This window comes from Pseudophryne corroboree, unplaced genomic scaffold (genome assembly GCF_028390025.1).
Source record: "Pseudophryne corroboree isolate aPseCor3 unplaced genomic scaffold, aPseCor3.hap2 scaffold_709, whole genome shotgun sequence".
Taxonomy (NCBI): domain Eukaryota; kingdom Metazoa; phylum Chordata; class Amphibia; order Anura; family Myobatrachidae; genus Pseudophryne; species Pseudophryne corroboree.
The window spans coordinates 180860-247424 of record NW_026970292.1 but is presented as its reverse complement, the minus strand read 5'-3'; the positions used below and the strand labels follow the sequence as shown (position 1 = coordinate 247424).

The window sequence follows — 66565 nt, the reverse complement described above, 5'->3', positions numbered from 1 at the left end:
TCAGGTGCCGCGCGTATACATACGTGTGTGTGTCAGGAGCCGAGCGCGTACGTACATGTGTGTGTGTCAGGAGCAACGCGCGTGTGTGTCAGGAGCCACACGTGTGCATACGTGTGTGTGTCAAGTGCCACACATGTACGTACGTACGTACGTACGTACGTACGTACGTGTGTGTGTGTCAGGTGCCGCGCGTGTACGTGTGTGTGTCAAGTGCCGTGTGTGTACGTACGTATGTGTGTGCCTGGAGCCGCGCGTGTACATACATGTGTGTGTGTGTGTCTCAGGTGCTGTACGTGTATGTGTGTGTCTCAGGTGCTGCACGTGTATATGTGTGTATTTCAGGTGCTGCATTTGTATGCGTCAGCTGCCACGTGGGTGTCAGGTGTTGAGCGTGTATGTGTTTGTGTCAGCTGTCGCATCTGTATGTGTGTGACTGTCAGGTGCTGCGCGTGTATGTGTGTGTCAGGTGCTGTTCATGTATGTGGGAGTGGCAGGTGCTGCATGTGTATATATGTGTGAGTGGCAGGTGCTGCGTGTGTATACGAGTGTGTGTGAGGTGCTGCGAGTGTATGTGTGTGTTAGGTGCTCTGAGTGTATATGATTGTGTGTCAGGTGCTGTGCGTGTGTGCGTTAAATGCCACATGTATATATGTGTGTCAGGTGCTGCGTGTGTGTGTGTGTGTGTGTGTGTGTGTCAGGTGCTGCATGTTTGTATGTGTGTGTGTGTGTCAGGTGCTGCATGTCTGTATGTGTGTGTGTCAGGCGCTGCATGTCTGTGTGTGTGTGTGTGTGTGTGTGTCAGGTGCTGCATGTCTGTATATGTGTGTGGGTGTGTCAGGTGATGCATGTCTGTGTGTGTGGGTGTGTCAGGTGATGCATGTGTGTGTGTGTGGGTGTGTCAGGTGCTGCATGTCTGTGTGTGTGTGTGTGGGTGTGTGTGGGTGTGTGTGTGTCTGTCAGGTGCTGCATGTGTGTGTCAGGTGCTGCATGTCTGCGTGTGTGTGTGTGTGTCAGGCGCTGTATGTCTGCGTGTGTGTGTCAGGCGCTGCATATCTGTGTCAGGTGCTGTGTGTGTGTGTGTGTGTGTGTGTGTGTGCGTGTGTGTCAGGCGCTGCGTGTCTGCGTGTGTGTCAGGCGCTGCGTGTCTGCGTGTGTCAGGCGCTGCGTGTCTGCGTGTGTGTCAGGCGCTGCGTGTCTGCGTGTGTGTCAGGCGCTGCGTGTCTGCGTGTGTGTCAGGCGCTGCGTGTCTGCGTGTGTGTCAGGCGCTGCTTGTGTGTCAGGCGCTGCGTGTGTGTCAGGCGCTGCGTGTCTGCGTGTGTGTCAGGCGCTGCGTGCCTGCGTGTGTGTCAGGCGCTGCGTGTGTGTCAGGCGCTGCGTGTGTGTCAGGCGCTGCGTGTCTGCGTGTGTGTCAGGCGCTGCGTGTCTGCGTGTGTGTCAGGCGCTGCGTGTCTGCGTGTGTGTCAGGCGCTGCGTGTCTGCGTGTGTGTCAGGCGCTGCGTGTCTGCGTGTGTGTCAGGCGCTGCGTGTCTGCGTGTTTGTGTGTCAGGTGCTGCGTGTGTGTGTCAGGTGCTGCGTGTGTGTGTGTCAGATGCTGCGTGTCTGCGTGTGTGTCAGGTGCTGCGTGTGAGTATGTCAGGTGCTGCGTGTGTCAGGAGCATGTGAGTGTCAGGTGCGTGTGTGTGTCAGGCGCTGCGTGTGTCAGGCGCTGCGTGTGTCAGGCGCTGCGTGTGCGTGTGTGTTAGGCGCTGCCTGTGCGTCAGGCGCTGCGTGTCTGTGTGTGTCAGGCGCTGCGTGTCTGTGTGTGTCAGGCGCTGCGTGTCTGTGTGTGTCAGGCGCTGCTTGTGTGCCAGGCGCTGCCTGTGCGTGTGTGCCAGGCGCTGCCTGTGCGTGTGTGCCAGGCGCTGCCTGTGCGTGTGTGTCAGGCGCCGCGTGTGCGTCAGGCGCCGCGTGTGCGCCAGGCGCCGCGTGTCTATGTGCGTCAGGCGCCGCGTGTGAGTGTGTGCGTGTGTGTCAGGTCCGTGTGAGTGTCAGGTGCTGCGTCTGTGTGTGCGTGTGTCAGGTGCTGCGTGTGTGTCAGGTGCTGCGTGTGAGTGTATGCGCGTGTGTCAGGTCCGTGTTAGTGTCAGGTGCTGTGTGTGTGTGTCAGGTGCTGTGTGTGTGCGTGTGTGTCAGGTGCTGTGTGTGTGCGTGTGTGTCAGGCGCTGCATATGCGTATGCGTGTCAGGCGTTGCATGTCTGTGTGTGTCAGGCGCTGCGTGTCTGGGGGGAGTGGCCGGACACACAGCAGAGAGGGGGGGGGGGGTGGCTGGACACACAGCAGAGAGGGGAGGGTGACCGGACACACGGCAGGGAGGGGAGGGGGTAGGGGGTGGCCGAACACAGCAGGAAGAGGGGGGAGTTGCCGAACACACAGAGGGAGGGGAGGGGATGGTGGCCAGACAAACAGCAGGGGAGGGGAGGGGGGGAGGGTAGGCCGGACACACAGCAGGTGAGAGGGGGGGGGCTGGACACACAGCAGGGAGGGGGGGTAGGCAGGACACACAGCAGGGGAGGGGAGGGTGGCCGGACAAACAGCGGGGGGGGGGGGGGGTAGGCCGGACACACAGCAGGGGAGGGGGGGTGGCTGGACACACAGCAGGTGAGTTGGGGGGGGCTGGACACACAGCAGGTGAGGGGGGGGGGGCTGGACACAGCAGGTGAGGGGGGGGGCTGGACACACAGCAGGTGAGGGGGGGCTGGACACACAGCAGGTGAGGGGGGCGGGGCTGGACACACAGCAGGTGAGGGGGGGCTGGACACGCAGCAGGTGAGGGGGGGGGCTGGACACGCAGCAGGTGAGGGGGGGGCTGGACACGCAGCAGGTGAGGGGGGGGGGCTGGACACGCAGCAGGTGAGGGGGGGGGTAGGCCGGACACACAGCAGGGGAGAGGAGGGTGGCCGGACACACAGCAGGGGAGGGGAGGGTGGCCGGACACACAGCAGGGGAGGGGAGGGTGGCCGGACACACAGCAGGGGAGGGGAGGGTGGCCGGACACACAGCAGGGAGGGGGGGGTAGGCCGGACACACAGCAGGGGAGGAGGGGGGGGCTAAACACACATCAGGTGAGGGGGGGGCTGGACACACAGCAGGTGAGGGGGGGGGGTAGGCCGGACACACAGCAGGGAGGGGGGGGTAGGCCGCCGGACACACAGCAGGGGAGGGGAGGGTGGCCGGACAAACAGCAGGGAGGGGGGGGTAGGCCGGACACACAGCAGGTGAGGGGGGGGGGGCTGGACACACAGCAGGTGAGGGGGGGGGGTCTGGACACACAGCAGGGAGGGGGGGGGTAGGCCGGACAAACAGCAGGGAGGGGGGGGGGTAGGCCAGACGCACAGCAGGTGAGGGGGGGGGGGTGGACACACAGCAGGGAGGGGGGGTAGGCCAGACGCACAGCAGGTGAGGGGGGGGTGGCTGGACACACAGCAGGGAGGGGGGGAGGTAGGCCAGATGCACAGCAGGTGAGGGGGGGGTGGCTGGACACACAGCAGGGAGGGGGGGGGTAGGCCGGACACACAGCAGGTGAGGGGGGGGGGGCTGGACACACAGCAGGTGAGGGGGGGGGGCTGGACACACAGCAGGTGAGGGGGGGGGTAGGCCGGACACACAGCAGGTGAGGGGGGGGGTGGCTGGACACACAGCAGGGAGGGAAGGGGGTAGGGGGGTGGCCTTATTATAATAACCGTGTGGGGGAGGAGTCTGCGGCGGTGGGTGAATGAGATGTGGGGGCAGGCTGCTAAGGGTGCAGGGGAGGAGGGGAAGGGAGCCGGATGGATCTGAATGTGAGCCGCACGTAAGGGACCATACTGATCCTCCCCACCTCAGCCCGCTGGTGCTGCTGCCTGACTTCTACCGTGCAGCACAGCTGTCTTCTCCGGCTGCCGCTGCCGCTCCCGCACCCGCTTCAGGTGTGGGGGTACCACACCGCTCAGTAGGCAAGCGCTGTCAGTCAGGAGTCAGCGCTGCACCGGATGTCTCTTCTGGATGTCCTCTGACTTTCTCCTGCGGCGCAACTCCAGCTATTCCTCCCGCTGCGGCTCCCACTTCGGGTAAGGGGACCATATTGCTCAGTAGTGAGCACTTTCGGTAAGCCTGCGGCTGCTATGCCGCTACCCCTCTCCTCCACAGTCCTAATGGGTCGCTGCAGTCTGTAAGGGACCGCAGGTGCACACACCCAGGAACCGCTGGCTCTCCTCCTGCCGCCAGCAGCTACTTTTATAACCTCAGCCTGCACGAGACCCCTTCCCTCACTCACTCTCGCTCTCCTGGCGGCCACTGCGCAGCCGCAACAAATTGAAAAGCCCTATCTCTATAATGGGGCATATTTCTCTTAATTAAAAAAACCCTATAACTTTCTGAAAAACCACAACCCCAAAAGGCACTACACTGGGGCATACTCTATCTAGTAAAACAAACCCCAAGTCTTAATTCGTCCTCTATCCGGAGTTATGCCTTCCCAAAAAATATCTAATTCACTCTATAGGAAAACGGTGTCAAAAAGCCACAAAGGAAGTCACAGAAAAAAACTGACAGTTGGAACTTTAGGTTACTCCCAATTCCTCATTTTTTATTATTTTGCCCTGAAATTTGGCATGCAGCACCGGGTGACGATTCTACACGCCCAGGCCAAATTTCAGCTCAGTACGTCCAATCAGTTTTGAGGTGTAGCCCCTCAAACACCATGCCCCCATCTCAGAAGTTCCCTATGGGAGAATTCCGTTTGTTCGATTCAGCCTTAATATAAGGGCACGACCGTGCCCTTATAATATGTATGTATCTATCTTCTATCTATCTATCTATCTATCTATCTATCTATCTATCTATCTATCTATCGTATGTGTGTGTATATATACATCTATACATACATGCGCTAACACCTGGACATACACTGATGTACCCACACCTAATATCCATACATACACGCCCTGACACCTGGACATACACCAACATTCCCACACCTGCATCTATACATACACATGCTGACACCTGGACATACACCAACATACAAGCACCTGCATCTATATATACACGCGCTGACAAATGGACATACACCGACGTACCCACACTTGCATCTATACATACATGCACTGACATCCGGACATACAAGCACCTGCATCTATACATACACGCGCTGACACCTGAACCTACACTGACCTTCCCACACCTGCATCTATACATACACATTCTGACACCTGGACATACACAGACGTACCCACACCTGCATCTATACATACACGCGTTGACACCTGGACGTACACTGACGTACACACACCTACATCTATATATGCATGGATGCAAATGTGGGTACGTCTGTATACGTCCAGGTGTTAGCATGTGTATGTATAGATGTTAGGTGTGGGTACATCAGTGTATGTCCAGGTGTCAGCACATGTATGTATAGATTCACATGTGGGTAAGCCGGTGTACGTCCACGTGTCAGCATGTGTAGGTATAGATGCAGGTGTGGGTTACGTTGGTGTACGTTTAGGGGTCAGCGTGTTAATGTATAGATGTTGGTGTGTGTATGTCAGTGTACGTACAGATATAGGTGTGTGTGTGTGTGTGTGTGTGTGTGTGTGTGTGTGTGTATGTATGTATATGTATAGAGGAAGGTGTGATACATACATATAACACATACATGATAGATACATACATATATCACACACACGATAGATAGGATAGATAGATAGAACACATACATACAAGTTAGATACATACATACATTATAGATACATATATATACACACACACACATACGATAGATAGATAGATAGATAGATAGATAGATAGATAGATAGATAGATAGATAGATACATATATATATATATATATATATCACAAACATATATGATTCATACATATATCACACACACATACATGATACATACATGAGAAAGACCTGGGATGGTGATGAGGCCAGGGCCCCCTGCTGATGTTGCGTTGAGGAAGGCAGTGTTCCAGGGCGGATGCCAGTCGGGGAGAGCGCCGCGCAGCCCGGGAAAAATACTGCTGAGGAGCTACATCTGGAAGAGCCCCTGGGAGGGAGAGTGCCACATGCCCCATCCTGCGCGGCAGACTCTGCAGGCCTGCACATGGGAAGGGAGGTCTCTGGCCACACGTACTCACCCTTCTGCTGAAGCCCCGCTGCTGTCCCCATCAGCGCTCTCCAGCGGGGAGCGGGGCCAGGATGAACCTCAATCTGTGAGAACTATCTTCATGATCAAGAGATCTCATATGCAAGATAAGTATGTGTTGGGATAGGGCTGGGGAGGGTGGCTGCTCGGGCACACCCCCGTCAAGTTAAGGAGATTTAACTGAGGAAGCACAAGGGAACTCTCGTCTGGGGACAACAACTGCAGGGAGACCACATCTTTTCAGATGAACATGGGAGGGCGGAAGGCTGCCTAATACTGAAGCACCCTCAGACATTAAACCATATGCAACAACTATTGCAAGCATTCCTGGGGGAAGGTCTGCAGCAGACGGATTTGCATACGGTGATGTCATCCAAGCAATGGGCCAAAGTTGGCTGGAACCCTCATCTGTATATGAAAAGAGAAAAGGGGCATGCAGGGCATGGCGGCCTTTTGCGGCGCTTGGATAACCCCAAGTTTGCATTAAACACCCCCACCCTCCTTCGGTGTGGGGCTCATGTTGGCCATGCCCAAGCCCCTGAAGCATTCAAGCTGATTTCTTGCAGCAGCTGGGCACTGTAACAGCTTCAGAGCTGCTCTACAAGACAAGTAAAAGGGTGTGGGCCCTGCAGCACCACCTGTAGTTTGCATACACACATATATAGGACAGCATCTCTTATATGCCCCAGGGTCAATAAAATAGTATCCTTGTCTAGGCTATCCATCCCCTCAGATAAGGTATTTGTCCATGCCGCTACAGCACTACACACCCAGGCCGACGCAATTGCCGGTCTGAGTAAGGTACCTGAATGTGTATAAATGGACTTCAGGGTAATCTCCTGTTTGCGGTCAGCACACTCTTTGAGGGTAGCTGTATCCTGGGACGGGAGGGCTACCTTCTTGGATAAGCGTGTTAATGCTTTGTCCACCCTAGGGGAGGATTCCCATCGTAACCTATCCGTTGATGGGAAAGGATACGCCATAAGAATTCTTTTGGAAATCTGCAGTCTTTTATCTGGAGATTCCCAAGCTTTTTCACATAACTCGTTCAGCTCGTGTGAGGGGGGAAAGGTTACCTCAGGCTTCTTTCCCTTGTACATATGTACCCTCTTGTCAGCGACGGGGTTCCTCTGTGATGTGCAAAACATCTTTTATTGCCATAATCATAAATCGAATGGATTTTGCCAATTTTGGCTGTAACTTTGCATCATCGTAATCGACACTGGAGTCAGAATCCGTGTCGGTATCTGTGTCAACAATCTGGGATAGTGGGCGCTTATGAGACCCTGACAGTCCCTGCAACATAGGATCAGGCATGGGTTGAAACCCTGACTGTCCCAAAGCTTCTGCCTTGTCTAATCTTTTGTGCAATGAGTTTACACTAGCATTTAAAACATTCCACATATCCATCCAATCAGCTGTCGGCGGAGACACCACATTCATTTGCTCCCGCTCCTCTCTAATATAGCCTTCTTCCTCAGACATGTCGACACACGTGTACCGACACACTTCACACACAGGGAATGCTTTTTCTGAAGACAGTTTCCCCACAAGGCCCTTTGGAGAGACAGAGAGAGAGTATGCCAGCACACCCCCCAGCGCTATATAACCCAGGAATAAAACAGTAACTTAATGTTTGCCCAGTAGTGCTGCTGTATGTAATTTGCGAATTATGTGCCCCCCCCCCCCCTCTTTTCAACCCTCTTGTCTAACGTGGTATAAGCAGGGTAGAGTCCGGGGAGCTTCCTCTCAGCGGTGCTGTGGAGAAAAAATGGCGCTGGTGAGTGCTGAGGGAGAAGCCCCGCCCCCTCGGAGGCGGGCTTCTGTCCCGCTTAAACTGTAAAATTGGTGGGGGCTTATACATATATAAAGTGCCCAGCTGTATATATGTTATATTTTTGCGAAAGAGGTTTATATTGCTGCCCAGGGCGCCCCCCCTGCGCCCTGCACCCTTACAGTGACCGGAGTATGTGAGGTGTATGGGAGCAAAGGCGCACAGCTGCAGTGCTGTGCGTTACCTCAGTGAAGATCATGAAGTCTTCTGCCGCCTCTGAAGTCTTCTTTTCTTCTCATACTCACCCGGCTTCTATCTTCCGGCTCTGCGAGGGGGACGGCGGCGCGGCTCTGGGACGGACGGCGAGGGTGAGATCCTGCGTACCAATCCCACTGGAGCTAATGGTGTCCAGTAGCCTAAGAAGCAGGACCTTGCAACTCAGAGAGTAGGGCTGCTTCTCTCCCCTCAGTCCCTCGATGAGGGAGTCTGTTGCCAGCAGTGCTCCCTGAAAATTAAAAACCTAACAAAATACTTTCTGTCAGAAAGCTCAGGAGAGCTCCTGAAAAGCACCCAGTCTCCACTGGGTACAGTATTGTTTTCTTTCAAAAATCCACTTCATTTTCTTTACCCTATTATTAAAATGGTAATTGACAAAAACAAACTACATTGTCACCAGAAGAGCAATACAAAATGTACAAGTGATATATTAAAATCATCTTTCCAGCTTGAATTTCAATGATGCATTGGGTCAACAATTTTGTGAGAAAAACATCTTCACCCTTAAATAAAGATTTTCTTAATTCCTTACCTGTGTGCTAATTAGATATCACCTTGTTTTCACATTAAACAGACTTCCACATGAGAAAGCAGCAAGGATGCAGTGGCGTTAATGTTTCCTGGTGTCAACCTGTATTATTTCAGTAGACATTGAAATGAGGATACATCTTGCTGCCTTTCCAATGAAGCAAGTTTAATTTAGTAATAGGTGAAAAACCATCCCTACAAAGGTGTTAATCAGAGACTTGGCTTTGTGGACACTTTTCAGAGAACAAATTTGTTAGCATAAAAATAAAGCCAGAAAATGAAGAGCTGTTTAATCACGCAATTTGATTTTTTTGCCAGCATATTTCTTTTTCTCTGCAACCCACTGCTAAATTGTGCTTCCTAGATGTTTTTATAAAATCACTGAATCAAATCTAACTCTGATTACATCAGAGAAGGCCAGGTACCCTACACCATAACAGGGGGCATGAAATTTGACTTGTCTACTTAAAGATCACCAAAATCTGATAACAAGGTCAATTACGTCCCTGGGTGGGATTGAACCACCAACCTTTTGGTTAATAGTCGTACACACTAACTGATTGCGCCACAGAGACACTTTGCAAAACAACATACTGACAAATGCTAATAAGCATTCATCTAAAACGTTTCCTAGAAAAACTTAAAAAAGTCAATAATCTGGAGAGTTTTTGTAAGATGTTTCTTCTATCAACCAACGAAGAAACACATTGGTACTTTCCCATGATGAGTGAGTGCTTCAGGATCTCTTGCACTTACATGTGCAGCAGAGTACAGCAATGGAAGCATGCTGGGCCCATAACCCAGAGGTAGGCAGCTTGAAACTATCCTCTGCTATATGCATTTTTTTGTTTGTTATTTCAAGTAATCCAAAACTGGGATTGATATTTTGGCTCTTTTATTTTTACTTAAAGTACAATAACTTTTACCATTTTAATTTGTTTTAATAGTATATTGACAGTATTGTTTTCTTTCAAAAATCCACTTAATTTTCTTTACCCTATTATTAAAATGGTAATTGACAAAAACAAACTACATTGTCACCAGAAGAGCAATACAAAATGTACAAGTGATATATTAAAATCATCTTTCCAGCTTGAATTTCAATGATGCATTGGGGCAACGATTTTGTGAGAAACATCTTCACCCTTAAATAAAGATTTTCTTAATTCCTTACCTGTGTGCTAATTAGATATCACCTTGTTTTCATATTAAACAGACTTCCACATGAGAAAGCAGCAAGGATGCAGTGGCGTTAATATTTCCTGGTGTCAACTTGTATTATTTCAGTAGACATTGAAATGAGGATGCATCTTGCTGCCTTTCCAATGAAGCAAGTTTAATTTAGTAATAGGTGAAAAACCATCCTTACAAAGGTGTTAATCAGAGACTTGGCTTTGTGGACACTTTTCAGAGAACAAATTTGTTTGCATAAAAATAAAGCCAGAAAATGAAGAGCTGTTTAATCACTCAATTGGATTTTTCTGCCAGCATATTTTTTTTCTCTGCAACCCACTGCTAAATTGTGCTTCCTAGCTGTTTTTATAAAATCACTGAATCAAATCTAACTCTGATTACATCAGAGAAGGCCAGGTACCCTACACCGTAACAGGGGGTTTGAAATTTTGACTTGTCTACTTAAAGATCACCAAAATCTGATAACAAGGGAAATTAGGTCCCTGGGTTGGATTGAACCACCAACCTTATGGTTAATAGCCGTACATACTAACTGATTGCGCCACAGAGACACTTTGCAAAAGTCCGTACTGACAAAGGCTAATAAGCATTAATCTAAAACGTTTCCTAGAAAAACTTTAAAAAGTCAATAATCTGGAGAGTTTTTGTAAGATGTTTCTTCCATCAACCAACGAAGAAACACATTGGTACTTTCCCATGATGAGTGAGTGCTTCAGGATCTCTTGCACTTACATGTGCAGCAGAGTACTGCAATGGAAGCATGCTGGGCTCATAACCCAGAGGTAGGCAGATTGAAACTATCCTCTGCTATATGCATTTTTTTTTGTTAATTAAAGTAATCCAAAACTGGGATTGATATTTTTGCTCTTTTATTTTTACTTAAAGTACAATAACTTTTACCATTTTAATTTGTTTTAATAGTATATTGACAGTATTGTTTTCTTTCAAAAATCCACTTCATTTTCTTTACCCTATTATTAAAATGGTAATTGACAAAAACAAACTACATTGTCACCAGAAGAGCAATACAAAATGTACAAGTGATATATTAAAATCATCTTTCCAGCTTGAATTTCAATGATGCATTGGGTCAACAATTTTGTGAGAAACATCTTCACCCTTAAATAAAGATTTTCTTAATTCCTTACCTGTGTGCTAATTAGATATCACCTTGTTTTCACATTAAACAGACTTCCACATGAGAAAGCAGCAAGGATGCAGTGGCGTTAATGTTTCCTGGTATCAACCTGTATTATTTCAGTAGACATTGAAATGAGGATACATCTTGCTGCCTTTCCAATGAAGCAAGTTTAATTTAGTAATAGGTGAAAAACCATCCCTACAAAGGTGTTAATCAGAGACTTGGCTTTGTGGACACTTTTCAGAGAACAAATTTGTTAGCATAAAAATAAAGCCAGAAAATGAAGAGCTGTTTAATCACGCAATTTGTTTTTTTTTGCCAGCATATTTCTTTTTCTCTGCAACCCACTGCTAAATTGTGCTTCCTAGATGTTTTTATAAAATCACTGAATCAAATCTAACTCTGATTGCATCAGAGAAGGCCAGGTACCCTACACCATAACAGGGGGTATGAAATTTGACTTGTCTACTTAAAGATCACCAAAATCTGATAACAAAGTCAATTACGTCCCTGGGTGGGATTGAACCACCAACCTTTTGGTTAATAGCCGTACACACTAACTGATTGCGCCACAGAGACACTTTGCAAAAGTACATACTGACAAATGCTAATAAGCATTCATCTAAAACGTTTCCTAGAAAAACTTAAAAAAGTCAATAATCTGGAGCGTTTTTGTAAGATGTTTCTTCTATCAACCAACGAAGAAACACATTGGTACTTTCCCATGATGAGTGAGTGCTTCAGGATCTCTTGCACTTACATGTGCAGCAGAGTACAGCAATGGAAGCATGCTGGGCCCATAACCCAGAGGTAGGCAGATTGAAACTATCCTCTGCTATATGCATTTTTTTGTTTGTTAAAGTAATCCAAAACTGGGATTGATATTTTGGCTCTTTTATTTTTACTTAAAGTACAATAACTTTTACCATTTTAATTTGTTTTAATAGTATATTGACAGTATTGTTTTCTTTCAAAAATCCACTTAATTTTCTTTACCCTATTATTAAAATGGTAATTGACAAAAACAAACTACATTGTCACCAGAAGAGCAATACAAAATGTACAAGTGATATATTAAAATCATCTTTCCAGCTTGAATTTCAATGATGCATTGGGGCAACGATTTTGTGAGAAACATCTTCACCCTTAAATAAAGATTTTCTTAATTCCTTACCTGTGTGCTAATTAGATATCACCTTGTTTTCACATTAAACAGACTTCCACATGAGAAAGCAGCAAGGATGCAGTGGCGTTAATGTTTCCTGGTGTCAACTTGTATTATTTCAGTAGACATTGAAATGAGGATGCATCTTGCTGCCTTTCCAATGAAGCAAGTTTAATTTAGTAATAGGTGAAAAACCATCCCTACAAAGGTGTTAATCAGAGACTTGGCTTTGTGGACACTTTTCAGAGAACAAATTTGTTAGCATAAAAATAAAGCCAGAAAATGAAGAGCTGTTTAATCACTCAATTGGATTTTTTTGCCAGCATATTTCTTTTTCTCTGCAACCCACTGCTAAATTGTGCTTCCTAGCTGTTTTTATAAAATCACTGAATCAAATCTAACTCTGATTACATCAGAGAAGGCCAGGTACCCTACACTATAACAGGGGGTTTGAAATTTTGACTTGTCTATGTAAAGATCACCAAAATCTGATAACAAGGTCAATTAGGTCCCTGGGTGGGATTGAACCACCAACCTTTTGGTTAATAGCCGTACATACTAACTGATTGTGCCACAGAGACACTTTGCAAAAGTCTATACTGACAAAGGCTAATAAGCATTCATCTAAAACGTTTCCTAGAAAAACTTTAAAAAGTCAATAATCTGGAGAGTTTTTGTAAGATTTTTCTTCCATCAACCAACGAAGAAACACATTGGTACTTTCCCATGATGAGTAAGTGCTTCAGGATCTCTTGCACTTACATGTGCAGCAGAGTACTGCAATGGAAGCATGCTGGACCCATAAACCAGAAGTAGGCAGATTGAAACTATCCTTTGCTATATGCATTTTTTTTGTTAATTTAAGTAATCAAAACTGGGATTGATATTTTTGCTCTTTTATTTTTACTTAAAGTACAATAACTTTTACCATTTTAATTTGTTTTAATAGTATATTGACAGTATAGTTTTCTTTCAAAAATCCACTTAATTTTCTTTACCCTTTTATTAAAATGGTAATTGACAAAAACAAACTACATTGTCACCAGAAGAGCAATACAAAATGTACAAGTGATATATTAAAATCATCTTTCCAGCTTGAATTTCAATGATGCATTGGGGCAACGATTTTGTGAGAAACATCTTCACCCTTAAATAAAGATTTTCTTAATTCCTTACCTGTGTGCTAATTAGATATCACCTTGTTTTCACATTAAACAGACTTCCACATGAGAAAGCAGCAAGGATGCAGTGGCATTAATGTTTCCTGGTGTCAACCTGTATTATTTCAGTAGACATTGAAATGAGGATGCATCTTGCTGCCTTTCCAATGAAGCAAGTTTAATTTAGTAATAGGTGAAAAACCATCCTTACAAAGGTGTTAATCAGAGACTTGGCTTTGTGGACACTTTTCAGAGAACAAATTTGTTAGCATAAAAATAAAGCAAGAAAATAAAGAGCTGTTTAATCACTCAATTAGATTTTTCTGCCAGCATATTTTTTTTCTCTGCAACCCACTGCTAAATTGTGCTTCCTAGCTGTTTTTATAAAATCACTGAATCAAATCTAACTCTGATTACATCAGAGAAGGCCAGGTACCCTACACCATAACAGGGGGTTTGAAATTTTGACTTGTTAAAGATCACCAAAATCTGATAACAAGGTCAATTAGGTCCCTGGGTGGGATTGAACCACCAACCTTTTGGTTAATAGCCGTACATACTAACTGATTGCGCCACAGAGACACTTTGCAAAATTCCATACTGACAAAGGCTAATAAGCATTCATCTAAAACGTTTCCTAGAAAAACTTAAAAAAGTCAATAATCTGGAGAGTTTTTGTAAGATGTTTCTTCTATCAACCAACGAAGAAACACATTGGTACTTTCCCATGATGAGTGAGTGCTTCAGGATCTCTTGCACTAACATGTGCAGCAGAGTACAGCAATGGAAGCATGCTGGGCCCATAACCCAGAGGTAGGCAGATTGAAACTATCCTCTGCTATATGCATTTTTTTTTGTTAATTAAAGTAATCCAAAACTGGGATTGATATTTTGGCTCTTTTATTTTTACTTAAAGTACAATAACTTTTACCATTTTAATTTTTTTTAATAGTATATTGACAGTATTGTTTTCTTTCAAAAATCCACTTCATTTTCTTTACCCTATTATTAAAATGGTAATTGACAAAAACAAACTACATTGTCACCAGAAGAGCAATACAAAATGTACAAGTGATATATTAAAATCATCTTTCCAGCTTGAATTTCAATGATGCATTGGGGCAACGATTTTGTGAGAAACATCTTCACCCTTAAATAAAGATTTTCTTAATTCCTTACCTGTGTGCTAATTAGATATCACCTTGTTTTCACATTAAACAGACTTCCACATGAGAAAGCAGCAAGGATGCAGTGGCGTTAATGTTTCCTGGTGTCAACCTGTATTATTTCAGTAGACATTGAAATGAGGATGCATCTTGCTGCCTTTCCAATGAAGCAAGTTTAATTTAGTAATAGGTGAAAAACCATCCCTACAAAGGTGTTAATCAGAGACTTTGCTTTGTGGACACTTTTCAGAGAACAAATTTGTTAGCATAAAAATAAAGCCAGAAAATGAAGAGCTGTTTAATCACTCAATTGGATTTTTCTGCCAGCATATTTCTTTTTCTCTGCAACCCACTGCTAAATTGTGCTTCCTAGCTGTTTTTATAAAATTACTGAATCAAATCTAACTCTGATTACATCAGAGAAGGCCAGGTACCCTACACCATAACAGGGGGTTTGAAATTTTGACTTGTCTACTTAAAGATCACCAAAATCTAATAACAAGGTCAATTAGGTCCCTGGGTGGGATTGAACCACCAACCTTTTGGTTAATAGCCGTACATACTAACTGATTGCGCCACAGAGACACTTTGCAAAATTCTATACTGACAAAGGCTAATAAGCATTCATCTAAAACGTTTCCTAGAAAAACTTAAAAAAGTCAATAATCTGGAGAGTTTTTGTAAGATGTTTCTTCTATCAACCAACGAAGAAACACATTGGTACTTTCCCATGATGAGTGAGTGCTTCAGGATCTCTTGCACTAACATGTGCAGCAGAGTACAGCAATGGAAGCATGCTGGGCCCATAACCCAGAGGTAGGCAGATTGAAACTATCCTCTGCTATATGCATTTTTTTTTTGTTAATTAAAGTAATCCAAAACTGGGATTGATATTTTGGCTCTTTTATTTTTACTTAAAGTACAATAACTTTTACCATTTTAATTTTTTTTAATAGTATATTGACAGTATTGTTTTCTTTCAAAAATCCACTTCATTTTCTTTACCCTATTATTAAAATGGTAATTGACAAAAACAAACTACATTGTCACCAGAAGAGCAATACAAAATGTACAAGTGATAAATTAAAATCATCTTTCCAGCTTGAATTTCAATGATGCATTGGGGCAACGATTTTGTGAGAAACATCTTCACCCTTAAATAAAGATTTTCTTAATTCCTTACCTGTGTGATAATTAGATATCACCTTGTTTTCGCATTAAACAGACTTCCACATGAGAAAGCAGCAAGGATGCAGTGGCATTAATGTTTCCTGGTGTCAACTTGTATTATTTCAGTAGACATTGAAATGAGGATGCATCTTGCTGCCTTTCCAATGAAGCAAGTTTAATTTAGTAATAGGTGAAAAACCATCCTTACAAAGGTGTTAATCAGAGACTTGGCTTTGTGGACACTTTTCAGAGAACAAATTTGTTAGCATAAAAATAAAGCAAGAAAATGAAGAGCTGTTTAATCACTCAATTGGATTTTTCTGCCAGCATATTTTTTTTCTCTGCAAACCACTGCTAAATTGTGCTTCCTAGCTGTTTTTATAAAATCAATGAATCAAATCTAACTCTGATTACATCAGAGAAGGCCAGGTACCCTACACCATAAGAGGGGGTTTGAAATTTTGACTTGTCTACTTAAAGATCACCAAAATCTGATAACAAGATCAATTACATCCCTGGGTGGGATTGAACCACCAACCTTTTAGTTAAAAGCCATACACACTAACTGATTGCGCCACAAAGACACTTTGCGAAAGGGCATACTGACAAAGGCTAATAAGCATTCATCTAAAACGTTTCCTAGAAAAACTTTAAAAAGTCAATAATCTGGAGAGTTTTTGTAAGATGTTTCTTCCATCAACCAACGAAGAAACACATTGGTACTTTCCCATGATGAGTGAGTGCTTCAGGATCTCTTGCACTTACATGTGCAGCAGAGTACAGCAATGGAAGCATGCTGGGCCCATAACCCAGAGGTAGGCAGATTGAAACTATCCTTTGCTATATGCTTTTTTTTTGTTAATTAAAGTAATCCAAAACTGGGATTGATATTTTGGCTCTTTTATTTTTACTTAAAGTACAATAACTTTTACCATTTTAATTTGTTTTAATAGTATATTGACAGTATTGTTTTCTTTCAAAAATCCACTTAATTTTCTTTACCCTATTATTAAAATGGTAATTGACAAAAACAAACTACATTGTCACCAGAAGAGCAATACAAAATGTACAAGTGATATATTAAAATCATCTTTCCAGCTTGAATTTCAATGATGCATTGGGGCAACGATTTTGTGAGAAACATCTTCACCCTTAAATAAAGATTTTCTTAATTCCTTACCTGTGTGATAATTAGATATCACCTTGTTTTCGCATTAAACAGACTTCCACATGAGAAAGCAGCAAGGATGCAGTGGCGTTAATGTTTCCTGGTGTCAACTTGTATTATTTCAGTAGACATTGAAATGAGGATGCATCTTGCTGCCTTTCCAATGAAGCAAGTTTAATTTAGTAATAGGTGAAAAACCATCCCTACAAAGGTGTTAATCAGAGACTTGGCTTTGTGGACACTTTTCAGAGAACAAATTTGTTAGCATAAAAATAAAGCCAGAAAATGAAGAGCTGTTTAATCACTCAATTGGATTTTTCTGCCAGCATATTTCTTTTTCTCTGCAACCCACTGCTAAATTGTGCTTCCTAGCTGTTTTTATAAAATCACTGAATCAAATCTAACTCTGATTACATCAGAGAAGGCCAGGTACCCTACACAATAAGAGGGGGTTTGAAATTTTGACTTGTCTACTTAAATATCACCAAAATCTGATCACAAGGTCAATTACGTCCCTGGGTGGGACTGAACCACCAACCTTTTGGTTAATAGTCGAACACACTAACCGATCGCGCCACAGAGACACTTTGCAAAAAGTACATACTGACAAAGGCTAATAAGCATACATCTAGAACGTTTCCTAGAAAAACATTAAAAAATAAATAATCTGGAGAGTTTTTGTAAGATGTTTCTTCCATCAACCAACGAATAAACACATTGGTACTTTCCCATGATGAGTGAGTGCTTCAGGATCTCTTGCACTTACATGTGCAGCAGAGTACTGCAATGGAAGCATGCTGGACCCATAACCCAGAGGTAGGCAGATTGAAACTATCCTTTGCTATATGCATTTTTTTTTGTTAATTTAAGTAATCAAAACTGGGATTGATATTTTTGCTCTTTTATTTTTACTTAAAGTACAATAACTTTTACCATTTTAATTTGTTTTAATAGTATATTGACAGTATAGTTTTCTTTCAAAAATCCACTTAATTTTCTTTACCCTATTATTAAAATGGTAATTGACAAAAAAAACTACATTGTCACCAGAAGAGCAATACAAAATGTACAAGTGATATATTAAAATCATCTTTCCAGCTTGAATTTCAATGATGCATTGGGGCAACAATTTTGTGAGAAACATCTTCACCCTTAAATAAAGATTTTCGTAATTCCTTACCTGTGTGCTAATTAGATATCACCTTGTTTTCACATTAAACAGACTTCCACATGAGAAAGCAGCAAGGATGCAGTGGCGTTAATGTTTCCTGGTTTCAACCTGTATTATTTCAGTAGACATTGAAATGAGGATGCATCTTGCTGCCTTTCCAATGAAGCAAGTTTAATTTAGTAATAGGTGAAAAACCATCCCTACAAAGGTGTTAATCAGAGACTTGGCTTTGTGGACACTTTTCAGAGAACAAATTTGTTAGCATAAAAATAAAGCCAGAAAATGAAGAGCTGTTTAATCACGCAATTTGATTTTTTTGCCAGCATATTTCTTTTTCTCTGCAACCCACTGCTAAATTGTGCTTCCTAGATGTTTTTATAAAATCATTGAATCAAATCTAACTCTGATTACATCAGAGAAGGCCAGGTACCCTACACAATAACAGGGGGTATGAAATTTGACTTGTCTACTTAAAGATCACCAAAATCTGATAACAAGGTCAATTACGTCCCTGGGTGGGATTGAACCACCAACCTTTTGGTTAATAGCCGTACACACTAACTGATTGCGCCACAGAGACACTTTGCAAAAGTCCATACTGACAAATGCTAATAAGCATTCATCTAAAACGTTTCCTAGAAAAACTTAAAAAAAGTCAATAATCTGGAGAGTTTTTGTAAGATGTTTCTTCTATCAACCAACGAAGAAACACATTGGTACTTTCCCATGATGAGTGAGTGCTTCAGGATCTCTTGCACTTACATGTGCAGCAGAGTACAGCAATGGAAGCATGCTGGGCCCATAACCCAGAGGTAGGCAGATTGAAACTATCCTCTGCTATATGCATTTTTTTTTTGTTAATTAAAGTAATCCAAAACTGGGATTGATATTTTGGCTCTTTTATTTTTACTTAAAGTACAATAACTTTTACCATTTTAATTTGTTTTAATAGTATATTGACAGTATTGTTTTCTTTCAAAAATCCACTTAATTTTCTTTACCCTATTATTAAAATGGTAATTGACAAAAACAAACTACATTGTCACCAGAAGAGCAATACAAAATGTACAAGTGATATATTAAAATCATCTTTCCAGCTTGAATTTCAATGATGCATTGGGGCAACGATTTTGTGAGAAACATCTTCACCCTTAAATAAAGATTTTCTTAATTCCTTACCTGTGTGCTAATTAGATATCACCTTGTTTTCACATTAAACAGACTTCCACATGAGAAAGCAGCAAGGATGCAGTGGCGTTAATGTTTCCTGGTGTCAACCTGTATTATTTCAGTAGACATTGAAATGAGGATGCATCTTGCTGCCTTTCCAATGAAGCAAGTTTAATTTAGTAATAGGTGAAAAACCATCCCTACATAGGTGTTAATCAGAGACTTTGCTTTGTGGACACTTTTCAGAGAACACATTTGTTAGCATAAAAATAAAGCCAGAAAATGAAGAGCTGTTTAATCACTCAATTGGATTTTTCTGCCAGCATATTTCTTTTTCTCTGCAACCCACTGCTAAATTGTGCTTCCTAGCTGTTTTTATAAAATCACTAAATCAAATCTAACTCTGATTACATCAGAGAAGGCCAGGTACCCTACACAATAAGAGGGGGTTTGAAATTTTGACTTGTCTACTTAAATATCACCAAAATCTGATCACAAGGTCAATTACGTCCCTGGGTGGGATTGAACCACCAACCTTTTGGTTAATAGTCGAACACACTAACCGATCGCGCCACAGAGACACTTTGCAAAAAGTACATACTGACAAAGGCTAATAAACATACATCTAGAACGTTTCCTAGAAAAACATTAAAAAATAAATAATCTGGAGAGTTTTTGTAAGATGTTTCTTCCATCAACCAACGAATAAACACATTGGTACTTTCCCATGATGAGTGAGTGCTTCAGGATCTCTTGCACTTACATGTGCAGCAGAGTACTGCAATGGAAGCATGCTGGACCCATAACCCAGAGGTAGGCAGATTGAAACTATCCTTTGCTATATGCATTTTTTTTTTGTTAATTTAAGTAATCAAAACTGGGATTGATATTTTTGCTCTTTTATTTTTACTTAAAGTACAATAACTTTTACCATTTTAATTTGTTTTAATAGTATATTGACAGTATAGTTTTCTTTCAAAAATCCACTTAATTTTCTTTACCCTATTATTAAAATGGTAATTGACAAAAAAAACTACATTGTCACCAGAAGAGCAATACAAAATGTACAAGTGATATATTAAAATCATCTTTCCAGCTTGAATTTCAATGATGCATTGGGGCAACAATTTTGTGAGAAACATCTTCACCCTTAAATAAAGATTTTCGTAATTCCTTACCTGTGTGCTAATTAGATATCACCTTGTTTTCACATTAAACAGACTTCCACATGAGAAAGCAGCAAGGATGCAGTGGCGTTAATGTTTCCTGGTTTCAACCTGTATTATTTCAGTAGACATTGAAATGAGGATGCATCTTGCTGCCTTTCCAATGAAGCAAGTTTAATTTAGTAATAGGTGAAAAACCATCCCTACAAAGGTGTTAATCAGAGACTTGGCTTTGTGGACACTTTTCAGAGAACAAATTTGTTAGCATAAAAATAAAGCCAGAAAATGAAGAGCTGTTTAATCACGCAATTTGATTTTTTTGCCAGCATATTTCTTTTTCTCTGCAACCCACTGCTAAATTGTGCTTCCTAGATGTTTTTATAAAATCATTGAATCAAATCTAACTCTGATTACATCAGATAAGGCCAGGTACCCTACACAATAACAGGGGGTATGAAATTTGACTTGTCTACTTAAAGATCACCAAAATCTGATAACAAGATCAATTACTTCCCTGGGTGGGATTGAACCACCAACCTTTTGGTTAATAGCCATACACACTAACTGATTGCGCCACAGAGACACTTTGCAAAAGTACATACTGACAAATGCTAATAAGCATTCATCTAAAACGTTTCCTAGAAAAACTTAAAAAAAGTCAATAATCTGGAGAGTTTTTGTAAGATGTTTCTTCTATCAACCAACGAAGAAACACATTGGTACTTTCCCATGATGAGTGAGTGCTTCAGGATCTCTTGCACTTACATGTGCAGCAGAGTACAGCAATGGAAGCATGCTGGGCCCATAACCCAGAGGTAGGCAGATTGAAACTATCCTTTGCTATATGCTTTTTTTTTGTTAATTAAAGTAATCCAAAACTGGGATTGATATTTTGGCTCTTTTATTTTTACTTAAAGTACAATAACTTTTACCATTTTAATTTGTTTTAATAGTATATTGACAGTATTGTTTTCTTTCAAAAATCCACTTAATTTTCTTTACCCTATTATTAAAATGGTAATTGACAAAAACAAACTACATTGTCACCAGAAGAGCAATACAAAATGTACAAGTGATATATTAAAATCATCTTTCCAGCTTGAATTTCAATGATGCATTGGGGCAACGATTTTGTGAGAAACATCTTCACCCTTAAATAAAGATTTTCTTAATTCCTTACCTGTGTGCTAATTAGATATCACCTTGTTTTCGCATTAAACAGACTTCCACATGAGAAAGCAGCAAGGATGCAGTGGCGTTAATGTTTCCTGGTGTCAACCTGTATTATTTCAGTAGACATTGAAATGAGGATGCATCTTGCTGCCTTTCCAATGAAGCAAGTTTAATTTAGTAATAGGTGAAAAACCATCCCTACAAAGGTGTTAATCAGAGACTTTGCTTTGTGGACACTTTTCAGAGAACAAATTTGTTAGCATAAAAATAAAGCCAGAAAATGAAGAGCTGTTTAATCACTCAATTGGATTTTTCTGCCAGCATATTTCTTTTTCTCTGCAACCCACTGCTAAATTGTGCTTCCTAGCTGTTTTTATAAAATCACTGAATCAAATCTAACTCTGATTACATCAGAGAAGGCCAGGTACCCTACACCATAACAGGGGGTTTGAAATTTTGACTTGTCTACTTAAAGATCACCAAAATCTGATAACAAGGTCAATTACGTACCTGGGTGGGATTGAACCACCAACCTTTTGGTTAATAGCCGTACACACTAACTAATTGCGCCACAGAGACACATTGCAAAAGTATATACTGACAAGGGCTAATAAGCATTCATCTAAAACGTTTCCTAGAAAAACTTTAAAAAGTCAATAATCTGGAGAGTTTTTGTAAGATGTTTCTTCCATCAACCAACGAAGAAACACATTGGTACTTTCCCATGATGAGTGAGTGCTTCAGGATCTCTTGCACTTACATGTGCAGCAGAGTACAGCAATGGAAGCATGCTGGGCCCATAACCCAGAGGTAGGCAGATTGAAACTATCCTTTGCTATATGCTTTTTTTTTGTTAATTAAAGTAATCCAAAACTGGGATTGATATTTTGGCTCTTTTATTTTTACTTAAAGTACAATAACTTTTACCATTTTAATTTGTTTTAATAGTATATTGACAGTATTGTTTTCTTTCAAAAATCCACTTAATTTTCTTTACCCTATTATTAAAATGGTAATTGACAAAAACAAACTACATTGTCACCAGAAGAGCAATACAAAATGTACAAGTGATATATTAAAATCATCTTTCCAGCTTGAATTTCAATGATGCATTGGGGCAACGATTTTGTGAGAAACATCTTCACCCTTAAATAAAGATTTTCTTAATTCCTTACCTGTGTGCTAATTAGATATCACCTTGTTTTCACATTAAACAGACTTCCACATGAGAAAGCAGCAAGGATGCAGTGGCGTTAATGTTTCCTGGTGTCAACCTGTATTATTTCAGTAGACATTGAAATGAGGATGCATCTTGCTGCCTTTCCAATGAAGCAAGTTTAAATTAGTAATAGGTGAAAAACCATCCTTATAAAGGTGTTAATCAGAGACTTGGCTTTGTGGACACTTTTCAGAGAACAAATTTGTTAGCATAAAAATAAAGCCAGAAAATGAAGAGCTGTTTAATCACTCAATTGGATTTTTCTGCCAGCATATTTTTTTTCTCTGTAACCCACTGCTAAATTGTGCTTCCTAGCTGTTTTTTATAAAATCACTGAATCAAATCTAACTCTGATTACATCAGAGAAGGCCAGGTAGCCTACACAATAAGAGGGGGTTTGAAATTTTGACTTGTCTACTTAAATATCACCAAAATCCGATCACAAGGTCAATTACGTCCCTGGGTGGGATTGAACCACCAACCTTTTGGTTAATAGTCGAACACACTAACCGATCGCGCCACAGAGACACTTTGCAAAAAGTTCATACTGACAAAGGCTAATAAGCATACATCTAGAACGTTTCCTAGAAAAACATTAAAAAATAAATAATCTGGAGAGTTTTTGTAAGATGTTTCTTCCATCAACCAACGAATAAACACATTGGTACTTTCCCATGATGAGTGAGTGCTTCAGGATCTCTTGCACTTACATGTGCAGCAGAGTACTGCAATGGAAGCATGCTGGACCCATAACCCAGAGGTAGGCAGATTGAAACTATCCTTTGCTATATGCATTTTTTTTTGTTAATTTAAGTAATCAAAACTGGGATTGATATTTTTGCTTTTTTATTTTTACTTAAAGTACTATAACTTTTACCATTTTAATTTGTTTTAATAGTATATTGACAGTATAGTTTTCTTTCAAAAATCCACTTAATTTTCTTTACCCTATTATTAAAATGGTAATTGACAAAAAAAACTACATTGTCACCAGAAGAGCAATACAAAATGTACAAGTGATATATTAAAATCATCTTTCCAGCTTGAATTTCAATGATGCATTGGGGCAACAATTTTGTGAGAAACATCTTCACCCTTAAATAAAGATTTTCGTAATTCCTTACCTGTGTGCTAATTAGATATCACCTTGTTTTCACATTAAACAGACTTCCACATGAGAAAGCAGCAAGGATGCAGTGGCGTTAATGTTTCCTGGTTTCAACCTGTATTATTTCAGTAGACATTGAAATGAGGATGCATCTTGCTGCCTTTCCAATGAAGCAAGTTTAATTTAGTAATAGGTGGAAAACCATCCCTACAAAGGTGTTAATCAGAGACTTGGCTTTGTGGACACTTTTCAGAGAACAAATTTGTTAGCATAAAAATAAAGCCAGAAAATGAAGAGCTGTTTAATCACGCAATTTGATTTTTTTGCCAGCATATTTCTTTTTCTCTGCAACCCACTGCTAAATTGTGCTTCCTAGATGTTTTTATAAAATCATTGAATCAAATCTAACTCTGATTACATCAGAGAAGGCCAGGTACCCTACACAATAACAGGGGGTATGAAATTTGACTTGTCTACTTAAAGATCACCAAAATCTGATAACAAGGTCAATTACGTCCCTGGGTGGGATTGAACCACCAACCTTTTGGTTAATAGCCGTACACACTAACTGATTGCGCCACAGAGACACTTTGCAAAAGTACATACTGACAAATGCTAATAAGCATTCATCTAAAACGTTTCCTAGAAAAACTTAAAAAAGTCAATAATCTGGAGAGTTTTTGTAAGATGTTTCTTCTATCAACCAACGAAGAAACACATTGGTACTTTCCCATGATGAGTGAGTGCTTCAGGATCTCTTGCACTTACATGTGCAGCAGAGTACAGCAATGGAAGCATGCTGGGCCCATAACCCAGAGGTAGGCAGATTGAAACTATCCTCTGCTATATGCATTTTTTTTGTTAATTAAAGTAATCCAAAACTGGGATTGATATTTTGGCTCTTTTATTTTTACTTAAAGTACAATAACTTTTACCATTTTAATTTGTTTTAATAGTATATTGACAGTATTGTTTTCTTTCAAAAATCCACTTAATTTTCTTTACCCTATTATTAAAATGGTAATTGACAAAAAAAACTACATTGTCACCAGAAGAGCAATACAAAATGTACAAGTGATATATTAAAATCATCTTTCCAGCTTGAATTTCAATAATGCATTGGGGCAACGATTTTGTGAGAAACATCTTCACCCTTAAATAAAGATTTTCTTAATTCCTTACCTGTGTGCTAATTAGATATCACCTTGTTTTCACATTAAACAGACTTCCACATGAGAAAGCAGCAAGGATGCAGTGGCGTTAATGTTTCCTGGTGTCAACCTGTATTATTTCAGTAGACATTGAAATGAGGATGCATCTTGCTGCCTTTCCAATGAAGCAAGTTTAATTTAGTAATAGGTGAAAAACCATCCTTACAAAGGTGTTAATCAGAGACTTGGCTTTGTGGACACTTTTCAGAGAACAAATTTGTTAGCATAAAAATAAAGCCAGAAAATGAAGAGCTGTTTAATCACTCAATTGGATTTTTCTGCCAGCATATTTCTTTTTCTCTGCAACCTACCGCTAAATTGTGCTTCCTAGCTGTTTTTATAAAATCACTGAATCAAATCTAACTCTGATTACATCAGGGAAGGCCAGGTACCCACACCATAACCGGGGGTTTGAAATTTTGACTTGTCTACTTAAATATCACCAAAATCTGATCACAAGGTCAATTACATCCCTGGGTGGGATTGAACCACCAACCTTTTGGTTAATAGCCAAACACACTAACCGATTGCGCCACAGAGACACTTTGCAAAAAGTTCATACTGACAAAGGCTAATAAGCATTCATCTAGAACGTTTCCTAGAAAAACTTTAAAAAGTCAATAATCTGGAGAGTTTTTGTAAGATGTTTCTTCCATCAACCAACGAAGAAACACATTGGTACTTTCCCATGATGAGTGAGTGCTTCAGGATCTCTTGCACTTACATGTGCAGCAGAGTACTGCAATGGAAGCATGCTGGGCCGATAACCCAGAGGTAGGCAGATTGAAACTACCCTCTGCTATATGCATTTTTTTTTAATTAAAGTAATCCAAAATTGGGATTGATATTTTAGCTCTTTTATTTTTACTTAAAGTACAATAACTTTTACCATTTTAATTTGTTTAATAGTATATTGACAGTATTGTTTTCTTTCAAAAATCCACTTAATTTTCTTTACCCTATTATTAAAATGGTAATTGACAAAAACAAACTACATTGTCACCAGAAGAGCAATACAAAATGTACAAGTGATATATTAAAATCATCTTTCCAGCTTGAATTTCAATGATGCATTGGGGCAACGATTTTGTGAGAAACATCTTCACCCTTAAATAAAGATTTTCTTAATTCCTTACCTGTATGCTAATTAGATATCACCTTGTTTTCACATTAAACAGACTTCCACATGAGAAAGCAGCAAGGATGCAGTGGCGTTAATGTTTCCTGGTGTCAACCTGTATTATTTCAGTAGATATTGAAATGACGATGCATCTTGCTGCCTTTCCAATGAAGCAAGTTTAATTTAGTAATAGGTGAAAAACCATCCCTACAAAGGTGTTAATCAGATACTTGGCTTTGTGGACACTTTTCAGAGAACAAATTTGTTAGCATAAAAATAAAGCCAGAAAATGAAGAGCTGTTTAATCACTCAATTGGATTTTTTTGCCAGCATATTTCTTTTTCTCTGCAACCCACTGCTAAATTGTGCTTCCTAGCTGTTTTTTTTTATAAAATCACTTAATCAAATCTAACTCTGATTACATCAGAGAAGGCCAGGTACCCTACACCACAAGAGGGGGTTTGAAATTTTGACTTGTCTACTTAAAGATCACCAAAATCTGATAACAAGGTAAATTACGTCCCTGGGTGGGATTGAACCACCAACCTTTTGGATAATAACCGAACACGCTAACTGATTGCGCCACAGTGACACTTTGCAAACTTACATTCTGACAAACGCTAATAAGCATTCATCTAGAACGTTTCCTAGAAAAACTTTAAAAAGTCAATAATCTGGAGAGTTTTTGTAAGATGTTTCTTCCATCAATCAACAAAGAACATTCAAGCTGATTTCTTGCAGCAGCTGGGCACTGTAACAGCTCCAGAGCTGCTCTGTAAGGCAACTAAAAGGGTGTGGGCCCTGCAGCACTACCTGTAGTTCGCATTGTGCGTTGGAAGGCACAAAGTAAGCAGACGGGAGAAGTCAGGATAGTGCGCAAGGGCATAGAAAGGAGCGGCTCAAGAAAAGAGAAGTGGAAACAGACAGCAAACTAGGCTGGAGAGAGACCTGAGACAAAGAGATCTGAATTATATGAGAGCCGACCAGGGGAAACACAAATTATGCAGTCGAGTTTCCCACATTTGGGGAAATCGCTGGAGCAGCACACACAGAGTGCAATGGGTGAGCCTTGCCCTGGGAGAAGCACCTTCATGATCATAGTATCTCACCTGGCAGGTAAGTAGGAGTTGGGCAAGAGCTGAGGAGGGTCGCTGCTCGGGCACCCCCCTGTCAAGTGAAGGAGATCCAACTGAGGCAGCACAAGAGAACTCTCGAAAGAAGAACAAGGCTAGAGGAAGATCTGAGACACAGAAATCTGGCTTTTACCAGAGCTGACCAGAGGAAAGCACAAACACAGTCCCCCACTACCACAAATAATGCAGTCGAGTTTCCCACATTTGGGGAAATCACAGGGGTCAGCATACCCAGAATGCAATGAATGAACCTCACCCTGGGAGAACAATCTTCATGACCATGGTATCTCCTATGCAAAATAAGTATGATTTGGGATAGGGCTGGGGAGGGCCGCTGCTCAGGCACATCTCTGTCAAGTAAAGGAGATTCAACTGAGGCAGCACAAGGGAACTCTCATCTGGGGACAACAACTGCAGGGAGAACACATATTTTCAGATGAACATGGGAGGGCAGAAGGCTGCCTAATACTGAAGCACCCCCAAACAACAAACCAAATGCAACAACTAGTACAAGCATTCCTGGGGGAAGGCCTGCAGCAGATGGATTTGCATATGGTGATGTCATCCAAGCAGTGGGTCAAAGTTGGCTTCAACCCTCGTCTGCATATGAAAAGAGAAAAGGGGCGTGCAGGGCATGGCGGCCTTTTGCGGCGCTTGGATGACCCCTAGTTCGCATTAAACACCTCCACCCTACTTCGGTGTGGGGCTCATGTTGGCTATGCCCCAGCCCATGAAGCATTCAAGCTGATTACTTGCAGCAGCTGGGCACTGTAATAGCTCCAGAGCTGCTATGTAAGGCAAGTAAAAGGGTGTGGGCCCTGCAGCACTACCTGTAGTTCGCATTGTGCATTGGAAGGCACAAAGTAAGCAGATGGGAGAAGTCAAGATAATGCGCAAGGGCATAGAAGGGAGCGGCTCAAGAAAAGAGAAGTTTAAACAGACAGCAAACTAGGCTGGAGAGAGACCTGAGACAAACAGATCTGAATTATACGAGAGCTGACCAGGGGAAACACAAATTATGCAGTCAAGTTTCCCACATTTGGGGAAATCGCAGGAGCAGCACACCCAGAGTGCAATGGGTGAGCCTTGCCCTGGGAGAAGCACCTTCATGATCATAGTATCTCACTTGGCAGGTAAGTAGGAGTTGGGCTTGAGCTGGGGAGGGTTGATGCTAGGGCACCCCCCTGTCAAGTGAAGGAGATCCAACTGAGGCAGCACAAGGGAACTCTCGAAAGAAGAACAAGGCTAGAGGAAGATCTGAGACAAAGAAATCTGACTTTTACCAGAGCTGACCAGAGGAAAGCACAAACACAGTCCCCCACTACCACAAATAATGCAGTCGAGTTTCCCACATTTGGGGAAATCACAGGGGTCAGCATACCCAGAATGCAATGAATGAACCTCACCCTGGGAGAACAATCTTCATGACCATGGTATCTCCTATGCAAAATAAGTATGATTTGGGATAGGGCTGGGGAGGGCCGCTGCTCAGGCACATCTCTGTCAAGTAAAGGAGATTCAACTGAGGCAGCACAAGGGAACTCTCATCTGGGGACAACAACTGCAGGGAGAACACATATTTTCAGATGAACATGGGAGGGCAGAAGGCTGCCTAATACTGAAGCACCCCCAAACAACAAACCAAATGCAACAACTAGTGCAAGCATTCCTGGGGGAAGGCCTGCAGCAGATGGTTTTGCATATGGTGATGTCATCCAAGCAGTGGGTCAAAGTTGGCTTCAACCCTCGTCTGCATATGAAAAGAAAAAAGGGATGTGCAGGGCATGGCGTCCTTTTGTGGCGCTTGGATGACCCCTAATTCGCATTAAACATCTCCACCCTCCTTCGGTGTGGGGCTCATGTTGGCTATGCCCCAGCCCCTGAAGCATTCAAGATGATTTCTTGCAGCAGCTGGGCACTGTAACAGCTCCAGAGCTGCTCTGTAAAGCATGTAAAAGGGTGTGGGCCCTGCAGCACTACCTGTAGTATGCATTGTGCGTTGGAAGGCACAAAGTAAGCAGACGGGAGAGGTCAGGATAGTGCGCAAGGGCATAGAAGGGAGCGGCTCAAGAAAAGAGAAGTGGAAACAGACAGCAAACTAGGCTGGAGAAAGACCTGAGACAAAGAGATCTGAATTATATGAGAGCCGACCAGAGGAAACACAAATTATGCCGTCAAGTGTCCCACATTTGGGGAAATCGCAGGAGCAGCACACCCAGAGTGCAATGGGTGAGCCTTGCCCTGGGAGAAGCACCTTCCTGATCATAGTATCTCACCTGGCAGGTAAATAGGAGTTGGGCTAGAGCTGGGGAGGGTCGCTGCTCGTGCACCCCCCTGTCAAGTGAAGGAGATCCAACTGAGGCAGCACAAGGGAACTCTCGAAACAAGAACAAGGCTAGAGGAAGATCTGAGACAAAGAAATCTGACTTTTACCAGAGCTGACCAGAGGAAAGCACAAACACAGTCCCCCACTACCACAAATAATGCAGTTGAGTTTCCCACATTTGGGGAAATCACAGGGGTCAGCATACCCAGAATGCAATGAATGAACCTCACCCTGGGAGAACAATCTTCATGACCATGGTATCTCCTATGCAAAATAAGTATGATTTGGGATAGGGCTGGGGAGGGCCGCTGCTCAGGCACATCTCTGTCAAGTAAAGGAGATTCAACTGAGGCAGCACAAGGGAACTCTCATCTGGGGACAACAACTGCAGGGAGAACACATATTTTCAGATGAACATGGGAGGGCAGAAGGCTGCCTAATACTGAAGCACCCCCAAACAACAAACCAAATGCAACAACTAGTGCAAGCATTCCTGGGGGAAGGCCTGCAGCAGATTGATTTGCATATGGTAATGCCATCCAAGCAGTGGGTCAAAGTTGGCTTCAACCCTCGTCTGCATATCAAAAAAGAGAAAAGGGGCGTGCAGGGCATGGCGGCCTTTTGCGGCGCTTGGATGACCTCTAGTTCGCATTAAACACCTCCACCCTCCTTCGGTGTGGGGCTCATGTTGGCTATGCCCCAGCCCCTGAAGCATTCAAGCTGATTTCTTGCAGCAGCTGGGCACTGTAACAGCTCCAGAGCTGCTCTGTAAGGCAAGTAAAAGGGTGTGGGCCCTGCAGCACTACCTGTAGTTTGCATTGTGCATTGGAAGGCACAAAGTAAGCAGACGGGAGAAGTCAGGATAGTGCGCAAGGGCATAGAAGGGAGCGGCTCAAGAAAAGAGAAGTGGAAACAGACAGCAAACTATACTGGAGAGAGACCTGAGACAAAGAGATCTGAATTATACGAGAGCCGACCAGGGGAAACACAAATTATGCAGTCAAGTGTCCCACATTTGGGGAAATTGCAGGAGCAGCACACCCAGAGTGCAATGGGTGAGCCTTGCCCTGGGAGTAGCACCTTCATGATCATAGTATCTCACCTGGCAGGTAAGTAGGAGTTGGACTAGAGCTGGGGAGGGTCGCTGCTCGGGCACCCCCCTGTCAAGTGAAGGAGATCCAACTGAGGCAGCACAAGGGAACTCTTGAAAGAGGAACAAGGCTAGAGGAAGATCTGAGACAAAGAAATCTGACTTTTACCAGAGCTGACCAGAGGAAAGCACAAACACAGTCCCCCACTACCACAAATAATGCAGTCGAGTTTCCCACATTTGGGGAAATCACAGGGGTCAGCATACCCAGAATGCAATGAATGAACCTCACCCTGGGAGAACAATCTTTATGACCATGGTATCTCCTATGCAAAATAAGTATGATTTGGGATAGGGCTGGTGAGGGCCGCTGCTCAGGCACATCTCTGTCAAGTAAAGGAGATTCAACTGAGGCAGCACAAGGGAACTCTCATCTGGGGACAACAACTGCAGGGAGAACACATATTTTCAGATGAACATGGGAGGGCAGAAGGCTGCCTAATACTGAAGCACCCCCAAACAACAAACCAAATGCAACAACTAGTACAAGCATTCCTGGGGGAAGGCCTGCAGCAGATGGATTTGCATATGGTGATGTCATCCAAGCAGTGGGTCAAAGTTGGCTTCAACCCTCGTCTGCATATGAAAAGAGAAAAGGGGCGTGCAGGGCATGGCGGCCTTTTGCGGCGCTTGGATGACCCCTAGTTCGCATTAAACACCTCCACCCTACTTCGGTGTGGGGCTCATGTTGGCTATGCCCCAGCCCATGAAGCATTCAAGCTGATTACTTGCAGCAGCTGGGCACTGTAATAGCTCCAGAGCTGCTCTGTAAGGCAAGTAAAAGGGTGTGGGCCCTGCAGCACTACCTGTAGTTCGCATTGTGCATTGGAAGGCACAAAGTAAGCAGATGGGAGAAGTCAAGATAATGCGCAAGGGCATAGAAGGGAGCGGCTCAAGAAAAGAGAAGTTGAAACAGACAGCAAACTAGGCTGGAGAGAGACCTGAGACAAACAGATCTGAATTATACGAGAGCTGACCAGGGGAAACACAAATTATGCAGTCAAGTTTCCCACATTTGGGGAAATCGCAGGAGCAGCACACCCAGAGTGCAATGGGTGAGCCTTGCCCTGGGAGAAGCACCTTCATGATCATAGTATCTCACTTGGCAGGTAAGTAGGAGTTGGGCTTGAGCTGGGGAGGGTTGATGCTAGGGCACCCCCCTGTCAAGTGAAGGAGATCCAACTGAGGCAGCACAAGGGAACTCTCGAAAGAAGAACAAGGCTAGAGGAAGATCTGAGACAAATAAATCTGACTTTTACCAGAGCTGACCAGAGGAAAGCACAAACACAGTCCCCCACTACCACAAATAATGCAGTCGAGTTTCCCACATTTGGGGAAATCATAGGAGTCAGCATACCCAGAATGCAATGAATGAACCTCACCCTGGGAGAACAATCTTCATGACCATGGTATCTCCTATGCAAAATAAGTATGATTTGGGATAGAGCTGGGGAGGGCCGCTGCTCAGGCACATCTCTGTCAAGTAAAGGAGATTCAACTGAGGCAGCACAAGGGAACTCTCATCTGGGGACAACAACTGCTGGGAGAACACATATTTTCAGATGAACATGGGAGGGCAGAAGGCTGCCTAATACTGAAGCACCCCCAAACAACAAACCAAATGCAACAACTAGTACAAGCATTCCTGGGGGAAGGCCTACAGCAGATGGATTTGCATATGGTGATGTCATCCAAGCAGTGGGTCAAAGTTGGCTTCAACCCTCGTCTGCATATGAAAAGAAAAAAGGGATGTGCAGGGCATGGCGTCCTTTTGTGGTGCTTGGATGACCCCTAATTCACATTAAACATCTCCACCCTCCTTCGGTGTGGGGCTCATGTTGGCTATGCCCCAGCCCCTGAAGCATTCAAGATGATTTCTTGCAGCAGCTGGGCACTGTAACAGCTCCAGAGCTGTTCTGTAAAGCATGTAAAAGGGTGTGGGCCCTGCAGCACTACCTGTAGTATGCATTGTGCGTTGGAAGGCACAAAGTAAGCAGACGGGAGAGGTCAGGATAGTGCGCAAGGGCATAGAAGGGAGCGGCTCAAGAAAAGAGAAGTGGAAACAGACAGCAAACTAGGCTGGAGAAAGACCTGAGACAAAGAGATCTGAATTATACGAGAGCCGACCAGAGGAAACACAAACTATGCAGTCAAGTTTCCCACATTTGGGGAAATCGCAGGAGCGGCACACCCAGAGTGCAATGGGTGAGCCTTGCCCTGGGAGAAGCACCTTCCTGATCATAGTATCTCACCTGGCAGGTAAGTAGGAGTTGGGCTAGAGCTGGGGAGGGTCGCTGCTCGGGCACCCCCCTGTCAAGTGAAGGAGATCCAACTGAGGCAGAACAAGGGAACTCTCGAAACAAGAACAAGGCTAGAGGAAGATCTGAGACAAAGAAATCTGACTTTTACCAGAGCTGAGCAGAGGAAAGCACAAACACAGTCCCCCACTACCACAAATAATGCAGTCGAGTTTCCCACATTTGGGGAAATCACAGGGGTCAGCATACCCAGAATGCAATGAATGAACCTCACCCTGGGAGAACAATCTTCATGACCATGGTATCTCCTATGCAAAATAAGTATGATTTGGGATAGGGCTGGGGAGGGCCGCTGCTCAGGCACATCTCTGTCAAGTAAAGGAGATTCAACTGAGGCAGCACAAGGGAACTCTCATCTGGGGACAACAACTGCAGGGAGAACACATATTTTCAGATGAACATGGGAGGGCAGAAGGCTGCCTAATACTGAAGCACCCCCAAACAACAAACCAAATGCAACAACTAGTGCAAGCATTCCTGGGGGAAGGCCTGCAGCAGATTGATTTGCATATGGTAATGCCATCCAAGCAGTGGGTCAAAGTTGGCTTCAACCCTCGTCTGCATATGAAAAGAGAAAAGGGGCGTGCAGGGCATGGCGGCCTTTTGCGGCGCTTGGGTGACCCTTAGTTCGCATTAAACACCCCCACCCTCCTTCGGTGTGGGGCTCATGTTGGCAATGCCCCAGCCCCTGAAGCATTCAAGCTGATTTCTTGCAGCAGCTGGGCACTGTAACAGCTCCAGAGCTGCTCTGTAAAGCATGTAAAAGAAGTAAAAGGGTGTGGGCCCTGCAGCACTACCTGTAGTTTGCATTGTGTGTTGGAAGGCACAAAGTAAGCAGACGGGAGAAGTCAGGATAGTGCGCAAGGGCATAGAAGGGAGCGGCTCAAGAAAAGAGAAGTGGAAACAGACAGCAAACTAGGCTGGAGAGAGACCTGAGACAAAGAGATCTGAATTATACGAGAGCCGACCAGGGGAAACACAAATTATGCAGTCAAGTTTCCCACATTTGGGGAAATCACAGGGGCAGCACACCCAGAGTGCAATGGGTGAGCCTTGCCCTGGGAGAAGCACCTTCCTGATCATAGTATCTCACCTGGCAGGTAAATAGGAGTTGGGCTAGAGCTGGGGAGGGTCGCTGCTCGTGCACCCCCCTGTCAAGTGAAGGAGATCCAACTGAGGCAGCACAAGGGAACTCTCGAAAGAAGAACAAGGCTAGAGGAAGATCTGAGACAAAGAAATCTGACTTTTACCAGAGCTGACCAGAGGAAAGCACAAACACAGTCCCCCACTACCACAAATAATGCAGTTGAGTTTCCCACATTTGGGGAAATCACAGGGGTCAGCATACCCAGAATGCAATGAATGAACCTCACCCTGGGAGAACAATCTTCATGACCATGGTATCTCCTATGCAAAATAAGTATGATTTGGGATAGGGCTGGGGAGGGCCGCTGCTCAGGCACATCTCTGTCAAGTAAAGGAGATTCAACTGAGGCAGCACAAGGGAACTCTCATCTGGGGACAACAACTGCAGGGAGAACACATATTTTCAGATGAACATGGGAGGGCAGAAGGCTGCCTAATACTGAAGCACCCCCAAACAACAAACCAAATGCAACAACTAGTGCAAGCATTCCTGGGGGAAGGCCTGCAGCAGATTGATTTGCATATGGTAATGCCATCCAAGCAGTGGGTCAAAGTTGGCTTCAACCCTCGTCTGCATATCAAAAAAGAGAAAAGGGGCGTGCAGGGCATGGCGGCCTTTTGCGGCGCTTGGATGACCTCTAGTTCGCATTAAACACCTCCACCCTCCTTCGGTGTGGGGCTCATGTTGGCTATGCCCCAGCCCCTGAAGCATTCAAGCTGATTTCTTGCAGCAGCTGGGCACTGTAACAGCCCCAGAGCTGCTCTGTAAGGCAAGTAAAAGGGTGTGGGCCCTGCAGCACTACCTGTAGTTTGCATTGTGCATTGGAAGGCACAAAGTAAGCAGACGGGAGAAGTCAGGATAGTGCGCAAGGGCATAGAAGGGAGCGGCTCAAGAAAAGAGAAGTGGAAACAGACAGCAAACTATACTGGAGAGAGACCTGAGACAAAGAGATCTGAATTATACGAGAGCCGACCAGGGGAAACACAAATTATGCAGTCAAGTGTCCCACATTTGGGGAAATTGCAGGAGCAGCACACCCAGAGTGCAATGGGTGAGCCTTGCCCTGGGAGTAGCACCTTCATGATCATAGTATCTCACCTGGCAGGTAAGTAGGAGTTGGGCTAGAGCTGGGGAGGGTCGCTGCTCGGGCACCCCCCTGTCAAGTGAAGGAGATCCAACTGAGGCAGCACAAGGGAACTCTTGAAAGAGGAACAAGGCTAGAGGAAGATCTGAGACAAAGAAATCTGACTTTTACCAGAGCTGACCAGAGGAAAGCACAAACACAGTCCCCCACTACCACAAATAATGCAGTCGAGTTTCCCACATTTGGGGAAATCACAGGGGTCAGCATACCCAGAATGCAATGAATGAACCTCACCCTGGGAGAACAATCTTCATGACCATGGTATCTCCTATGCAAAATAAGTATGATTTGGGATAGGGCTGGTGAGGGCCGCTGCTCAGGCACATCTCTGTCAAGTAAAGGAGATTCAACTGAGGCAGCACAAGGGAACTCTCATCTGGGGACAACAACTGCAGGGAGAACATATATTTTCAGATGAACATGGGAGGGCAGAAGGCTGCCTAATACTGAAGCACCCCCAAACAACAAACCAAATGCAACAACTAGTACAAGCATTCCTGGGGGAAGGCCTGCAGCAGATGGATTTGCATATGGTGATGTCATCCAAGCAGTGGGTCAAAGTTGGCTTCAACCCTCATCTGCATATGAAAAGAGAAAAGGGGCGTGCAGGGCATGGCGGCCTTTTGCGGCGCTTGGATGACCCCTAGTTCGCATTAAACACCTCCACCCTCATTCGGTGTGGGGCTCATGTTGGCTATGCCCCAGCCCCTGAAGCATTCAAGCTGATTTCTTGCAGCAGCTGGGCACTGTAACAGCTCCAGAGTTGCTCTGTAAGTCAAGTAAAAGGGTGTGGGCCCTGCAGCACTACCTGTAGTTCACATTGTGCGTTGGAAGGCACAAAGTAAGCAGACGGGAGAAGTCAGGATAGTGCGCAAGGGCATAGAAGGGAGCGGCTCAAGAAAAGAGAAGTGGAAACAGACAGCAAACTAGGCTGGAGAGAGACCTGAGACAAAGAGATCTGAATTATATGAGAGCCGACCAGGGGAAACACAAATTATGCAGTCAAGTTTCCCACATTTGGGGAAATCAAAGGGGCAGCACACCCAGAGTGCAATGGGTGAGCCTTGCCCTGGGAGAAGCACCTACATGATCATAGTATCTCACCTGGCAGGTAAGTAGGAGTTGGGCTAGAGCTGGGGAGGGTCGCTGCTCGGGCACCCCCCTGTCAAGTGAAGGAGATCCAACTGAGGCAGCACAAGGGAACTCTCGAAAGAAGAACAAGGCTAGAGGAAGATCTGAGACAAAGAAATCTGACTTTTACCAGAGCTGACCAGAGGAAAGCACAAACACAGTCCCCCACTACCACAAATAATGCAGTCGAGTTTCCCACATTTGGGGAAATCACAGGGGTCATCATACCCAGAATGCAATGAATGAACCTCACCCTGGGAGAACAATCTTCATGACCATGATATCTCCTATGCAAAATAAGTATGATTTGGGATAGGGCTGGGGAGGGCCGCTGCTCAGGCACATCTCTGTCAAGTAAAGGCGATTCAACTGAGGCAGCACAAGGGAACTCTCATCTGGGGACAACAACTGCAGGGAGAACACATATTTTCAGATGAACATGGGAGGGCAGAAGGCTGCCTAATACTGAAGCACCCCCAAACAACAAACCAAATGCAACAACTAGTGCAAGCATTCCTGGGGGAAGGCCTGCAGCAGATGGATTTGCATATGGTGATGTCATCCAAGCAGTGGGTCAAAGTTGGCTTCAACCCTCGTCTGCATATGAAAAGAAAAAAGGGATGTGCAGGGCATGGCGGCCTTTTGCGGCGCTTGCATGACCCCTAATTCGCATTAAACACCTCCACCCTCCTTCGGTGTGGGGCTCATGTTGGCTATGCCCCAGCACCTGAAGCATTCAAGCTGATTTCTTGCAGCAGCTGGGCACTGTAACAGCTCCAGAGCTGCTCTGTAAGGCAACTAAAAGGGTGTGGGCCCTGCAGCACTACCTGTAGTTCGCATTGTGCGTTGGAAGGCACAAAGTAAGCAGACGGGAGAAGTCAGGATAGTGCACAAGGGCATAGAAGGGAGCGGTTCAAGAAAAGAGAAGTGGAAACAGACAGCAAACTAGGCTGGAGAGAGACCTGAGACAAAGAGATCTGAATTATACGAGAGCCGACCAGAGGAAACACAAATTATGCAGTCAAGTGTCCCACATTTGGGGAAATCGCAGGAGCAGCACACCCAGAGTGCAATGGGTGAGCCTTGCCCTGGGAGAAGCACCTTCCTGATCATAGTATCTCACCTGGCAGGTAAGTAGGAGTTGGGCTAGAGCTGGGGAGGGTCGCTGCTCGGGCACCCCCCTGTCAAGTGAAGGAGATCCAACTGAGGCAGCACAAGGGAACTCTCGAAAGAAGAACAAGGCTAGAGGAAGATCTGAGACAAAGAAATCTGACTTTTACCAGAGCTGACCAGAGGAAAGCACAAACACAGTCCCCCTCTACCACAAATAATGCAGTCGAGTTTTCCACATTTGGGGAAATCATAGGGGTCATCATACCCAGAATGCAATGAATGAACCTCACCCTGGGAGAACAATCTTCATGACCATGATATCTCCTATGCAAAATAAGTATGATTTCGGATAGGGCTGGGGAGGGCCGCTGCTCAGGCACATCTCTGTCAAGTAAAGGCGATTCAACTGAGGCAGCACAAGGGAACTCTCATCTGGGGACAACAACTGCAGGGAGAACACATATTTTCAGATGAACATGGGTGGGCAGAAGGCTGCCTAATACTGAAGCACCCCCAAACAACAAACCAAATGCAACAACTAGTACAAGCATTCCTGGGGGAAGGCCTGCAGCAGATGGATTTGCATATGGTGATGTCATCCAAGCAGTGGGTCAAAGTTGGCTTCAACCCTCGTCTGCATATGAAAAGAAAAAAGGGATGTGCAGGGCATGGCGTCCTTTTGTGGCGCTTGGATGACCCTTAATTCGCATTAAACATCTCCACCCTCCTTCGGTGTGGGGCTCATGTTGGCTATGCCCCAGCCCGTGAAGCATTCAAGATGATTTCTTGCAGCAGCTGGGCACTGTAACAGCTCCAGAGCTGTTCTGTAAAGCATGTAAAAGGGTGTGGGCCCTGCAGCACTACCTGTAGTATGCATTGTGCGTTGGAAGGCACAAAGTAAGCAGACGGGAGAGGTCAGGATAGTGCGCAAGGGCATAGAAGGGAGCGGCTCAAGAAAAGAGAAGTGGAAACAGACAGCAAACTAGGCTGGAGAAAGACCTGAGACAAAGAGATCTGAATTATATGAGAGCCGACCAGAGGAAACACAAATTATGCAGTCAAGTGTCCCACATTTGGGGAAATCGCAGGAGCAGCACACCCAGAGTGCAATGGGTGAGCCTTGCCTTGGGAGAAGCACCTTCCTGATCATAGTATCTCACCTGGCAGGTAAGTAGGAGTTGGGCTAGAGCTGGGGAGGGTCGCTGCTCGTGCACCCCCCTGTCAAGTGAAGGAGATCCAACTGAGGCAGCACAAGGGAACTCTCGAAAGAAGAACAAGGCTAGAGGAAGATCTGAGACAAAGAAATCTGACTTTTACCAGAGCTGACCAGAGGAAAGCACAAACACAGTCCCCCACTACCACAAATAATGCAGTCGAGTTTCCCACATTTGGGGAAATCACAGGGGTCAGCATACCCAGAATGCAATGAATGAACCTCACCCTGGGAGAACAATCTTCATGACCATGGTATCTCCTATGCAAAATAAGTATGATTTGGGATAGGGCTGGGGAGGGCCGCTGCTCAGGCACATCTCTGTCAAGTAAAGGAGATTCAACTGAGGCAGCACAAGGGAACTCTCATCTGGGGACAACAACTGCAGGGAGAACACATATTTTCAGATGAACATGGGAGGGCAGAAGGCTGCCTAATACTGAAGCACCCCCAAACAACAAACCAAATGCAACAACTAGTACAAGCATTCCTGGGGGAAGGCCTGCAGCAGATGGATTTGCATATGGTGATGTCATCCAAGCAGTGGGTCAAAGTTGGCTTCAACCCTCGTCTGCATATGAAAAGAGAAAAGGGGCGTGCAGGGCATGGCGGCCTTTTGCGGCGCTTGGATGACCCCTAGTTCGCATTAAACACCTCCACCCTACTTCGGTGTGGGGCTCATGTTGGCTATGCCCCAGCCCATGAAGCATTCAAGCTGATTACTTGCAGCAGCTGGGCACTGTAATAGCTCCAGAGCTGCTATGTAAGGCAAGTAAAAGGGTGTGGGCCCTGCAGCACTACCTGTAGTTCGCATTGTGCATTGGAAGGCACAAAGTAAGCAGATGGGAGAAGTCAAGACAATGCGCAAGGGCATAGAAGGGAGCGGCTCAAGAAAAGAGAAGTTTAAACAGACAGCAAACTAGGCTGGAGAGAGACCTGAGACAAACAGATCTGAATTATACGAGAGCTGACCAGGGGAAACACAAATTATGCAGTCAAGTTTCCCACATTTGGGGAAATCGCAGGAGCAGCACACCCAGAGTGCAATGGGTGAGCCTTGCCCTGGGAGAAGCACCTTCATGATCATAGTATCTCACTTGGCAGGTAAGTAGGAGTTGGGCTTGAGCTGGGGAGGGTTGATGCTAGGGCACCCCCCTGTCAAGTGAAGGAGATCCAACTGAGGCAGCACAAGGGAACTCTCGAAAGAAGAACAAGGCTAGAGGAAGATCTGAGACAAATAAATCTGACTTTTACCAGAGCTGACCAGAGGAAAGCACAAACACAGTCCCCCACTACCACAAATAATGCAGTCGAGTTTCCCACATTTGGGGAAATCATAGGAGTCAGCATACCCAGAATGCAATGAATGAACCTCACCCTGGGAGAACAATCTTCATGACCATGGTATCTCCTATGCAAAATAAGTATGATTTGGGATAGAGCTGGGGAGGGCCGCTGCTCAGGCACATCTCTGTCAAGTAAAGGAGATTCAACTGAGGCAGCACAAGGGAACTCTCATCTGGGGACAACAACTGCTGGGAGAACACATATTTTCAGATGAACATGAGAGGGCAGAAGGCTGCCTAATACTGAAGCACCCCCAAACAACAAACCAAATGCAACAACTAGTACAAGCATTCCTGGGGGAAGGCCTACAGCAGATGGATTTGCATATGGTGATGTCATCCAAGCAGTGGGTCAAAGTTGGCTTCAACCCTCGTCTGCATATGAAAAGAAAAAAGGGATGTGCAGGGCATGGCGTCCTTTTGTGGCGCTTGGATGACCCCTAATTCACATTAAACATCTCCACCCTCCTTCGGTGTGGGGCTCATGTTGGCTATGCCCCAGCCCCTGAAGCATTCAAGATGATTTCTTGCAGCAGCTGGGCACTGTAACAGCTCCAGAGCTGTTCTGTAAAGCATGTAAAAGGGTGTGGGCCCTGCAGCACTACCTGTAGTATGCATTGTGCGTTGGAAGGCACAAAGTAAGCAGACGGGAGAGGTCAGGATAGTGCGCAAGGGCATAGAAGGGAGCGGCTCAAGAAAAGAGAAGTGGAAACAGACAGCAAACTAGGCTGGAGAAAGACCTGAGACAAAGAGATCTGAATTATACGAGAGCCGACCAGAGGAAACACAAATTATGCCGTCAAGTTTCCCACATTTGGGGAAATCGCAGGAGCGGCACACCCAGAGTGCAATGGGTGAGCCTTGCCCTGGGAGAAGCACCTTCCTGATCATAGTATCTCACCTGGCAGGTAAGTAGGAGTTGGGCTAGAGCTGGGGAGGGTCGCTGCTCGGGCACCCCCCTGTCAAGTGAAGGAGATCCAACTGAGGCAGCACAAGGGAACTCTCGAAACAAGAACAAGGCTAGAGGAAGATCTGAGACAAAGAAATCTGACTTTTACCAGAGCTGAGCAGAGGAAAGCACAAACACAGTCCCCCACTACCACAAATAATGCAGTCGAGTTTCCCACATTTGGGGAAATCACAGGGGTCAGCATACCCAGAATGCAATGAATGAACCTCACCCTGGGAGAACAATCTTCATGACCATGGTATCTCCTATGCAAAATAAGTATGATTTGGGATAGGGCTGGGGAGGGCCGCTGCTCAGGCACATCTCTGTCAAGTAAAGGAGATTCAACTGAGGCAGCACAAGGGAACTCTCATCTGGGGACAACAACTGCAGGGAGAACACATATTTTCAGATGAACATGGGAGGGCAGAAGGCTGCCTAATACTGAAGCACCCCCAAACAACAAACCAAATGCAACAACTAGTGCAAGCATTCCTGGGGGAAGGCCTGCAGCAGATTGATTTGCATATGGTAATGCCATCCAAGCAGTGGGTCAAAGTTGGCTTCAACCCTCGTCTGCATATGAAAAGAGAAAAGGGGCATGCAGGGCATGGCGGCCTTTTGCGGCGCTTGGGTGACCCTTAGTTCGCATTAAACACCCCCACCCTCCTTCGGTGTGGGGCTCATGTTGGCAATGCCCCAGCCCCTGAAGCATTCAAGCTGATTTCTTGCAGCAGCTGGGCACTGTAACAGCTCCAGAGCTGCTCTGTGAGGCAAGTAAAAGGGTGTGGGCCCTGCAGCACTACCTGTAGTTTGCATTGTGTGTTGGAAGGCACAAAGTAAGCAGACGGGAGAAGTCAGGATAGTGCGCAAGGGCATAGAAGGGAGCGGCTCAAGAAAAGAGAAGTGGAAACAGACAGCAAACTAGGCTGGAGAGAGACCTGAGACAAAGAGATCTGAATTATACGAGAGCCGACCAGGGGAAACACAAATTATGCAGTCAAGTTTCCCACATTTGGGGAAATCACAGGGGCAGCACACCCAGAGTGCAATGGGTGAGCCTTGCCCTGGGAGAAGCACCTACATGATCATAGTATCTCACCTGGCAGGTAAGTAGGAGTTGGGCTAGAGCTGCGAAGGGTCGCTGCTCGGGCACCCCCCTGTCAAGTGAAGGAGATCCAACTGAGGCAGCACAAGGGAACTCTCGAAAGAGGAACAAGGCTAGAGGAAGATCTGAGACAAAGAAATCTGATTTTTACCAGAGTTGACCAGAAGAAAGCACAAACACAGTCCCCCACTACCACAAATAATGCAGTTGAGTTTCCCACATTTGGGGAAATCACAGGGGTCAGCATACCCAGAATGCAATGAATGAACCTCACCCTGGGAGAACAATCTTCATGACCATGGTATCTCCTATGCAAAATAAGTATGATTTGGGATAGGGCTGGGGAGGGCCGCTGCTCAGGCACATCTCTGTCAAGTAAAGGAGATTCAACTGAGGCAGCACAAGGGAACTCTCATCTGGGGACAACAACTGCAGGGAGAACACATATTTTCAGATGAACATGGGAGGGCAGAAGGCTGCCTAATACTGAAGCACCCCCAAACAACAAACCAAATGCAACAACTAGTGCAAGCATTCCTGGGGGAAGGCCTGCAGCAGATGGTTTTGCATATGGTGATGTCATCCAAGCAGTGGGTCAAAGTTGGCTTCAACCCTCGTCTGCATATGAAAAGAAAAAAGGGATGTGCAGGGCATGGCGTCCTTTTGTGGCGCTTGGATGACCCCTAATTCGCATTAAACATCTCCACCCTCCTTCGGTGTGGGGCTCATGTTGGCTATGCCCCAGCCCCTGAAGCATTCAAGATGATTTCTTGCAGCAGCTGGGCACTGTAACAGCTCCAGAGCTGCTCTGTAAAGCATGTAAAAGGGTGTGGGCCCTGCAGCACTACCTGTAGTATGCATTGTGCGTTGGAAGGCACAAAGTAAGCAGACGGGAGAGGTCAGGATAGTGCGCAAGGGCATAGAAGGGAGCGGCTCAAGAAAAGAGAAGTGGAAACAGACAGCAAACTAGGCTGGAGAAAGACCTGAGACAAAGAGATCTGAATTATATGAGAGCCGACCAGAGGAAACACAAATTATGCCGTCAAGTGTCCCACATTTGGGGAAATCGCAGAAGCAGCACACCCAGAGTGCAATGGGTGAGCCTTGCCCTGGGAGAAGCACCTTCCTGATCATAGTATCTCACCTGGCAGGTAAATAGGAGTTGGGCTAGAGCTGGGGAGGGTCGCTGCTCGTGCACCCCCCTGTCAAGTGAAGGAGATCCAACTGAGGCAGCACAAGGGAACTCTCGAAAGAAGAACAAGGCTAGAGGAAGATCTGAGACAAAGAAATCTGACTTTTACCAGAGCTGACCAGAGGAAAGCACAAACACAGTCCCCCACTACCACAAATAATGCAGTTGAGTTTCCCACATTTGGGGAAATCACAGGGGTCAGCATACCCAGAATGCAATGAATGAACCTCACCCTGGGAGAACAATCTTCATGACCATGGTATCTCCTATGCAAAATAAGTATGATTTGGGATAGGGCTGGGGAGGGCCGCTGCTCAGGCACATCTCTGTCAAGTAAAGGAGATTCAACTGAGGCAGCACAAGGGAACTCTCATCTGGGGACAACAACTGCAGGGAGAACACATATTTTCAGATGAACATGGGAGGGCAGAAGGCTGCCTAATACTGAAGCACCCCCAAACAACAAACCAAATGCAACAACTAGTGCAAGCATTCCTGGGGGAAGGCCTGCAGCAGATTGATTTGCATATGGTAATGCCATCCAAGCAGTGGGTCAAAGTTGGCTTCAACCCTCGTCTGCATATCAAAAAAGAGAAAAGGGGCGTGCAGGGCATGGCGGCCTTTTGCGGCGCTTGGATGACCTCTAGTTCGCATTAAACACCTCCACCCTCCTTCGGTGTGGGGCTCATGTTGGCTATGCCCCAGCCCCTGAAGCATTCAAGCTGATTTCTTGCAGCAGCTGGGCACTGTAACAGCTCCAGAGCTGCTCTGTAAGGCAAGTAAAAGGGTGTGGGCCCTGCAGCACTACCTGTAGTTTGCATTGTGCATTGGAAGGCACAAAGTAAGCAGACGGGAGAAGTCAGGATAGTGCGCAAGGGCATAGAAGGGAGCGGCTCAAGAAAAGAGAAGTGGAAACAGACAGCAAACTATACTGGAGAGAGACCTGAGACAAAGAGATCTGAATTATACGAGAGCCGACCAGGGGAAACACAAATTATGCAGTCAAGTGTCCCACATTTGGGGAAATTGCAGGAGCAGCACACCCAGAGTGCAATGGGTGAGCCTTGCCCTGGGAGTAGCACCTTCATGATCATAGTATCTCACCTGGCAGGTAAGTAGGAGTTGGACTAGAGCTGGGGAGGGTCGCTGCTCGGGCACCCCCCTGTCAAGTGAAGGAGATCCAACTGAGGCAGCACAAGGGAACTCTTGAAAGAGGAACAAGGCTAGAGGAAGATCTGAGACAAAGAAATCTGACTTTTACCAGAGCTGACCAGAGGAAAGCACAAACACAGTCCCCCACTACCACAAATAATGCAGTCGAGTTTCCCACATTTGGGGAAATCACAGGGGTCAGCATACCCAGAATGCAATGAATGAACCTCACCCTGGGAGAACAATCTTTATGACCATGGTATCTCCTATGCAAAATAAGTATGATTTGGGATAGGGCTGGTGAGGGCCGCTGCTCAGGCACATATCTGTCAAGTAAAGGAGATTCAACTGAGGCAGCACAAGGGAACTCTCATCTGGGGACAACAACTGCAGGGAGAACACATATTTTCAGATGAACATGGGAGGGCAGAAGGCTGCCTAATACTGAAGCACCCCCAAACAACAAACCAAATGCAACAACTAGTACAAGCATTCCTGGGGGAAGGCCTGCAGCAGATGGATTTGCATATGGTGATGTCATCCAAGCAGTGGGTCAAAGTTGGCTTCAACCCTCGTCTGCATATGAAAAGAGAAAAGGGGCGTGCAGGGCATGGCGGCCTTTTGCGGCGCTTGGATGACCCCTAGTTCGCATTAAACACCTCCACCCTACTTCGGTGTGGGGCTCATGTTGGCTATGCCCCAGCCCATGAAGCATTCAAGCTGATTACTTGCAGCAGCTGGGCACTGTAATAGCTCCAGAGCTGCTCTGTAAGGCAAGTAAAAGGGTGTGGGCCCTGCAGCACTACCTGTAGTTCGCATTGTGCATTGGAAGGCACAAAGTAAGCAGATGGGAGAAGTCAAGATAATGCGCAAGGGCATAGAAGGGAGCGGCTCAAGAAAAGAGAAGTTGAAACAGACAGCAAACTAGGCTGGAGAGAGACCTGAGACAAACAGATCTGAATTATACGAGAGCTGACCAGGGGAAACACAAATTATGCAGTCAAGTTTCCCACATTTGGGGAAATCGCAGGAGCAGCACACCCAGAGTGCAATGGGTGAGCCTTGCCCTGGGAGAAGCACCTTCATGATCATAGTATCTCACTTGGCAGGTAAGTAGGAGTTGGGCTTGAGCTGGGGAGGGTTGATGCTAGGGCACCCCCCTGTCAAGTGAAGGAGATCCAACTGAGGCAGCACAAGGGAACTCTCGAAAGAAGAACAAGGCTAGAGGAAGATCTGAGACAAATAAATCTGACTTTTACCAGAGCTGACCAGAGGAAAGCACAAACACAGTCCCCCACTACCACAAATAATGCAGTCGAGTTTCCCACATTTGGGGAAATCATAGGAGTCAGCATACCCAGAATGCAATGAATGAACCTCACCCTGGGAGAACAATCTTCATGACCATGGTATCTCCTATGCAAAATAAGTATGATTTGGGATAGAGCTGGGGAGGGCCGCTGCTCAGGCACATCTCTGTCAAGTAAAGGAGATTCAACTGAGGCAGCACAAGGGAACTCTCATCTGGGGACAACAACTGCTGGGAGAACACATATTTTCAGATGAACATGGGAGGGCAGAAGGCTGCCTAATACTGAAGCACCCCCAAACAACAAACCAAATGCAACAACTAGTACAAGCATTCCTGGGGGAAGGCCTACAGCAGATGGATTTGCATATGGTGATGTCATCCAAGCAGTGGGTCAAAGTTGGCTTCAACCCTCGTCTGCATATGAAAAGAAAAAAGGGATGTGCAGGGCATGGCGTCCTTTTGTGGTGCTTGGATGACCCCTAATTCACATTAAACATCTCCACCCTCCTTCGGTGTGGGGCTCATGTTGGCTATGCCCCAGCCCCTGAAGCATTCAAGATGATTTCTTGCAGCAGCTGGGCACTGTAACAGCTCCAGAGCTGTTCTGTAAAGCATGTAAAAGGGTGTGGGCCCTGCAGCACTACCTGTAGTATGCATTGTGCGTTGGAAGGCACAAAGTAAGCAGACGGGAGAGGTCAGGATAGTGCGCAAGGGCATAGAAGGGAGCGGCTCAAGAAAAGAGAAGTGGAAACAGACAGCAAACTAGGCTGGAGAAAGACCTGAGACAAAGAGATCTGAATTATACGAGAGCCGACCAGAGGAAACACAAATTATGCAGTCAAGTTTCCCACATTTGGGGAAATCGCAGGAGCGGCACACCCAGAGTGCAATGGGTGAGCCTTGCCCTGGGAGAAGCACCTTCCTGATCATAGTATCTCACCTGGCAGGTAAGTAGGAGTTGGGCTAGAGCTGGGGAGGGTCGCTGCTCGGGCACCCCCCTGTCAAGTGAAGGAGATCCAACTGAGGCAGAACAAGGGAACTCTCGAAACAAGAACAAGGCTAGAGGAAGATCTGAGACAAAGAAATCTGACTTTTACCAGAGCTGAGCAGAGGAAAGCACAAACACAGTCCCCCACTACCACAAATAATGCAGTCGAGTTTCCCACATTTGGGGAAATCACAGGGGTCAGCATACCCAGAATGCAATGAATGAACCTCACCCTGGGAGAACAATATTCATGACCATGGTATCTCCTATGCAAAATAAGTATGATTTGGGATAGGGCTGGGGAGGGCCGCTGCTCAGGCACATCTCTGTCAAGTAAAGGAGATTCAACTGAGGCAGCACAAGGGAACTCTCATCTGGGGACAACAACTGCAGGGAGAACACATATTTTCAGATGAACATGGGAGGGCAGAAGGCTGCCTAATACTGAAGCACCCCCAAACAACAAACCAAATGCAACAACTAGTGCAAGCATTCCTGGGGGAAGGCCTGCAGCAGATTGATTTGCATATGGTAATGCCATCCAAGCAGTGGGTCAAAGTTGGCTTCAACCCTCGTCTGCATATGAAAAGAGAAAAGGGGCGTGCAGGGCATGGCGGCCTTTTGCGGCGCTTGGGTGACCCTTAGTTCGCATTAAACACCCCCACCCTCCTTCGGTGTGGGGCTCATGTTGGCAATGCCCCAGCCCCTGAAGCATTCAAGCTGATTTCTTGCAGCAGCTGGGCACTGTAACAGCTCCAGAGCTGCTCTGTAAAGCATGTAAAAGAAGTAAAAGGGTGTGGGCCCTGCAGCACTACCTGTAGTTTGCATTGTGTGTTGGAAGGCACAAAGTAAGCAGACGGGAGAAGTCAGGATAGTGCGCAAGGGCATAGAAGGGAGCGGCTCAAGAAAAGAGAAGTGGAAACAGACAGCAAACTAGGCTGGAGAGAGACCTGAGACAAAGAGATCTGAATTATACGAGAGCCGACCAGGGGAAACACAAATTATGCAGTCAAGTTTCCCACATTTGGGGAAATCACAGGGGCAGCACACCCAGAGTGCAATGGGTGAGCCTTGCCCTGGGAGAAGCACCTTCCTGATCATAGTATCTCACCTGGCAGGTAAATAGGAGTTGGGCTAGAGCTGGGGAGGGTCGCTGCTCGTGCACCCCCCTGTCAAGTGAAGGAGATCCAACTGAGGCAGCACAAGGGAACTCTCGAAAGAAGAACAAGGCTAGAGGAAGATCTGAGACAAAGAAATCTGACTTTTACCAGAGCTGACCAGAGGAAAGCACAAACACAGTCCCCCACTACCACAAAGAATGCAGTTGAGTTTCCCACATTTGGGGAAATCACAGGGGTCAGCATACCCAGAATGCAATGAATGAACCTCACCCTGGGAGAACAATCTTCATGACCATGGTATCTCCTATGCAAAATAAGTATGATTTGGGATAGGGCTGGGGAGGGCCGCTGCTCAGGCACATCTCTGTCAAGTAAAGGAGATTCAACTGAGGCAGCACAAGGGAACTCTCATCTGGGGACAACAACTGCAGGGAGAACACATATTTTCAGATGAACATGGGAGGGCAGAAGGCTGCCTAATACTGAAGCACCCCCAAACAACAAACCAAATGCAACAACTAGTGCAAGCATTCCTGGGGGAAGGCCTGCAGCAGATTGATTTGCATATGGTAATGCCATCCAAGCAGTGGGTCAAAGTTGGCTTCAACCCTCGTCTGCATATCAAAAAAGAGAAAAGGGGCGTGCAGGGCATGGCGGCCTTTTGCGGCGCTTGGATGACCTCTAGTTCGCATTAAACACCTCCACCCTCCTTCGGTGTGGGGCTCATGTTGGCTATGCCCCAGCCCCTGAAGCATTCAAGCTGATTTCTTGCAGCAGCTGGGCACTGTAACAGCCCCAGAGCTGCTCTGTAAGGCAAGTAAAAGGGTGTGGGCCCTGCAGCACTACCTGTAGTTTGCATTGTGCATTGGAAGGCACAAAGTAAGCAGACGGGAGAAGTCAGGATAGTGCGCAAGGGCATAGAAGGGAGCGGCTCAAGAAAAGAGAAGTGGAAACAGACAGCAAACTATACTGGAGAGAGACCTGAGACAAAGAGATCTGAATTATACGAGAGCCGACCAGGGGAAACACAAATTATGCAGTCAAGTGTCCCACATTTGGGGAAATTGCAGGAGCAGCACACCCAGAGTGCAATGGGTGAGCCTTGCCCTGGGAGTAGCACCTTCATGATCATAGTATCTCACCTGGCAGGTAAGTAGGAGTTGGGCTAGAGCTGGGGAGGGTCGCTGCTCGGGCACCCCCCTGTCAAGTGAAGGAGATCCAACTGAGGCAGCACAAGGGAACTCTTGAAAGAGGAACAAGGCTAGAGGAAGATCTGAGACAAAGAAATCTGACTTTTACCAGAGCTGACCAGAGGAAAGCACAAACACAGTCCCCCACTACCACAAATAATGCAGTCGAGTTTCCCACATTTGGGGAAATCACAGGGGTCAGCATACCCAGAATGCAATGAATGAACCTCACCCTGGGAGAACAATCTTCATGACCATGGTATCTCCTATGCAAAATAAGTATGATTTGGGATAGGGCTGGTGAGGGCCGCTGCTCAGGCACATCTCTGTCAAGTAAAGGAGATTCAACTGAGGCAGCACAAGGGAACTCTCATCTGGGGACAACAACTGCAGGGAGAACACATATTTTCAGATGAACATGGGAGGGCAGAAGGCTGCCTAATACTGAAGCACCCCCAAACAACAAACCAAATGCAACAACTAGTACAAGCATTCCTGGGGGAAGGCCTGCAGCAGATGGATTTGCATATGGTGATGTCATCCAAGCAGTGGGTCAAAGTTGGCTTCAACCCTCATCTGCATATGAAAAGAGAAAAGGGGCGTGCAGGGCATGGCGGCCTTTTGCGGCGCTTGGATGACCCCTAGTTCGCATTAAACATCTCCACCCTCATTCGGTGTGGGGCTCATGTTGGCTATGCCCCAGCCCCTGAAGCATTCAAGCTGATTTCTTGCAGCAGCTGGGCACTGTAACAGCTCCAGAGCTGCTCTGTAAGGCAAGTAAAAGGGTGTGGGCCCTGCAGCACTACCTGTAGTTTGCATTGTGCGTTGGAAGGCACAAAGTAAGCAGACGGGAGAAGTCAGGATAGTGCGCAAGGGCATAGAAGGGAGCGGCTCAAGAAAAGAGAAGTGGAAACAGACAGCAAACTAGGCTGGAGAGAGACCTGAGACAAAGAGATCTGAATTATATGAGAGCCGACCAGGGGAAACACAAATTATGCAGTCAAGTTTCCCACATTTGGGGAAATCAAAGGGGCAGCACACCCAGAGTGCAATGGGTGAGCCTTGCCCTGGGAGAAGCACCTACATGATCATAGTATCTCACCTGGCAGGTAAGTAGGAGTTGGGCTAGAGCTGGGGAGGGTCGCTGCTCGGGCACCCCCCTGTCAAGTGAAGGAGATCCAACTGAGGCAGCACAAGGGAACTCTCGAAAGAAGAACAAGGCTAGAGGAAGATCTGAGACAAAGAAATCTGACTTTTACCAGAGCTGACCAGAGGAAAGCACAAACACAGTCCCCCACTACCACAAATAATGCAGTCGAGTTTCCCACATTTGGGGAAATCACAGGGGTCATCATACCCAGAATGCAATGAATGAACCTCACCCTGGGAGAACAATCTTCATGACCATGATATCTGCTATGCAAAATAAGTATGATTTGGGATAGGGCTGGGGAGGGCCGCTGCTCAGGCACATCTCTGTCAAGTAAAGGCGATTCAACTGAGGCAGCACAAGGGAACTCTCATCTGGGGACAACAACTGCAGGGAGAACACATATTTTCAGATGAACATGGGAGGGCAGAAGGCTGCCTAATACTGAAGCACCCCCAAACAACAAACCAAATGCAACAACTAGTGCAAGCATTCCTGGGGGAAGGCCTGCAGCAGATGGATTTGCATATGGTGATGTCATCCAAGCAGTGGGTCAAAGTTGGCTTCAACCCTCGTCTGCATATGAAAAGAAAAAAGGGATGTGCAGGGCATGGCGGCCTTTTGCAGCGCTTGCATGACCCCTAATTCGCATTAAACACCTCCACCCTCCTTCGGTGTGGGGCTCATGTTGGCTATGCCCCAGCACCTGAAGCATTCAAGCTGATTTCTTGCAGCAGCTGGGCACTGTAACAGCTCCAGAGCTGCTCTGTAAGGCAACTAAAAGGGTGTGGGCCCTGCAGCACTACCTGTAGTTCGCATTGTGCGTTGGAAGGCACAAAGTAAGCAGACGGGAGAAGTCAGGATAGTGCGCAAGGGCATAGAAGGGAGCGGTTCAAGAAAAGAGAAGTGGAAACAGACAGCAAACTAGGCTGGAGAGAGACCTGAGACAAAGAGATCTGAATTATACGAGAGCCGACCAGAGGAAACACAAATTATGCAGTCAAGTGTCCCACATTTGGGGAAATCGCAGGAGCAGCACACCCAGAGTGCAATGGGTGAGCCTTGCCCTGGGAGAAGCACCTTCCTGATCATAGTATCTCACCTGGCAGGTAAGTAGGAGTTGGGCTAGAGCTGGGGAGGGTCGCTGCTCGGGCACCCCCCTGTCAAGTGAAGGAGATCCAACTGAGGCAGCACAAGGGAACTCTCGAAAGAAGAACAAGGCTAGAGGAAGATCTGAGACAAAGAAATCTGACTTTTACCAGAGCTGACCAGAGGAAAGCACAAACACAGTCCCCCTCTACCACAAATAATGCAGTCGAGTTTTCCACATTTGGGGAAATCACAGGGGTCATCATACCCAGAATGCAATGAATGAACCTCACCCTGGGAGAACAATCTTCATGACCATGATATCTCCTATGCAAAATAAGTATGATTTCGGATAGGGCTGGGGAGGGCCGCTGCTCAGGCACATCTCTGTCAAGTAAAGGCGATTCAACTGAGGCAGCACAAGGGAACTCTCATCTGGGGACAACAACTGCAGGGAGAACACATATTTTCAGATGAACATGGGAGGGCAGAAGGCTGCCTAATACTGAAGCACCCCCAAACAACAAACCAAATGCAACAACTAGTACAAGCATTCCTGGGGGAAGGCCTGCAGCAGATGGATTTGCATATGGTGATGTCATCCAAGCAGTGGGTCAAAGTTGGCTTCAACCCTCGTCTGCATATGAAAAGAAAAAAGGGATGTGCAGGGCATGGCGTCCTTTTGTGGCGCTTGGATGACCCTTAATTCGCATTAAACATCTCCACCCTCCTTCGGTGTGGGGCTCATGTTGGCTATGCCCCAGCCCGTGAAGCATTCAAGATGATTTCTTGCAGCAGCTGGGCACTGTAACAGCTCCAGAGCTGTTCTGTAAAGCATGTAAAAGGGTGTGGGCCCTGCAGCACTACCTGTAGTATGCATTGTGCGTTGGAAGGCACAAAGTAAGCAGACGGGAGAGGTCAGGATAGTGCGCAAGGGCATAGAAGGGAGCGGCTCAAGAAAAGAGAAGTGGAAACAGACAGCAAACTAGGCTGGAGAAAGACCTGAGACAAAGAGATCTGAATTATATGAGAGCCGACCAGAGGAAACACAAATTATGCAGTCAAGTGTCCCACATTTGGGGAAATCGCAGGAGCAGCACACCCAGAGTGCAATGGGTGAGCCTTGCCTTGGGAGAAGCACCTTCCTGATCATAGTATCTCACCTGGCAGGTAAGTAGGAGTTGGGCTAGAGCTGGGGAGGGTCGCTGCTCGTGCACCCCCCTGTCAAGTGAAGGAGATCCAACTGAGGCAGCACAAGGGAACTCTCGAAAGAAGAACAAGGCTAGAGGAAGATCTGAGACAAAGAAATCTGACTTTTACCAGAGCTGACCAGAGGAAAGCACAAACACAGTCCCCCACTACCACAAATAATGCAGTCGAGTTTCCCACATTTGGGGAAATCACAGGGGTCAGCATACCCAGAATGCAATGAATGAACCTCACCCTGGGAAAACAATCTTCATGACCATGGTATCTCCTATGCAAAATAAGTATGATTTGAGATAGGGCTGGGGAGGGCCGCTGCTCAGGCACATCTCTGTCAAGTAAAGGAGATTCAACTGAGGCAGCACAAGGGAACTCTCATCTGGGGACAACAACTGCAGGGAGAACACATATTTTCAGATGAACATGGGAGGGCAGAAGGCTGCCTAATACTGAAGCACCCCCAAACAACAAACCAAATGCAACAACTAGTGCAAGCATTCCTGGGGGAAGGCCTGCAGCAGATTGATTTGCATATGGTAATGCCATCCAAGCAGTGGGTCAAAGTTGGCTTCAACTCTCGTCTGCATATGAAAAGAGAAAAGGGGCGTGCAGGGCATGGCAGCCTTTTGCGGCGCTTGGATGACCCCTAGTTCGCATTAAACACCTCCACCCTCCTTCGGTGTGGGGCTCATGTTGGCTATGCCCCAGCCCCTGAAGCATTCAAGCTGATTTCTTGCAGCAGCTGGGCACTGTAACAGCCCCAGAGCTGCTCTGTAAGGCAAGTAAAAGGGTGTGGGCCCTGCAGTACTACCTGTAGTTTGCATTGTGCATTGGAAAGCACAAAGTAAGCAGACGGGAGAAGTCAGGATAGTGCGGAGGGCTGGGTCAGTTGATTGTGGGCGAGTTTGTAAGCCATTGGCGGTGGCAGCGGGTATCGGCTCAGAGGCAGTAGCGGGCATTGGCTAAGGGTCATGGGCAGGATTCGGCGGACATTATGGCTGTAGTGCCTCACTAGCCACTGACCTCACCGCACGCCACTGTGGGACAGATGTAACATGCAGAGAGAGGTAGATTTGGGAGGGGGAATGTCCTAGCATAACTGTTAATTGCAGTGTAATACTGTAATTCAGCTGTGCAGCATTTGTGGCTAAATGTCAAAGAAGCCAGTATTTACCCTGCATGCAAAACAATAAATGTATTTGAACATACCTCCCAACTATCCCAATTTTTGCAGGACAGTCACTTTTTTGGGGAATGTCCAGCTAACCCAAACACCCCCCCCCCCCTTCCCATGGGGAAGGGGGTGGATGGGGGGTGGAAGGCTCCCTGTAGCTTGTTGCTCTGCAAATATGCACATTGTGGGTAATTCAGACCTGATCGCTAGGGTGTGTTTTTTGCATCCCTGTAATCAGGTAGTTGTCGCCTACAGCGGAAGGGAAAATTTGCTGTGCAGGTGTGTGATCACATGTGCACAAGAGCTGCACAGCTCAGCACTTACTCAGCCATTGAGGTGACGTCACAAATCCTCCCACAAAACGCCGGGTCCCTCCAGTGTTTTTCCGGACACTCCCTAGACACATTCAGTTGCCACCCACACAAACACCCTCTTCTTGTCAATCTTCTTGTGATCTCCGGGCCGTCGCACTTACGCATTGTGGCGCATACGCATGTGCAATGCAAACCAGATTGCCCGCTGGGTGAAAATAAATTGAAGCGATCTGGTCTGAATAAGCCTCAATCTCTATTCACGGGAGACAGAGGGGCTGGGGCATGGCCAGCAGCTCACAGAGCACCTATAATGACAAAAATGGGAGACATGGCTCATGATCGCGATATACCTGCGAAGGTACGCCCTCTACTGATTGACAGGCAGAGGCATTCGTATTTTCTGCGGGGCACCCGGAGAAAATGTAGGCACATGCACAGGATGGACCCTGCGTATATGCCCCCATCCTCTTCATAGTTTTTGCGGTTGGAACGCGTATTACGATCCAAACTGAATTAGGCCCTATGTCTTATATACACGAGCAGTGTGAAAACATCAATCGATGGGGGTAATTCCAAGTTGATCGCAGCAGGAATTTTGTTAGCAGTTGGGCAAAACCATGTGTACTGCAGGGGAGGCAGATATAACATGTGCAGAAAGAGTTAGATTTGGGTGAGTTATTTTGTTTCTGTGCAGGGTAAGCCCCACACATTAATGCCCTTTGGAACATATTATGTCACTCACCACAATATCTGTGATACACTATGCCCTACAGTAAAGCTTCTAATTACTTTTACAAAAACTGCTCAACGCCAAGAGTTTCACGTCCTGGGTGTCATGCTCATTGCCAGGGGTTTCACTCTCTGGGTGTCATGCTCATTGCCAGGGGGAACGCAGTAGGGGGTGTTATATAGTAAGCACCACTATGGCATAGTATATAGCATTATATATATTGTGAGCACTGGTGATGTTGAGTGCAGTAGAGCTGCTGCTGGGTAATTACAATTTACTACAACCACCAATATATTCTGCTGCACTATATATATGCAAAGCTAATTCTGCTGGGTAATTACAATTGACTACAACCACCAATATATTCTGCTGCACTATATCTATATTTGCAAAGCTAATTCTGCTGGGTAATTACAATTGACTACAACCACCAATATATTCTGCTGCACTATATCTATATATGAAAAGCTAATTCTGCTGAGTAATTACAATTGACTACAACCACCAATATATTCTGCTGCACTATATCTATATATGCAAAGCTAATTCTGCTGGGTAATGCAAATTGAAACATTATTGCATAGTATGTGATTTTTAAGTACTTTTTTAAAGTTTTGAATGATATAGACCCAGTTTAATCTTTGTGGAATGCCTGGTTGTTGTTTTTAAGGTAATTTATTGCCTGGCATTTGAGGGGGTGGGGTGTGGTTACAGATTTCAATTATTGGTTTCACTTGTAATAGTCTTCTACTTAAGTCCAATGGTGTAGGCTGTGCAAAGCCGTTTGGCTGTGCATTTATTGATCCAAGCGTGCATTTTTATCAAAGCGTGATAAAATTGACACATAACAGCAGCGTTCAATCAGCGTTAATTTATCTTCAGCTGATATCGATTGTGAATTGACGTTTCTTCTCTTCTTGTCACCTACAGGTAATTACAATTGACTACAACCACCAATATATTCTGCTGCACTATATCTATATATGCAAAGCTAATTCTGCTGGGTAATGCAAATTGAAACATTATCGCATAGTATGTGATTTTTAAGTACTTTTTTAAAGTTTTGAATGATATAGACCCAGTTTAATCTTTGTGGAATGCCTGGTTGTTGTTTTTAAGGTAATTTATTGCCTGGCATTTGAGGGGGTGGGGTGTGGTTACAGATTTCAATTATTGGTTTCACTTGTAATAGTCTTCTACTTAAGTCCAATGGTGTAGGCTGTGCAAAGCCATTTGGCTGTGCATTTATTGATCTAAGCGTGCACTCCCCAAACAGCACATGACGCAAAGAAAAAAAGAGGCGCAATGAGGTAGCTGTGTGAGTAAGATTAGCGACCCTAGTGGCCGACACAAACACCGGGCCCATCTAGGAGTGGCACTGCAGTGTCACGCAGGATGGCCCTTCCAAAAAACCCTCCCCAAACAGCACATGACGCAAAGAAAAAAAGAGGCGCAATGAGGTAGCTGTGTGAGTAAGATTAGCGACCCTAGTGGCCGACACAAACACCGGGCCCATCTAGGAGTGGCACTGCAGTGTCACGCAGGATGGCCCTTCCAAAAAACCCTCCCCAAACAGCACATGACGCAAAGAAAAAAAGAGGCGCAATGAGGTAGCTGACTGTGTGAGTAAGATTAGCGACCCTAGTGGCCGACACAAACACCGGGCCCATCTAGGAGTGGCACTGCAGTGTCACGCAGGATGTCCCTTCCAAAAAACCCTCCCCAAACAGCACATGACGCAAAGAAAAAAAGAGGCGCAATGAGGTAGCTGTGTGAGTAAGATTAGCGACCCTAGTGGCCGACACAAACACCGGGCCCATCTAGGAGTGGCACTGCAGTGTCACGCAGGATGTCGTTTCCAAAAAACCCTCCCCAAACAGCACATGACGCAAAGAAAAAAAGAGGCGCAATGAGGTAGCTGTGTGAGTAAGATTAGCGACCCTAGTGGCCGACACAAACACCGGGCCCATCTAGGAGTGGCACTGCAGTGTCACGCAGGATGTCCCTTCCAAAAAACCCTCCCCAAACAGCACATGACGCAAAGAAAAAAAGAGGCGCAATGAGGTAGCTGACTGTGTGAGTAAGATTAGCGACCCTAGTGGCCGACACAAACACCGGGCCCATCTAGGAGTGGCACTGCAGTGTCACGCAGGATGTCCCTTCCAAAAAACCCTCCCCAATCAGCACATGATGCAAAGAAAAAGAAAAGAAAAAAGAGGTGCAAGATGGAATTGTCCTTGGGCCCTCCCACCCACCCTTATGTTGTATAAACAAAACAGGACATGCACACTTTAACCAACCCATCATTTCAGTGACAGGGTCTGCCACACGACTGTGACTGATATGACGGGTTGGTTTGGACCCCCCCCAAAAAAGAAGCAATTAATCTCTCCTTGCACAAACTGGCTCTACAGAGGCAAGATGTCCACCTCATCTTCACCCTCCGATATATCACCGTGTACATCCCCCTCCTCACAGATTATCAATTCGTCCCCACTGGAATCCACCATCTCAGCTCCCTGTGTACTTTGTGGAGGCAATTGCTGCTGGTCAATGTCTCCGCGGAGGAATTGATTATAATTCATTTTAATGAACATCATCTTCTCCACATTTTCTGGATGTAACCTCGTACGCCGATTGCTGACAAGGTGAGCGGCGGCACTAAACACTCTTTCGGAGTACACACTTGTGGGAGGGCAACTTAGGTAGAATAAAGCCAGTTTGTGCAACGGCCTCCAAATTGCCTCTTTTTCCTGCCAGTATAAGTACGGACTGTGTGACGTGCCTACTTGGATGCGGTCACTCATATAATCCTCCACCATTCTATCAATGTTGAGAGAATCATATGCAGTGACAGTAGACGACATGTCCGTAATCGTTGTCAGGTCCTTCAGTCCGGACCAGATGTCAGCATCAGCAGTCGCTCCAGACTGCCCTGCATCACCGCCAGCGGGTGGGCTCGGAATTCTGAGCCTTTTCCTCGCACCCCCAGTTGCGGGAGAATGTGAAGGAGGAGATGTTGACAGGTCGCGTTCCGCTTGACTTGACAATTTTGTCACCAGCAGGTCTTTCAACCCCAGCAGACCTGTGTCTGCCGGAAAGAGAGATCCAAGGTAGGCTTTAAATCTAGGATCGAGCACGGTGGCCAAAATGTAGTGCTCTGATTTCAACAGATTGACCACCCGTGAATCCTTGTTAAGCGAATTAAGGGCTGCATCCACAAGTCCCACATGCCTAGCGGAATCGCTCCGTGTTAGCTCCTCCTTCAATGCCTCCAGCTTCTTCTGCAAAAGCCTGATGAGGGGAATGACCTGACTCAGGCTGGCAGTGTCTGAACTGACTTCACGTGTGGCAAGTTCAAAGGGCATCAGAACCTTGCACAACGTTGAAATCATTCTCCACTGCACTTGAGACAGGTGCATTCCACCTACTATATCGTGCTCAATTGTATAGGCTTGAATGGCCTTTTGCTGCTCCTCCAACCTCTGAAGCATATAGAGGGTTGAATTCCACCTCGTTACCACTTCTTGCTTCAGATGATGGCAGGGCAGGTTCAGTAGTTTTTGGTGGTGCTCCAGTTTTCTGTACGTGGTGCCTGTACGCCGAAAGTGTCCCGCAATTCTTCTGGCCACCGACAGCATCTCTTGCACGCCCCTGTCGTTTTTTAAAAAATTCTGCACCACCAAATTCAAGGTATGTGCAAAACATGGGACGTGCTGGAATTGGCCCAGATTTAATGCACACACAATATTGCTGGCGTTGTCCGATGCCACAAATCCACAGGAGAGTCCAATTGGGGTAAGCCATTCCGCGATGATCTTCCTCAGTTGCCGTAAGAGGTTTTCAGCTGTGTGCGTATTCTGGAAAGCGGTGATACAAAGCGTAGCCTGCCTAGGAAAGAGTTGGCGTTTGCGAGATGCTGCTACTGGTGCCGCCGCTGCTGTTCTTGCGGCGGGAGTCCATACATCTACCCAGTGGGCTGTCACAGTCATATAGTCCTGACCCTGCCCTGCTCCACTTGTCCACATGTCCGTGGTTAAGTGGACATTGGGTACAGCTGCATTTTTTAGGACACTGGTGACTCTTTTTCTGCGGTCTGTGTACATTTTCGGTATCGCCTGCCTAGAGAAATGGAACCTAGATGGTATTTGGTACCGGGGACACAGTACCTCCAACAAGTCTCTAGTTGGCTCTGCAGTAATGATGGATACCGGAACCACGTTTCTCACCACCCAGGATGCCAAGGCCTCAGTTATCCGCTTTGCAGTAGGATGACTGCTGTGATATTTCATCTTCCTCGCAAAGGACTGTTGAACAGTCAATTGCTTACTGGAAGTAGTACAAGTGGGCTTACGACTTCCCCTCTGGGATGACCATCGACTCCCAGCGGCAACAACAGCAGCGCCAGCAGCAGTAGGCGTTACACGCAAGGATGCATCGGAGGAATCCCAGGCAGGAGAGGACTCGTCAGAATTGCCAGTGACATGGCCTGCAGGACTATTGGCATTCCTGGGGAAGGAGGAAATTGACACTGAGGGAGTTGGTGGGGTGGTTTGCGTGAGCTTGGTTACAAGAGGAAGGGATTTACTGGTCAGTGGACTGCTTCCGCTGTCACCCAAAGTTTTTGAACTTGTCACTGACTTATTATGAATGCGCTGCAGGTGACGTATAAGGGAGGATGTTCCGAGGTGGTTAACGTCCTTACCCCTACTTATTACAGCTTGACAAAGGGAACACACGGCTTGACACCTGTTGTCCGCATTTCTGGTGAAATACCTCCACACCGAACTGACCGAAGAGCTGATTTTTTTGGTATTTTCACCTGGCATGTCAACGGCCATATTCCTCCCACGGACAACAGGTGTCTCCCCGGGTGCCTGACTTAAACAAACCACCTCACCATCAGAATCCTCCTGGTCAATTTCCTCCCCAGCGCCAGCAACACCCATATCCTCCTCATCCTGGTGTACTTCAACACTGACATCTTCAATCTGACTATCAGGAATTGGACTGCGGGTGCTCCTTCCAGCACTTGCAGGGGGCGTGCAAATGGTGGAAGGCGCATGCTCTTCACGTCCAGTGTTGGGAAGGTCAGGCATCGCAACCGACACAATTGGACTCTCCTTGTGGATTTGGGATTTCGAAGAATGCACAGTTCTTTGCTGTGCTGCTTTTGCCAGCTTGAGTCTTTTCATTTTTCTAGCGAGAGGCTGAGTGCTTCCATCCTCATGTGAAGCTGAACCACTAGCCATGAACATAGGCCAGGGCCTCAGCCGTTCCTTGCCACTCCGTGTGGTAAATGGCATATTGGCAAGTTTACGCTTCTCCTCCGACAATTTTATTTTAGGTTTTGGAGTCCTTTTTTTACTGATATTTGGTGTTTTGGATTTGACATGCTCTGTACTATGACATTGGGCATCGGCCTTGGCAGACGACGTTGCTGGCATTTCATCGTCTCGGCCATGACTAGTGGCAGCAGCTTCAGCACGAGGTGGAAGTGGATCTTGATCTTTCCCTAATTTTGGAACCTCAACATTTTTGTTCTCCATATTTTAATAGGCACAACTAAAAGGCACCTCAGGTAAACAATGGAGATGGATGGATTGGATACTAGTATACAATTATGGACGGGCTGCCGAGTGCCGACACAGAGGTAGCCACAGCCGTGAACTACCGCACTGTACTGTGTCTGCTGCTAATATATAGACTGGTTGATAAAGAGATAGTATACTTGTAACTAGTATGTATGTATAAAGAAAGAAAAAAAAACCACGGTTAGGTGGTATATACAATTATGGACGGGCTGCCGAGTGCCGACACAGAGGTAGCCACAGCCGTGAACTACCGCACTGTACTGTGTCTGCTGCTAATATAGACTGGTTGATAAAGAGATAGTATACTCGTAACTAGTATGTATGTATAAAGAAAGAAAAAAAAACCACTGTTAGGTGGTATATACAATTATGGACGGGCTGCCGAGTGCCGACACAGAGGTAGCCACAGCCGTGAACTACCGCACTGTACTGTGTCTGCTGCTAATATATAGACTGGTTGATAAAGAGATAGTATACTCGTAACTAGTATGTATGTATAAAGAAAGAAAAAAAAAACACGGTTAGGTGGTATATACAATTATGGACGGGCTGCCGAGTGCCGACACAGAGGTAGCCACAGCCGTGAACTACCGCACTGTACTGTGTCTGCTGCTAATATATAGACTGGTTGATAAAGAGATAGTATACTCGTAACTAGTATGTATGTATAAAGAAAGAAAAAAAAACCACGGTTAGGTGGTATATACAATTATGGACGGGCTGCCGAGTGCCGACACAGAGGTAGCCACAGCCGTGAACTACCGCACTGTACTGTGTCTGCTGCTAATATAGACTGGTTGATAAAGAGATAGTATACTACTAATATTATATACTGGTGGTCAGGTCACTGGTCACTAGTCACACTGGCAGTGGCACTCCTGCAGCAAAAGTGTGCACTGTTTAATTTTAATATAATATTATGTACTCCTGGCTCCTGCTATAACCTATAACTGGCACTGCAGTAGTGCTCCCCAGTCTCCCCCACAATTATAAGCTGTGTGAGCTGAGCAGTCAGACAGATATATAATATATATAGATGATGCAGCACACTGGCCTGAGCCTGAGCAGTGCACACAGATATGGTATGTGACTGACTGAGTCACTGTGTGTATCGCTTTTTTCAGGCAGAGAACGGATATATTAAATAAACTGCACTGTGTGTCTGGTGGTCACTCACTATATAATATATTATGTACTCCTGGCTCCTGCTATAACCTATAACTGGCACTGCAGTAGTGCTCCCCAGTCTCCCCCACAATTATAAGCTGTGTGAGCTGAGCAGTCAGACAGATATATATAATATTATATATAGATAATAGATGATGCAGCACACTGGCCTGAGCCTGAGCAGTGCACACAGATATGGTATGTGACTGAGTCACTGTGTGCTGTGTATCGCTTTTTTCAGGCAGAGAACGGATTATATTATGTACTCCTGGCTCCTGCTATAACCTATAACTGGCACTGCAGTAGTGCTCCCCAGTCTCCCCCACAATTATAAGCTGTGTGAGCTGAGCAGTCAGACAGATATATATAATATTATATATAGATAATAGATGATGCAGCACACTGGCCTGAGCCTGAGCAGTGCACACAGATATGGTATGTGACTGAGTCACTGTGTGCTGTGTATCGCTTTTTTCAGGCAGAGAACGGATTATAAATAAAAGTGGTGGTCACTGGTCACTATCAGCAAAACTCTGCACTGTACACTTCTGAGTACTCCTAATGCTCCCCAAAATTAGTAAATCAAGTGTCTCTCTAATCTATTCTAATTCTAAATGGAGAGGACGCCAGCCACGTCCTCTCCCTATCAATCTCAATGCACGTGTGAAAATGGCGGCGACGCGCGGCTCCTTATATAGAATCCGAGTCTCGCGATAGAATCCGAGCCTCGCGAGAATCCGACAGCGTCATGATGACGTTCGGGCGCGCTCGGGTTAACCGAGCAAGGCGGGAAGATCCGAGTCGCTCGGACCCGTGAAAAAAAACATGAAGTTCTGGCGGGTTCGGATTCAGAGAAACCGAACCCGCTCATCTCTAGTTCATACAGTAATTAAATGTTTTCATATTGAGAACTACATCTCCCAGCATATACAGTGTGCTGGGGATGCATTGCTAACAAGCTTTATTTAAAAGTTTAAAAAACATTGCTTTTATGACTGCAATGGTTAAAAAGGGAGAGCTATAAATCAATTTATCAGTGAATGATCGCAGTTTGAGCTGTTACATTTTACTGAACCACCTATCCCTCCACACTCACTACCTGTCCTCAGGATACATTTACCATCCCGGCAGACGGTATACCGGCGGTCATTTGACCGATGTTGGAATCCTGACACCACTTGGGAGACTGGTGCCGGCACACAGACAGCCAACATCCCGAAGGCGAGTATTGGAGGGAGGGTTAGGACCGGGGGAGCGGGTGTTAGGGAAGGCACTAGGAGGGGGGGGGGGTTAGTCCTAGCTGCCACCCCCTGAGGGTTAGCCCTATCCGCCACCCCCCCAGAGGGTTAGGATTAGGTATCATGTGACTGCTGGAATCCCGAGCGCCGGATGCCATACCCAACCCCCTTTACTTTTTCAGGCATTTCTATCTCTCCTCTCTCTATGGTGTTCCGATTGCCCACTTTCCCTTGTGCTTTTCTCTCTCTCTCCTTTGTTTAGAGCATCAGTTTCTGTAGTCCACTTTATCCTTATTTTTTCCAGTGTTTCACTATCTCTCTGATGTAATGAGGATGTATGGTCTAGAGGGATCAGTAATGCATTGTACTGTATAGAGGCGTCAGGGATGTAGCGTAGGGTATAGAGGCGTCAGGGATGTAGCGTAGGTTATAGAGGCATCAGGAATGTAGCGTAGGGAATAGAGGCATCAGGGATGTAGCGTAGGGTATAGAGGCGTCAGGGATGTAGCATAGGGAATAGAGGCGTCAGGGATGTAGCGTAGGGAATAGAGGCATCAGGGATTTAGCTTAGGGAATATAGGCATCAGGGATGTACTAGCAGGTATATAGAGGTCAGTGTACTGTATAGAGGGGTCAGTAATGCAGTGATGGTTATAGAAAGGTCAGTGATGTAGTGTAGGGTATAGAGGGGTCAGTTATGTAGTGTGGGGTAAAGAGGGGTCAGTAAAGATACTAAGCTGAAGTACTTAGAACACTTCTTGAATTAAGACACAACCTGCAAGAAAAAGTATGCAATATGGGTGAAAAGGCAAATGTCAGAGGTCTGATACAAGTAACCAGCTCCACACCTTGCACCACATAGCGTTATGTTAAACTGGGATATGTTCTTTTTTGGTGTGTGTGTATGTGTGTGTGGGGGGGGGTGCCAAAGGAAATTTTTGCCATTGGCTCCTTTGGTCTAGAACCAGCCCTGATCACAAAATATTTTTGTCTAAGCAGACTGGACATTGATCAGCGTTGGCTCATTCTCAGCCCCCCGCCCAGCCTCTGCTGCCAACAGACTGCTATTAGCTAGTTAACCTTCTGCCTTCCCTATCTATGACACAGACTGCTGCTAATGCTACCAGACTGTTCCCAGTGGCTTCACACCAACAGTGAATCCCAGCCGATGATGTAGGGCAGCGTGTGGGGGAGGGGATCAGTTGCTGTGGCTCCAACATGGTAACCGCCAATGGACTGCAATGCTTTATCGAAAGGGGGGGCGCCAGTCCCTTACTTTGCCAGGGGCGCTTGGACCCCTAGCTACACCTCTGTTGACCCTAACCGATACCCCTAAACTAACCATAATTCCTGCAGTAAAAAATCCATGTTTCTATGTATATAGGGGGTCATTCCGAGTTGATCGCATGCTGCCGTTGTTCGCTGCGTAGCAATCAGTTGAAAAAAAATGGCTAATCTGTGCATGCGCATGCTCCGTAATGTGCATGCGCATCGTACGGGTACAAAGTCCATTGTGGTTTTGCACTAGTTCTAGCGATTATTCCAATCACAGAACAGGCCACAAGGAGATTGACAGAAAGAGGGCGTTTCTGGGTGGCAACTGACCGTTTTCAGGGAGTGCTTGGAAAAATGCAGGCGTGGCAGAAGAAATGCAGACGTGGCTGGGCATTCGCTGGATGGGTGTGTGACATCAAAAGCCGTCCCTCGGTTGTTAGAATCAACGCACACGAAGTGTAACTACAGTGCTGGTCTTATTTTGAAACGATTTTGCAGGCGCTCTGCTGCTCAAGTGTTCGCACTTCTCCAAAGTGAATATACACTCTCCAGTGGGCAGCGACAATGCGTTTGCATGGCTGCTAAAAACTGCTAGCGAGCAATCAACTCAGAATGACCCCCATAGTGTATTGCAAGAAAATATCTGTAAATCCAATGGTACCGTAAGTGCGGTATATACTCGCACTTCTTTGCGGGGTGAGAACATCTCCCCTAAGTGAAGTCAGCCCTATGAATAGAGTTTGTGTGATCCCTGTGCAGCAGTCACAGAAAGGGTTCATCTCTGCAGTTTGTCACTCAAATTACATTGCTGCATTTTTTTCTAGAAGTGGATCTGAGAGCTGTTACCCGCAGACCAGCTACAATAATTATCCTGGGTACTCACTAGACCAGTGGTTCTCAAACTGCACCCTGGGGTGCCTCAGGACACTTGCAGGGGTGCCTTGGATTGGTGGTCCAGGACCAATTCAAAATATTTATAGTTAGTGTTATAGGCAAAACCAGTGCTGTTGGCTGGCAATCATAACATATGTGCACAAGCAGAAGCAAATCCTGTCCCCTACCAAAGGGCCAGTGCTAGGGTGTTTGGCGCCTCCCTGCAAACTATTAATTTGGTCCCTCTCTCCAATACTTAATAAAGGGACAGTGCGCTCCTTAAAAAAAGAAGGTGTGGTATCACAAGGAAGGGGCATGGCCACACAATAGCACCCCAAATCAAAATACGCCACACAGTAGCACTATCTTATTGTCATTACACCGCATGTAATAATAATAATAATAATAATACCCACAGTCGCAGTGCCCTTTATACACATAACCACCATATCAGTGCAGCTTACACACATAATGCCAACAGTAGCAGTGCCCCTTCTACACATGCCCACGGTGGCAATCCTTTACATGGCAAATATCAACCTGGTTTTGCCATGTAAAGGATTGCCACTTTAAAAACAAACAATCAAACAAAAAAAAAAAAACAACAGGAAAAAACACAAAATCTCTCACTTTCTGATTCTCACACCCTATTACATTCCTCTCTATATATTTAAATGTTTCTATTACTGTATGTTCCCTCTTCCCTTCTCCAAACTATACACATCAACATTTTTTAGTATTTCCAGGTAAGTTTTGTGATGTAGGCCATGCACAATTTTAGTTGCCCTAATGTATTTACAGCCTTCTGGAGATATGGCTTCTGGAACTGAACACAGGATTCTAAATGTGGCTGTACCAAGGACCTATACAGTGGCATTACAGGTTGAGTATCCCTTATCCAAAATGCTTGGGACCAGAGGAATTTTGGATATCGGATTTTTCTGTATTTTGGAATAATTGCATACCATAACGAGATATTATGGTGATGGGACCTAAATCTAAGCACAGAAGGCATTTATGTTTCATATACACCTTATACACACAGCCTGAAGGTCATTTTAGCCAATATTTTTTATAACTTTGTGCATTAAACAAAGTGTGTGTACATTCACAGAATTCATTTATGTTTCATATACACCTTATACACACAGTCTGAAGTTCATTTAATACAATATTTTTAATAACTTTGAGTATTAAACAAAGTTTGTGTACACTGAGCCATCAAAACACAAAGGTTTCACTATCTCAGTCTCACTCAAAAAAGTCCGTATTTCGGAATATTCCGTATTTCGGAATATTTGGATATGGGATACTCAACCTGTATTACTTTTTTCTGCTACTGGTTCTTTAACCTATGCAAACAAGCATCTGACTTGCCTTTCCTATTGCTTTGTTACATTGCTTACCTGAAATAGTAATACTTAGATAGCTTTCCTCTTGCCATTATAATGCCCTTAATATTATAGTTAGC

The 66565-nt window shown here is 45.7% G+C and overlaps 44 non-coding genes and 3 pseudogenes across 44 annotated transcripts; all 47 read right to left on the bottom strand.

The window, feature by feature from the left end:
* Window positions 1–25599: 25599 nt before the first annotated feature.
* On the bottom strand, window positions 25600–25673 carry TRNAN-AUU (transfer RNA asparagine (anticodon AUU)). The gene has a single exon. It is a non-coding gene; the product is annotated as a tRNA-Asn (tRNA).
* A 1560-nt stretch (window positions 25674–27233) lies between these two features.
* On the bottom strand, window positions 27234–27375 carry LOC135038353 (U1 spliceosomal RNA; annotated as a pseudogene).
* A 152-nt stretch (window positions 27376–27527) lies between these two features.
* On the bottom strand, window positions 27528–27691 carry LOC135038384 (U1 spliceosomal RNA). Its single transcript, XR_010232754.1, has one exon. It is a non-coding gene; the product is annotated as a U1 spliceosomal RNA (small nuclear RNA).
* A 671-nt stretch (window positions 27692–28362) lies between these two features.
* LOC135038345 (U1 spliceosomal RNA) lies at window positions 28363–28525 on the bottom strand. Its single transcript, XR_010232720.1, has one exon. It is a non-coding gene; the product is annotated as a U1 spliceosomal RNA (small nuclear RNA).
* Window positions 28526–28677: 152 nt separating this feature from the next.
* LOC135038383 (U1 spliceosomal RNA) lies at window positions 28678–28841 on the bottom strand. Its single transcript, XR_010232753.1, has one exon. It is a non-coding gene; the product is annotated as a U1 spliceosomal RNA (small nuclear RNA).
* A 671-nt stretch (window positions 28842–29512) lies between these two features.
* Window positions 29513–29675, bottom strand: LOC135038364 (U1 spliceosomal RNA). The gene has a single exon (XR_010232734.1). It is a non-coding gene; the product is annotated as a U1 spliceosomal RNA (small nuclear RNA).
* Window positions 29676–29827: 152 nt separating this feature from the next.
* On the bottom strand, window positions 29828–29991 carry LOC135038371 (U1 spliceosomal RNA). The gene has a single exon (XR_010232741.1). It is a non-coding gene; the product is annotated as a U1 spliceosomal RNA (small nuclear RNA).
* Window positions 29992–30664: 673 nt separating this feature from the next.
* Window positions 30665–30827, bottom strand: LOC135038339 (U1 spliceosomal RNA). The gene has a single exon (XR_010232714.1). It is a non-coding gene; the product is annotated as a U1 spliceosomal RNA (small nuclear RNA).
* A 152-nt stretch (window positions 30828–30979) lies between these two features.
* On the bottom strand, window positions 30980–31143 carry LOC135038394 (U1 spliceosomal RNA). Its single transcript, XR_010232763.1, has one exon. It is a non-coding gene; the product is annotated as a U1 spliceosomal RNA (small nuclear RNA).
* A 671-nt stretch (window positions 31144–31814) lies between these two features.
* Window positions 31815–31977, bottom strand: LOC135038344 (U1 spliceosomal RNA). The gene has a single exon (XR_010232719.1). It is a non-coding gene; the product is annotated as a U1 spliceosomal RNA (small nuclear RNA).
* A 152-nt stretch (window positions 31978–32129) lies between these two features.
* LOC135038401 (U1 spliceosomal RNA) lies at window positions 32130–32293 on the bottom strand. Its single transcript, XR_010232770.1, has one exon. It is a non-coding gene; the product is annotated as a U1 spliceosomal RNA (small nuclear RNA).
* A 671-nt stretch (window positions 32294–32964) lies between these two features.
* On the bottom strand, window positions 32965–33127 carry LOC135038330 (U1 spliceosomal RNA). The gene has a single exon (XR_010232706.1). It is a non-coding gene; the product is annotated as a U1 spliceosomal RNA (small nuclear RNA).
* Window positions 33128–33279: 152 nt separating this feature from the next.
* Window positions 33280–33443, bottom strand: LOC135038382 (U1 spliceosomal RNA). Its single transcript, XR_010232752.1, has one exon. It is a non-coding gene; the product is annotated as a U1 spliceosomal RNA (small nuclear RNA).
* A 680-nt stretch (window positions 33444–34123) lies between these two features.
* LOC135038352 (U1 spliceosomal RNA) lies at window positions 34124–34286 on the bottom strand. The gene has a single exon (XR_010232727.1). It is a non-coding gene; the product is annotated as a U1 spliceosomal RNA (small nuclear RNA).
* A 152-nt stretch (window positions 34287–34438) lies between these two features.
* Window positions 34439–34602, bottom strand: LOC135038370 (U1 spliceosomal RNA). Its single transcript, XR_010232740.1, has one exon. It is a non-coding gene; the product is annotated as a U1 spliceosomal RNA (small nuclear RNA).
* Window positions 34603–35275: 673 nt separating this feature from the next.
* On the bottom strand, window positions 35276–35438 carry LOC135038338 (U1 spliceosomal RNA). Its single transcript, XR_010232713.1, has one exon. It is a non-coding gene; the product is annotated as a U1 spliceosomal RNA (small nuclear RNA).
* Window positions 35439–35590: 152 nt separating this feature from the next.
* On the bottom strand, window positions 35591–35754 carry LOC135038381 (U1 spliceosomal RNA). The gene has a single exon (XR_010232751.1). It is a non-coding gene; the product is annotated as a U1 spliceosomal RNA (small nuclear RNA).
* Window positions 35755–36446: 692 nt separating this feature from the next.
* LOC135038360 (U1 spliceosomal RNA) lies at window positions 36447–36588 on the bottom strand (annotated as a pseudogene).
* Window positions 36589–36740: 152 nt separating this feature from the next.
* On the bottom strand, window positions 36741–36904 carry LOC135038318 (U1 spliceosomal RNA). The gene has a single exon (XR_010232694.1). It is a non-coding gene; the product is annotated as a U1 spliceosomal RNA (small nuclear RNA).
* A 671-nt stretch (window positions 36905–37575) lies between these two features.
* On the bottom strand, window positions 37576–37738 carry LOC135038328 (U1 spliceosomal RNA). The gene has a single exon (XR_010232704.1). It is a non-coding gene; the product is annotated as a U1 spliceosomal RNA (small nuclear RNA).
* A 152-nt stretch (window positions 37739–37890) lies between these two features.
* On the bottom strand, window positions 37891–38054 carry LOC135038321 (U1 spliceosomal RNA). The gene has a single exon (XR_010232697.1). It is a non-coding gene; the product is annotated as a U1 spliceosomal RNA (small nuclear RNA).
* Window positions 38055–38725: 671 nt separating this feature from the next.
* On the bottom strand, window positions 38726–38888 carry LOC135038333 (U1 spliceosomal RNA). The gene has a single exon (XR_010232708.1). It is a non-coding gene; the product is annotated as a U1 spliceosomal RNA (small nuclear RNA).
* A 152-nt stretch (window positions 38889–39040) lies between these two features.
* LOC135038380 (U1 spliceosomal RNA) lies at window positions 39041–39204 on the bottom strand. The gene has a single exon (XR_010232750.1). It is a non-coding gene; the product is annotated as a U1 spliceosomal RNA (small nuclear RNA).
* Window positions 39205–39875: 671 nt separating this feature from the next.
* Window positions 39876–40038, bottom strand: LOC135038343 (U1 spliceosomal RNA). The gene has a single exon (XR_010232718.1). It is a non-coding gene; the product is annotated as a U1 spliceosomal RNA (small nuclear RNA).
* Window positions 40039–40190: 152 nt separating this feature from the next.
* Window positions 40191–40354, bottom strand: LOC135038400 (U1 spliceosomal RNA). Its single transcript, XR_010232769.1, has one exon. It is a non-coding gene; the product is annotated as a U1 spliceosomal RNA (small nuclear RNA).
* Window positions 40355–41025: 671 nt separating this feature from the next.
* LOC135038334 (U1 spliceosomal RNA) lies at window positions 41026–41188 on the bottom strand. The gene has a single exon (XR_010232709.1). It is a non-coding gene; the product is annotated as a U1 spliceosomal RNA (small nuclear RNA).
* Window positions 41189–41340: 152 nt separating this feature from the next.
* Window positions 41341–41504, bottom strand: LOC135038379 (U1 spliceosomal RNA). The gene has a single exon (XR_010232749.1). It is a non-coding gene; the product is annotated as a U1 spliceosomal RNA (small nuclear RNA).
* A 671-nt stretch (window positions 41505–42175) lies between these two features.
* On the bottom strand, window positions 42176–42338 carry LOC135038350 (U1 spliceosomal RNA). Its single transcript, XR_010232725.1, has one exon. It is a non-coding gene; the product is annotated as a U1 spliceosomal RNA (small nuclear RNA).
* A 152-nt stretch (window positions 42339–42490) lies between these two features.
* Window positions 42491–42654, bottom strand: LOC135038390 (U1 spliceosomal RNA). Its single transcript, XR_010232759.1, has one exon. It is a non-coding gene; the product is annotated as a U1 spliceosomal RNA (small nuclear RNA).
* Window positions 42655–43325: 671 nt separating this feature from the next.
* LOC135038365 (U1 spliceosomal RNA) lies at window positions 43326–43488 on the bottom strand. Its single transcript, XR_010232735.1, has one exon. It is a non-coding gene; the product is annotated as a U1 spliceosomal RNA (small nuclear RNA).
* Window positions 43489–43640: 152 nt separating this feature from the next.
* On the bottom strand, window positions 43641–43804 carry LOC135038369 (U1 spliceosomal RNA). The gene has a single exon (XR_010232739.1). It is a non-coding gene; the product is annotated as a U1 spliceosomal RNA (small nuclear RNA).
* Window positions 43805–44477: 673 nt separating this feature from the next.
* LOC135038337 (U1 spliceosomal RNA) lies at window positions 44478–44640 on the bottom strand. Its single transcript, XR_010232712.1, has one exon. It is a non-coding gene; the product is annotated as a U1 spliceosomal RNA (small nuclear RNA).
* Window positions 44641–44792: 152 nt separating this feature from the next.
* On the bottom strand, window positions 44793–44956 carry LOC135038393 (U1 spliceosomal RNA). The gene has a single exon (XR_010232762.1). It is a non-coding gene; the product is annotated as a U1 spliceosomal RNA (small nuclear RNA).
* A 671-nt stretch (window positions 44957–45627) lies between these two features.
* LOC135038342 (U1 spliceosomal RNA) lies at window positions 45628–45790 on the bottom strand. The gene has a single exon (XR_010232717.1). It is a non-coding gene; the product is annotated as a U1 spliceosomal RNA (small nuclear RNA).
* A 152-nt stretch (window positions 45791–45942) lies between these two features.
* LOC135038399 (U1 spliceosomal RNA) lies at window positions 45943–46106 on the bottom strand. The gene has a single exon (XR_010232768.1). It is a non-coding gene; the product is annotated as a U1 spliceosomal RNA (small nuclear RNA).
* A 671-nt stretch (window positions 46107–46777) lies between these two features.
* Window positions 46778–46940, bottom strand: LOC135038325 (U1 spliceosomal RNA). The gene has a single exon (XR_010232701.1). It is a non-coding gene; the product is annotated as a U1 spliceosomal RNA (small nuclear RNA).
* Window positions 46941–47092: 152 nt separating this feature from the next.
* LOC135038395 (U1 spliceosomal RNA) lies at window positions 47093–47256 on the bottom strand. The gene has a single exon (XR_010232764.1). It is a non-coding gene; the product is annotated as a U1 spliceosomal RNA (small nuclear RNA).
* Window positions 47257–47936: 680 nt separating this feature from the next.
* LOC135038351 (U1 spliceosomal RNA) lies at window positions 47937–48099 on the bottom strand. Its single transcript, XR_010232726.1, has one exon. It is a non-coding gene; the product is annotated as a U1 spliceosomal RNA (small nuclear RNA).
* A 152-nt stretch (window positions 48100–48251) lies between these two features.
* Window positions 48252–48415, bottom strand: LOC135038385 (U1 spliceosomal RNA). Its single transcript, XR_010232755.1, has one exon. It is a non-coding gene; the product is annotated as a U1 spliceosomal RNA (small nuclear RNA).
* Window positions 48416–49088: 673 nt separating this feature from the next.
* LOC135038336 (U1 spliceosomal RNA) lies at window positions 49089–49251 on the bottom strand. The gene has a single exon (XR_010232711.1). It is a non-coding gene; the product is annotated as a U1 spliceosomal RNA (small nuclear RNA).
* Window positions 49252–49403: 152 nt separating this feature from the next.
* On the bottom strand, window positions 49404–49567 carry LOC135038378 (U1 spliceosomal RNA). Its single transcript, XR_010232748.1, has one exon. It is a non-coding gene; the product is annotated as a U1 spliceosomal RNA (small nuclear RNA).
* Window positions 49568–50259: 692 nt separating this feature from the next.
* Window positions 50260–50401, bottom strand: LOC135038359 (U1 spliceosomal RNA; annotated as a pseudogene).
* Window positions 50402–50553: 152 nt separating this feature from the next.
* Window positions 50554–50717, bottom strand: LOC135038322 (U1 spliceosomal RNA). The gene has a single exon (XR_010232698.1). It is a non-coding gene; the product is annotated as a U1 spliceosomal RNA (small nuclear RNA).
* A 671-nt stretch (window positions 50718–51388) lies between these two features.
* LOC135038327 (U1 spliceosomal RNA) lies at window positions 51389–51551 on the bottom strand. The gene has a single exon (XR_010232703.1). It is a non-coding gene; the product is annotated as a U1 spliceosomal RNA (small nuclear RNA).
* A 152-nt stretch (window positions 51552–51703) lies between these two features.
* Window positions 51704–51867, bottom strand: LOC135038320 (U1 spliceosomal RNA). Its single transcript, XR_010232696.1, has one exon. It is a non-coding gene; the product is annotated as a U1 spliceosomal RNA (small nuclear RNA).
* Window positions 51868–52538: 671 nt separating this feature from the next.
* On the bottom strand, window positions 52539–52701 carry LOC135038332 (U1 spliceosomal RNA). The gene has a single exon (XR_010232707.1). It is a non-coding gene; the product is annotated as a U1 spliceosomal RNA (small nuclear RNA).
* Window positions 52702–52853: 152 nt separating this feature from the next.
* Window positions 52854–53017, bottom strand: LOC135038392 (U1 spliceosomal RNA). The gene has a single exon (XR_010232761.1). It is a non-coding gene; the product is annotated as a U1 spliceosomal RNA (small nuclear RNA).
* Window positions 53018–66565: the final 13548 nt, after the last annotated feature.